Below are 72089 nucleotides of genomic sequence, written 5' to 3' on the forward strand. Positions count from 1 at the left end.
TAAGTGTATGAACTACCTGAAAAAGTATTAAAACTGAAAAAGAAATCTATATACCCTATTTAAAAAGTTTACTAAAACAGCTTTGGCAACTCCTTACGTCCGTTCTACTGGACCGATTTGCTTCATATTTGTTGTATTCTCTACGGAATTACCTGCCACTGAATGAACAGAAATTGATAGGTCTTTAAGTTCAGCCGACTTTGAGTAATCATGAAATCAAATCATTAAATGATCACTCCAGTAATTACAGGCAAAGGCTTATCCTAACCCGCAATACGTTCTGTACTTAGCGGTTGCTAAGCGACTAACAGTTTCATTAATATTCTGATATACGTGATTTTCATCCTTAGTAACGTCATTGCATGCAGCCATGTTTGATTACTACCTGTCAAGACAGAGAGTATACACATTCTCTGTTCACGGAAGAATATTATTTGCTGCTAGGTACTTTTTCGATTCTCTAACTTTTCCCAGCTTCCAAATATATTCAAAAGATGGCTGAGCGTCCCTAATAACATGCGTGCTGCTAAGAGAAGACCACGTCATGGAATACGCCTTAGATGTTATCTGGCAACACCTATCGGAGGATAACCTAGCTACACTACAAAAAGTGAAGGCCATGTATATCAAAAAAGTTCTCTGCCTGGTAAACAAAACGGTCCTTCGTGACAAGAGTGGTATAAAAGAATATATTAAAGAACTGCGATTAAAAATACGATTATCTTTTACGACACAATACCAAGCTTTATATCAAGAATTGCAGGATAAGGAGCCGAATATGTGGATAGATTTTTACCAAAGAGACGGCATGATGACGTCAGAATAGATAAATTCTGACTACGAACTACGGAATACTATAGCGCGCTTCTTATTAAATGTTCATAAAGGGCAGAAAAACAAAATGACTAGGACAGGCATATCTGACCTAGTTATAACGTATGCTGCGGGTCCTCTAGTAGACGACAAAATAATTCAGACCGTCACTCCTCTACACAGCAGAGTGCCTATCTCTAACTAAGATGACCCCACTGAAAGCCCTCCAAGTAGAAGAAAGGAAGTTCTTGAGGAAGACCAAGGATCCTATCGAATGGACGGCGATGGTACAAACCAAACCGTGAATCCTTCCAACACCAAGAAACCCTCTCAGATGCCGTCAGAAGAAAAAGGCTTGCTTTCTACGGACCCCTGTATCGAATGGACTCCCACAGGCTGTTCTAATAAGATCTTCAAAGTAGCCAGCAAGGGAAAAGCCACTGGATCGCTGTGGATCCAACAAGATCTGGAAGAACTTAATATTAATCATATCTTAACAATTAACAGAATAAATTACCGCTCAGGTACAAAAACCAGACACTTACTAACAACTCCTACAGAAACTAATCACAATAAGACCAGGAAATGGTCCGTGGAACGCAGAATAGAGTTCAGCCAGAAAATGAAGGATTACAGGGCCAACAGAAAAGCTCAAGGTACCAAGAAGAAAGCAGGAGCCAAACCCATTGTCAAGAACACCAGAGCGGTAAACACCGAAAACGGCAACAATAACACCGCACCGTGGAGTTCGGGGAACGAACTCAAAAAAGAATGATATAGTAGTAGGGCAAGGCCGGTTCTGGACCACCTCGTCAGTATTTTTCTGCTGAGTCAGCACCCGAGGTCATTGACCCCTAGTAGAGTAGTATGACTGTCGATTCGCGGATTTTTGCATAAGAGAACAAGCCTAACCTCAGCATAAGAGAGCATGTCTAACGTCACAGCCGCCATCTTGGAGGGGCCTAACGACAGTTTTACGGTGAGGTGCCCTTCCCGACGCCATCTTGCCAGATTCCCTTTTCGACTCGGATTTTGCATAAGAGAGGCAGTCTAACCTCACAGTAACCATCGTGGATGGGTCTAACATCAGTTTTACGGGCAGATGCTCTTCTCGACGTGGACAGTCGCAATCATGGAGGAGTCTAACCTTACAAGACCTAGTTTTACCTCTGTATGCCTTTCCTGACGTGGACAGTCGCCATCTTGGAGAAGTCTAACCTTACAAGGCCTAGTTTTACGGTTAGATGCCCTTCCCGACCTGGACAGTCGCTATCTTGGAGGGCCCTAACCTCCCTCCTCCTTCTTAGCAGGCTGCCCTCCCCGATGTTAATTGCATAAGATAGCGGCTATACACGGGCTGGCACAGAGGCTACTACGCAAGATGGCGGCTAGTCATAGGCTCTTATGGAGAAAGCTGGCTTAGGGGAGATACAGGACTTACAGATCCATCATAGGGGCGATTGCGCAACATGGCGGCTATACACAGGCTTTATGGAGAAAGCTGACCCAGAGGCTACTAGGCAAGATGGCGGCTGTACACAGACTCTTATGGAGAAAGGTGGCTCAGGGAAGACATAGGATTTAAGGAGATGGCCTAAAGGTGATTGCGCAAAATGCCGGCTATAGCTGGCCCAGAGGCTACTGCGGAAGATGGCGGCTATGCATAGGCTTTTATAGAGAAAGTTAGTCTAGGGGAGACATAGGATTTAAGGAGACGGCCTAGGGGCGATTGCGCAAGATGAATGTTCGCTAAGGGATCACCTAACCTTAGAGATTTAAGACAAGCTGCCCTTCTCGACATGACCCCATCCCAGACACGATTTTGGAGAGAGGATTGTAGTTTTAAGGCAAGCTGCCCTTCTCGACATGGCCCTTTCCGGCACCAGTTTGGAGAGAGGATTATAGTTTTAAAGCAAGCTGCCCTTCTCGACATGATCCCTTCCCGACACCATTTTGGAGAGAAGATTATAGTTTTAATGCCAGCTGCCCTTCTCGACATCACACTATCATTATTTTGTTATTAAAGAGCTGTTCTCGATCTCGCAGTCTAGTTTGCAAAGAATAACGGATAAGAGGATTAGACAAAAATTCGTTAATATTACCTTTTACCAGATATACTTATGTTATTAAACTGGAAAGCACGGTGTAGCGTTGTTCTCTTGTTCTTTTCACCTCCTAATTATTTATTTTTTATTTTTTATCTTTATTTATTTATTTATTATTTATTTTTACAAAATTAGATTATCATCACACACATCTATGCCTCTTCCTTCGTCCATCTATTTATGATTTTTAGAATAAAGACCTGTAATTCAAAAGGGGAAAATAGTATTACTTTCTACTTACAGCTTCTTCCTCCTCCTACCACTCACTCCTCAATCGAAAAGGGTAAAAAAGGGGTAAGTAAAAACTTGGCGTCACATCATATCACGTCATATCACGTAGGCTGAGTTGACTTCGTACCATTCTTCAGATCGAGGTAAAAGTCCCTGACGTGGCCAGGAATGGAACCCGGGGCCTCCAGGTAAGAGGCAGACAGCCAACCTCTGCACCACGGGGCCGGCGAAAATTAGTTTCAGCGGACTAAGGAACCTAACAGTTATAATCAAAATTTAAAACATTTAATAAAGTACACGGTGCGGGGACGATATCCACCATGTTTGAAAGCTTTGTGTGTCTGTATAACTTGTTGCTGCACCCATTGCACATGTATCAAGCGTTTAACATGTGCATTTTTGTCGAAATCTCAAGTTGCTCCTGATATTCTGACAGCGGCTTGTCGTGAACAAGGCTACTCGCTTCCTGTCTCCCAGTGGCTCCTCACTGTTCCATCTTTCTTGCCTTAATGCTTTTTCAGATTTGATGTCTTCAGTTTGGAATAGAAACCAGGTATCAAGTTCCGAAAACGTTCCATGGGTACTCTCCATACAGTTGGTTGTTGGATCTTGAACGACGAAGGTCGGGGTCGGCAAAGAACAAGCGTGGTGGGATAGGATACATGAATGCTATGAGCCTGACATAAGTAAGTGGAAACTTTCAGACAAACGCCACTGGTTATCACTGTAGCGGAAAAATGATGGAACGAGAAGTCAGTAATACTCTAATTCCCCGTTACCATAAGCAATTTTTCTGTAAAATCTAGCGCAAGAAAGAAACATTGAGATTTTTGTTTAAGGCCATCCGTGGAGCAGCCATTCTGCTGAAAGTTTTGAAGGAATTCAAGCTTAGATCCCAGTCGCCCTTTTCTTTCTAAACTGAAATAATTTCATAAAAATCCGCCAATCCAGTTTCCAGTGACCCTGTGAGTGGGAGTGGTAGAATACATCAACGGTATCCCTGCCTGTAATAAGATGCAACTGAAAGTGGACGAAGGTGCTTTCATCTTGGGAGTGATGGTTCGTTCGTTCCTGAGTCTTGCATTGATTCCACTTACTTGTGGCAGGTTCCTAGCCTGCTTTTTTCTCTCCGACCTCATCTCTTGCTTCATCACGATCAGGAAGCTATTAGGTTTGCGAGGCCTAGTGTGTCTTTCATTTTCACGTCTTTCCCTGACTTTTATTCTCTGAACTGACGGACCTCTTCCAGTTACCTGCTGATTACTATTGCGACAGGACTGTGCTTAGTTGTATTTCCTCTTTAAATAATAATAACCACCACCATCACCTCCCAGTCCCCGAGACAGATGCCTACCGTGATTCGAACCCATTACCCTTTCAACCCACACCGACGGTCGAGCGAAGGATATAGGAAGAATGGTGTTGTTAAGTATCTTCCTGACAACAAATGTTTCTTATGTACATATCCAGCTATCAAATTTCTATATCGCGCAAAGATTTTGGCCACATCTGTACCAAATCCTAGATAACGAAAAAAGTTCTGTCCGTTTTGGGCTATGAAGACGAGCCCGCAGATGCTGGCGGAAGTGAGCCACGAGACAGGGAGAAGGGGTTTTGTCCTTGCCCTGAGAATGCGGAATGAGCAGTTATAGCTTGAGCAGTGGCACAGAGAGGAGAAGGTGTCAACGCAGCTTGTTTGGGGCTCTTTGGTTAAGGTACGCCTGTGTGCCGCATATGCCAATGCTTTGGCGAGACTGCTATGCATGAAAATACTGTCAGGCCCTGGTTCGCCGAACTTCAAGTCGAGCGATTATAACCTCTCTGTTGACCGCTGCAGTGAGCACCCTCAGGCTGTGAACGACGAGGTTTTCCCGGAGGCCATAGAAGAGAATAGTAACCGAACGTGTGGTCAGCTTGCCCCAGTTCCAAGTGTCTGAGGAAACAGTCAGACTTTACATCCACCGTATAGGGACGGCGTCAACGTTGAACAAGTGGGCTCTACGCGCAAGGAGCAGCGAGTGACGGCCTGTTTATCGCTGCCTTCACAACATGGCAACGCACCCATGTTCGATCAAGTGCTCACTCGTGATTAAAAGTGGATCATGTATGACACACCCAAGCGTGCCAGACATCAGTTGTCAGCATAGAACTCGGTACCGCACAGCGCCCGACCACTTTGTACACCAACACAAGATCAGTCTCTGCTTCTCATGGACTTGTCGATAAGTTATACACTAGGAACACCTACGACCGGGCCAAACCATCACTGCGGACTTTTACTCCCAACGGTTGGAACGTACGCAACGGGTACTGAAGCAGAAACAGTCAGCAGTGGTTAATCCCAAGGGTATCCTGCTCCTGCACGACAATGCTTGGCCTCACCTGACGCGTGTCACCAGAGAGACCATTGGTTCGGACACTCTGTGCCATCCGCGCTATTCGCCAGACCTAGACGTTTTCCATTCTCTGGAGCACCACATTCGTGAGAAATTATTCCCCAATAAGGCAATCGCGGACTTCTCTTCATCCAAGAACCTCGACTTTTATCGCCAGGGTATTGGACAGCTGGAGACACGTTGCTAAAAGTTACTGGATGCTGAAGGGTGACTGACGGTACGTAACATTCGCTGTGTACCGTACTTTGCCTTACACTTGAAAACGGCGGAACTTTTTTTTTGTAAATATAATTCGCCTTTTTGCCTAAAATGATTTGTATTTTTCGTTCTTTCTGTACTCCATTGTTTTGAATATGGATGATCGAATGGTGATGTTTTTTCTTCAAGCAGCTTAATACATTTAAATTTCAAGTATTATCATAATAACGTCATTCTAAATGAAATACTAATTGAAGAAGGATTAGGTGTTCCACACTTTACAACGGGAGAATAGTAAGGTAATTTATTTGGAAAATCAGACCTATTTATTTCAGTTTGATGATGGATTGTGAGCTACAGAGAGTAAAATCATTTGAAGACTTGTCGCTGAGGCTATGGTAAGGTAAGTTGTCAACTAACAACTTTACATCAGATAATATAAACCTTACTTCATCACAGCGGAGAACCCATTGGAAACTGAACGTATGTTACGTTAACCTGGTAATGATGGTAGAATTGATGATTCTAATGAAAATCCACAGCCTGTTTCCAGTCATTTGAACGAGTCAGGAATGGAATGAATGAAGCCCCCTTCTAGCATCGAGGATGGGAATTGTGCCGGCTGCCGAGGCCTGTCGCACTGATAAAAAATGCAATCTCCCGATCTCACAACCTGTGAAAATTGGTTGTGGGGGCATTTCAAGGAGAAAGTTTACGCTCAAAAACATTTACTGAGGAACAAATTCGTGTTATGTATCAGAAAGCAATGAGCGATCTTCCAGAGGGCTGTCTATATGCTGTGATGTTAACGACGAGCATTTTGGGTCAAGTATATGACTCGGTATTGTTAATTATTTGTGTTGCGTCGCTGTGTGTTGATAGTGTCAGACCATGACTTTCTACCGGGGTCAATCTTTAATCTGTAAGACTTATAACTTAAACATAAGCAATCGATATAGCCGTATTTCTGATTCAACCTGTATATGTAGAGCCCCAGAATGTGCCTACTGTGAAAATGGGCCCCAGAGGAGTGCGACAGGCCTCGGCAGCCGGCACAATTCCCATCCTCGCCGCTAGAAGGGGGCTTCATTCATTCCATTCCTGACCCGGCCAAATGACTGGAAACAGGCTGTGAAGTTTCATTAGAATCATCAATTCTACCATCATTACCAGGTTAACGTAACATACGTTCAGTTTCAAATGGGTTCTCCACTCTGATGAAGTAAGGTTTATATTCAGGACTGAGTCGAACGTGTATCACCCATGTTCACTTGGCCCTCTACGAGTAGGGATGAGTTCACTACTGCGTGTTGTTGACGTGGTTGGTAAGAGTGTGGTGAGACAAATAAAACACAGATGCGTATTACAACGAGCACAAACACACAACAACATTGCCTTCCTCTACCTCAATAAATACCTGAGGGTATTGAACCAAAGAACACATTACAGCAATAATAATGTGAATAAGCTAATTTGGCTAGGATTAGTACACGCATAAAGAAACGAGGGATTTTAGTCTGTTTTTCTGGAACTGCATTTAGGCCGGAAGCAATTTTCAAAATTTGTTTTTTAGTTTGATAGAGGTAACAAAGATTTAAAGTTTGGACAATTTTCGGGCCCTTTAGCCCTTCAACGTTCGGCACAATTTAGGAAATTGTTTAATTTTAGGTTTTTCGTAGTATGGTGACCTCCACTTTGTCTGGTAAGAAATATTTTCAACTTGAAAATGTAAAGGCGAGGGCTGTATCAGTTCTGAATTGTTTGATCTAATACAGGGCGATTTTTTCCGTAATAAAGCACATTTAGTCTCACTCGTTGAATATCACTCATTTTCATCGCAACTATCCATCCCATTCCTGAAGTGACATCTTCCATCATGCTCTCGAATTATCGACCCATTAACATGTGAGCGGTTCATCTACTCAAGCATAACGTACTTGACACTTTGCAATTTAGACTGGGCTTCGAACATGAACACAGTACTTGTACAGCCGTATTAGAGTGGGGAGTGCTACGGAGGACAGAGTGAGATGGTCGTGCGGTTAGGGGTGCTCAGCTGCGAGCTTGCATTAGGGAGATAGTAGGTTCGAACATCACTGTCGGCATTCCTAGCCCTTTCCTATCTAATGATCGCCGTAAGACCTATCTGTATCGGTGTGACGTAAAGCAAATAGTAATCAAACAATAAAGGATAGGAGGGTAACTCTAATAGCTATCTGTCGAGCATTCGAAAGCGTTATGAAGTTCAGAAACCTCACAATGGCCAATGGCACGGTGTAGTGGTTCGGTTATTATCTCAAAAATAAGTACTTAGATTAAGGTTGGTCGACAATTCATCTTCCCGGAGTGAAGGTTCCTTTGAAGCTCCTCAAGTTTCAATACTGGGCCAAGCATTATTTTCGATTTTAATCGTTAATTTTCTGCGTAACTATCAACATTTACTCACCATAATGATGCCGATGACTGCAGGTTTTTTTTTTGCTAGGGGCTTTACGTCGCACCGACACAGATAGGTCTTATGGCGACGATGGGAGAGGAAAGGCCTAGGAGTTGGAAGGAAGCGGCCGTGGCCTTAATTAAGGTACAGCCCCAGCATTTGCCTGGTGTGAAAATGGGAAACCACGGAAAACCATCTTCAGGGCTGCCGATAGTGGGATTCGAACCTATTATCTCCCGGATGCAAGCTCACAGCCGCGCGCCTCTACGCGCACGGCCAACTCGCCCGGTGACTGCAGGTTTACAACCCCTCTGGCCCAAACAACTACTCGGATACCATACTAGAGGTAAATTCTGACCTGTCATCGCTTTGTAGTCGGGCGATGTATAATCAACCCCGAAAAGATTATCATTTTAGAACAGCCAGTAGATTTAATTTATAATTAAAGTCGAAAATTATCTTGCGCTGTGCTACATGACTTCGCCCCCTCTATTCGTATTTACAAAACACGATACTTGAGGGTAGTTGACATAGCCATAGAGGTATACAAATATTGGTCACTCTGTATCGATGAATAACATCAATTCGCGGCGTAATTCAAAAACTAAAGGATAGATGTCACCAGTTGTCACATTGCAGAATGTATCGTACATGTTCCTACATAGTAAATGAGTCAAAAATATCCGAATTTTTTTTTTTTTTTTAATTTATTTTTTTTTTTTTTTTTTTGCTAGGGGCTTTACGTCGCACCGACACAGATAGGTCTTATGGCGACGATGGGATGGGAAAGGCCTAGGAGTTGGAAGGAAGCGGCCGTGGCCTTAATTAAGGTACAGCCCCAGCATTTGCCTGGTGTGAAAATGGGAAACCACGGAAAACCATTTTCAGGGCTGCCGATAGTGGGATTCGAACCTACTATCTCCCGGATGCAATATCCGAAATATAGCAGCATGGCCGTATGACACATTCCGTACGGGTGTAGGAATTGAAACGTTAACTTTGATCATTCACTCATTTCTAAGATCTACCCAACAACCACGTGATATACCCACAAAAGATCTGCAGCCATGGGTTGGACACACTTCTGCACGTTTTGAGAAATTACGACGAAGAAACACAATACTGGTTTTTTAAACAAATTTCGTAATAGTTTCGATGTGTTGCTGAATCGAGGATGGGTTCATATTCTGCACTGTTTGCTGGCGTGATTTTTTGACATGGCATGGTGAGAAGGTGATGTTTCCACAATCTGCCGATTATTGTTTTTCAAACGTTGGCAACGCACTTCAAACTGTGGTGCGGAGCTCTAAAAAACAGGTCAAATGACAATTAGGAGGGTTCTGTTCTCCTATTAATGATATCGCTTATTGCGGAGCGCGCGGCATGCGCAGCAATCCGAACAAAAGACTGGTAATTGATGGCCAGGTTTTGTTAAATAATGCTCGCGGCATTTATCATAGAGGCTGATTTATTGGAGAGGATTGGCGCGCCGATAATACTCTTGCCTAGACGTGAGCTTATGTGCGTAATTTGATTAATTTGTTGTGTGCGAAACTTACTTCGCGGAGCACAGGCTGCTGACACACAAACAGCAGCAGGGATTCTCCTTGGCGTCACATATGAAATTCATAAGCTCCTCTCATTCGTAACTGAAACACCCTCACCACTGTGACCTCGTCTCTTCTACCTCTCTAGTCCTATAGGAGCTTCTTCCCCTCGTCTATCTCCGTCTTTCCGACCCCAAAATTTGCCTTCCATTGCCAATTTTTACAGGTTCCCACTCTCTCTTTGAAACATGTAGCTGAAAAACTGGTGTACTTTCTCGTTGACTCTGATTGAAAGTCGTTCGGTGAAACCCACGAATATAGACGAATTAATTTTTTTCTGCCCAGCCCAGACACGAAGTTCCGCGTCAAAATTACGTTGCGAAATTTGGTTGTAACCTTAACGGTCCAGTTTGACAAGCATAGGAGAAGACGGAAAATACAAGTTTAATCTTTTAGCCAGGCGGATCTATGTACCACTAGTCGTGCTGTGAATGTCATATTTACCTCAGCAGTCGGAAATTGGACTGGAAACTACTGTACTAAGAGACAGATGAGAAAGTAATACATCCATCAAGAAATATATATGTGGCGTATATCCAAGAGTGTCCGAGGACATGTTTGGCTTGGCAGGTGCAGGTCTTTTGATTTGATGCCCGCAGGCGAGCTGCGCGTCGTGATGATGAGTACGAGACATACACCCAGCCAGCGAAATTAACCAATGGTGGTTATAATTCCAGAACCGTGACCCCTGTGACCAAAGGCCAGCACGAAACCATTTAGCCATGGAGCCGGACATCAAGAAATAATAACCATAAACCATTTGTTTACTTCAGAAACATGAGCTTATTTCTAGATTTCAAGTTTCGTTAGCTTATTTGTGCATTTAAGCACTATTAGTGCAAAAGCAGCAACTATTATATTTTAGAATAAAATAATAATAGTAACACAAAATTATTTGGAAGAGGCACAACAAAATAATTATGTTATAAAACGCAAAATTACGATATTATAACACAGTAGTTAAAACAGAAGCACTTTATGCTTCTGGAACTATTATCATTGGTGGCAAATCTTGTATAAAGAAGATCAAGAAACAAGAAAGGAAAATCATCCGAAAAATCTTAGGACCAAAGTGCGAAAATGGAATTTGGATGAAAAAGAAATTACATGAAATCTAGTAAGTTAGAGAGAAAATATCACAGACACAATCAGGAAACGGCGATTACAATTTTGAGGTCACTTACTGCAGAATGGATAACAACAGGCTTACTAAGAAAACTTTAAACTTAGCCTTATCAAATAAAATGTCGCAATAATTGGCTAAAAGGAATCAGTGAAGACTTAAACGACATTGGCACTAATAAAGAAACCATTCAAGATGGAATACAATTTAGAACTTAAATTCACAAACACAAATTTTCTATAAAGCCCACCCGACTAAATAGAGAATGGACTGAACAACATCCAAAGGCACACAGTGAGAGGAGGAAGAGATATTGGAAAGAAAAAAACTGAAAATTTTGATAATAAGTTGGGCGTAACGAATCAAAAATGTAGTAATAATAAAACACGTTGTAAATATTATTTATGTAATACTAACAAAACAACAACGTCACAGTTTAATTCCTTGCCAGACCGAGCCAGTGGCTGTGCGGTTTAGATCACATAGCTAACAGCTTGCTTTGGGGAGATAGTGGGTTCGAACCCCACTGTCGGCAGCCCTGAATATGGTTTCGCGTAGTTTCCTATTTTCACATCAGGCAAAGTCTGGGGCTGTACATTAATTAAGGCTACGCCTACTAGCCCTTTCTAACCTTCGATGTGTTACTGCAACGTTAAACCACTAGTTAAAAAAAGATTATGGCCTACTACAGGGTTAGTCAGTAAGATGTTACAAAATAATAACTCCTAATCCATGTGAAATAATAATAATAATGATGATGTTATTTTTGATCATATTGTTGGCTTTAGATCTCACTAACTTTACAACTTCGATCCTGGCTCAGTCCGGTAGTACTTGAAGTTGCCCAAATACGTCAGCCTCGTGTCGGTAGATTTACTGGCACGTACAAGAACACATATGGGACAAAATTCCGCCACCTCGGCTTCTCCGAATACCTTAAAAGTAGTTAGTGGGACGTAAATTAAATAACATTATTACAGTTTTTAAAACTGAAGTCATATTCTGGGTAGAAAAGAGTAAAATATCCATGGAAAGTTTACAGGACTAAGAAGTGGTGGTGATTATTACGTTAAGGGGAAGTACACCTCGGCAACGATCCTCTTAATCAGAGAGAAAAATATAACGAGTCCGAGAATTCAAGAAATGTAGGTATCGGCCAAAGAAAGACGGGGGACACGAACGGCGTTTTTGATTAGCCTGATTATTAACTGAATGTAGAGTTTGTGGAAATGAAATGGCGTATGGCTTTTAGTGCCGAGAGTGTCCGAGGACATGTTCGGCTCGCCAGGGGCAGGTCTTTCGATTTGACTCCCGTAGGCGACCTGCGCGTCGTGATGAGGATGAAATGATGATGAAGACGACACATACACCCAATCCCCGTGCCAGAGAATTTAACCAATGATGGTTAAAATTCCCGACCCTGCCGGGAATCGAACCCGGGACCACTGTGACCAAAGGTCAGCACGCTAACCATTAAGCCATGGAGCCGGACAACGTTTGTGGATAATATTGAGAATACATCATATCAGTTTTAAGATCATCAACCAGGCTACGAAAGTGAGAACCAGAAAAGTACAGTATTGTCATCAACAACCAGACACCTCCTGAAAGGAAAATAGACTGAGCTCATATATCACAGAAACATGTCATGAGCCTGAACAAGATTGTGAACACTCGCTAGAAATGTTTACCAGTTACAGCAATAGAAAGTGAAATAGACGAGACTCCCTAGACCTCGGTACCTGCTGTAATCATCATCATCATCATCTGCTTACCCTCCAGGTTCGGTTTTTCCCTCGGACTTAGCGAGGGATCCCACCTCTACCGCCTCAAGGGCAATGTCCTGGAGCTTCAGACTCTTGGTCGGGGGATACAACTGAGGAGTATGACCAGTACCTCCCCCAGGCGGCCTCACCTGCTATGCTGAACAGGGGCCTTATGGAGGGATGGGAAGATTGGAAGGGATAGGCAAGGAAGAGGGAAGGAAGCGGCCGTGGCCTTAACCCACTTGGAGCCAAGAGCCGATCTGGTCGGCCGCTCCCCATCAGCTGGAAGAGGCCAGAGCTCTGCCTCCACTCTACTACTGTAAAGTGCCAGGCCGTTTTTCAGTGGAAATACATGTATTGTAAAATTCGCGTATATCTACCGGTGTATAGAAAATACCGGCATGAAATTTTCTACGTATCGACTACGTAGAATAAGAAACTGGTTTGGAATGATATAAAGAGTCAAAGACGTTTTATTGTTGATTTATAGTTGTCGATAACGTTTATTTTTTGGAAGGGAGAAATATTTTCGCACTTTCTCTCTCAATATCTACTTTGAAAAAATAATTTACGATACAAAAGAATATACTTAATTATGTGTAATGTATTTCTAAATACAATTCTATAGAATAACTAATTTGAACGAGAAAAATAAAAACGTAAAAAATAAAAATTCAAACATATGTCACTAATAAAAACAAGACAATTTTACTCACCGATAAAATTCGCGTGTATGTATCGATGTTTGGCAAATACTGACAACAAATTTTCTACGCGCGGACAACACAGTATTAAAATAATTCTGAATTATTAAATAAGTAAAAAACACTAGTTGATATTATAGTTTTTATTTTCAGAAAAAATAGTTTCTCGTTTTCGGTTGTAGTATATATTAGAAAAAATAATTTTACAATACAACATAATTTACGAAATTACGAAATGTATGGCACTAAAGCCGTGATTTGCTTTGACCTACTAAGCGACCGCTGCTCAGTTCGGTACCTGCAGTTTACGAGGTGAATCATGGTCAGTGAGACGAATCCTCTCAGTAATTATTCTTGGTTTTCCAGACCGGGGTCGCCCTCTCACCCTCAGATATCTCCTCAATTGCAATCACTTAGGGTCACTTAGATTTAGTGAACCTCGAACCAACCCTCAGGACCAGGCAAAAATTCTTGACCTGGGCGGGAATCGAACCCATGACCTCCGGGTGAGAGGCAGGCACGCTACACTTGGCCCGCGAAGACCGGCATTTAGGTAATGATAGAGGACTATATGTGACTATAAGATTTAGCAGAGAGTAAGTGAAAAGTAAATTGAAGTATGATATGGGCGGAGAATCAGACGGTAAGGCATGTTTAGGTCCAAGAACTTTCTTGAAGGAGACAGGAGGGTTCATTGGGACAAATTTCCACAAAATGGTCTCCAGAAACATCATCATCATATTCGTTATCACTAGTTTCATCTATCACCATATTCAGAGTAGCTTTAGTGCTATTAGACACAATTAAACGTCTCTTCTTTAGCTGCGGTGATTCCGCGGACGTGTCCGGTATAATTTCGTCGCTACTCTCTGAACTAAATTCCCTATCGCTATCTGATAAATCATCAGCGTTAACTTCGCACTGTTCTAAATAGTGCACTAATTTATCGTCATCAATACCTGCTGAAAAATTATCACGTGAAAATGTCATTTTCCTGTCACAAATCCACTCACTGCAAGGAGCAATCCCTTACTGACCAGGTAGCGGTATTTGTAAACAGAGGAAACGACTCTTGTGAAAGGTATAACACCCTCTTAGAACTGCTAAAGCAAGGCCAGGCACACAATAACGTGTAGCCCCTTTACTACAGGTTGTAACAAAAGCATGCACGTCACTATAGGTTGCCTCAAAATTATGTATATCACAGAATTTTAAGCCGGCCGATGTAATCGGCTCTGGCAACTTCCGACTGGATTATTAACGGCCGACCAGATCGGCTCTGGCAATTTAAAGGGCGGATGTTCGCACTACCGCCTGGCACCAAGAGAGTTAAGTTAGGTACCATCCCGGCATTCGCCTGGAGGAGAAGTGGGAAACCACGGAAAACCACTTCGAGGATGGCTGAGGTGGGAATCGAACCCACCTCTACTCAGTTGACCTCCCGAGGCTGAGTGGACCCCGTTCCAGCCCTCGTACCACTTTTCAAATTTCGTGGCAGAGCCGGGAATCGAACCCGGGCCTCCGGGGATGGCAGCTAATCACGCTAACCACTATACCACAGAGGCGGACACCTACTGTAATACCGTCCGAAAATAACAAGCTTTGGCCAAGGAGGTCGGATAAGGAGGATGGAAGTTGGAAGCCTGGCACAAGTAATTGGAAGCAATGTCAGGGCTCAGCTAAATGCCTTGTGGTCGCCAAGCCACGCATACAAGTCCAGAGCCCTTGGGGCCCTTTTAGTCTCCTCTTATGTTAGGGAGTGTTAATGAAGTGGACCCATCCACAGGGGATGGCATTAAGGAAGAAACCAGTGTAAATTAGCTCCTTGGTCCAGCTACAGGGCGTCCCTTAGCTATCTATATTTCAATCATAAATATAACAGGAACTTTAATCAGAATACCTGGTATACTTAGCAGTGTAATTATTCATGTACTCTGTGTATTGACCCCAGCCGCGAGGGCAATTGGTCGATTATGACCGAAACTTAGTTCCCGTTGCTCTCTCTGTTATTGTTTCAGTAATCCTTGTGAGAGACCCGCTGCTTGCTTCTCTTGATCTTTACATAATCAATAGCAGGAGAGCCTCCGCAAGGGACTGATACCGGACGTACTCCGTTACTTCTTGGGGATGGAGTGAAAGCTAACGTGTGTAACTTTGTGAATGTTATCAGAAATAATAATAATAATAATAATAATAATAATAATAATAATAATAATAATAATAATAATAATAATGATAATAATAATAATAATAATGATAATAATAATAATGCATTTGCTGGCAAGATGTAGTGTTTACTATGTCTTCTAGTGGGGGCTAGAATAAATGTGTTACTTTCATCGACCTGTCTCAGTCGAATCCTTGGTTTTGACAATATCGTCGCTCAACCGGTAAAAGGTTGTATTCCACAAAGCTCTTCCTATCAATTACTCTCCTTAAGACTGGTCACGCCTCCCAGCCACGTATGGTTATGCCGTCCATCATAACAAATTTTGTTGTGTTCATTTTCCTATGCCCATTTGTAAAGGAAAATGAACCATATAGTACCGTACTGTAGGAATGTACGTTTGCATTACGTATTTACGCACTCCTAGTGTACAATGCATATGAGGTTCATTTTCGTTTAATCGTCGACATAGGAAAACGAACACAACGGACATTGTTCTGATGGACTGCGTATCCATATGTGGCTGGGAGGCGTGACCAGTCTTAAGGAGAATAATGGATAGGAAGGGTATCGTGGGATACAACGTTTTACCAGTGAAGCGACGATATGAAAGTGACTGAGGTATGAGCGATGCTAGTAATATTATTCATTATGCAGCCAGTCCCTGTTATAAATAACGCTCGTAGGGTCGGTTGGTGCATGCATTTCAGTGGGATTGGCAGATTGTTATGCGATAGCAACTTCTGGCCCGACGAGGAAAGCAACGGGAAACTACCTCATTCCTAATTTACCTAGTATGCTTCTTCAGTGAAACCTTGACTAGTTATGACAGCTGTTGGCGGAACTGTGGAGGATGAAACCAGCCTTCGGGCTGAATACCCGACACACATACAATAATAATAATTGTTCTTCTTCTTGGGCTGTTTGCATACAGAGAGATGCCCTGTGTCAGTGCTTTCATTTTCACAGGTATACCAGGCTGCCCGTACGTTGTACACACCTTCTCTCGAGCATCTTAGTCTTTATTGTTGACTTGTTGCCCATAGATGATAACAGGATCTTCTTGGATATCCGCTATATTGCATCCCATGTACTGGGTGCTGTGAACATTAAGCCACCTCTTTATAATTGTTGTTTTCATTCTAGAAGAGCCTGTTAAGCGATAACCTACTCTATGTGCAGAGAGCTACATCATGTTCATGGATAAAAGACCACTTTGCTTTAGTACATACATCTAGAACCAGAAAGGACATAAACTGGCTCGAGAGATTGAACTCGGGCGTTATTGTTTTATTATTATTTACAGTGAGTTCATAATTACTCCTATTTTATTCTAAAATAGAATTATTTCTCAATTTTCCCTAAGAGTGTTTAAAATGCACAAATACGTTAACGAAACTTGTAATATCGAGCGAGTTGACTACGCGGTTAGGGTCGCGCAGCTGTGGGTTTGCATTCGGGAGATGGTGGGTTCCAATTCCACCACCGGCAGCGCTGAAGGTATGTTTCCACGGACGCTTCCTTCCAAATCCTAATTCTTGCGTCGCCGGAAACGTTGGATGTGTTATTGCGACGTCGAACCCCCCGCAAAGAAAAATATATAATATAGAAGTAGACTTTTTTTTTTATTTTTTTTTTTTATGTGAAGTTGTAACTGATTCTTGACGGATGTGATATTCCTTCATCTGTCTCTTGGTACAGGCTAAGAGAAAATAACGGAGCAAGTGACTGCGTGGTTTGAGTAACGTAGTTATCAGCTCGGATATAGCGGGTTCGAGCCCCACTGTCAACAGCTCAGAAAATAGTTTTCTGTGGCTTCCCATTTTCACATCAGGTTGTACCTTAGTAAAGGCCGCAGCCGCTTCCTTCCCATTCCTGGCCATTCCTACCCCATCGTCGCCGTAAAACCTTTCTGTGTCAGTGCGACGTAGAGCATATTGCAAGAAAACATCAAGAGTTCTAGCCCTACATTGTTTCACTTAAGCTGCACTGCGAGTGCTAAGGTTACTCAAGTGCGCGTAGAGGCGCGCGGCTGTGAGCTTGCATCCGGGAGATAGTAGGTTCGAATCCCACTATCGGCAGCCCTGAAAATGGTTTTCCGTGGTTTCCCATTTTCACACCAGGCAAATGCTGGGGCTGTACCTTAATTAAGGCCACGGCCGCTTCCTTCCAACTCCTAGGCCTTTCCCATCCCATCGTCGCCATAAGACCTATCTGTGTCGGCGCGACGTAAAGCCCCTAGCAAAAAAAAAAAAAAAAGGTTACTCAATGCATTGTTTCACTTAAGTACCACTACGAGCGATAATGGTGAGCTAATGCATTGTTTCACTTAAACACCTCTACGAGCGATAATGTGAGTCAATACATTGTTTCACTTAAGCAGCACTACGAGTGCTAAGGTCACTCAATACATTGTATCACTTAAGCAGCACTACGAGTGTTAAGGTCACTCAATGCATTGTTTCACTTAAGTATCACTACGAGCGCTAATGGTGAGTTAATGCATTGTTTCACTTAAGCACCTCTACGAGCGATAATGTGAGTCAATACATTGTTTCACTTAAGCAGCACTACGAGTGCTAAGGTCACTCAATACATTGTTTCACTTAAGTACCACTACGAGCGCTAATGGTGAGCTAATGCATTGTTTCCCTTAAACACCTCTACGGGCGATAATGTGAGTCAATACATTGTTTCACTTAAGCACCACTACGAGCAATAATGTGAGTCAATGCAGAGTTTCGCTTAAGCCGTTGGGTGTGGACATTTTTCAAGAAATCAAAAAAGAAACACCTTACAGAAATAATTATGTATATAAGTTAATTTGGCTAGGTTTTGAATAAAAAAGAAAATGAATAAAGAAATAAGCGATTTTAGGCTGTTTTTCGTGAACTGCATTTATGCCGGAAGCCATTTTCGATATTTTTTATTTTGATAGTGCTATCCCAGACTCACAGTTTGAAATCTCTCCCGGCCCTTTAACCTTTCAACGTTCGGCATAATTGAGTAAATTGTTTATTTTTACTTTTCCGTTGTGTGAGACCCCTACTTTGTCTGCCATGAAATGTTTTGAACATTAAAGGATGTAGCTTCTGCTGAAGTCCCGTTCTCATTTCTAGCTGTGCCAGTAGCTGAGATAAGGAGGACATTCAGAGCACGATTAGGAGAAGTTCTTCTCACGGGGTCAGTCGTGTTTTAATAGCACAAAAGCTCAACCCATCCAGTACTTCTAATTTAGTCAGCGCCACTAGATTTTGCCTTTTCTCTCTAACGGCGTAAACCCACGTGGAGCTATTTGAGGATCCAAGTAACCCTCGAGCTGATGATCTAACAGACATGATAACTATGAGGACGGAAAAGTACACGAGAGCACTATGCGGTTATTGATAACACCGCCCTTGTATCGCTTCTGAACAAGTAGGTCCTATTCTACTTTCACAACAAACAATAAGTACCCTTCTTTCTTAAAATATGGATTATATTTGAATGTCTTTTGCAGCTGTAAATTAAAATATAAGCTAAAAGGGAGCTCAGAACGTCGCCAGAGGAAAGTGAACCAGCTTTAGCCGCTGGGGGCCTTGATCTTGTGTTAATCAATAGAGCAGCCTGGAGATGCCACTGCCGTCGGCACCGGGGTCTGGGGGACGGAATGGGATGGATATTGAATCTTACTCCCCATCCTATTAATTGGTCCCTAGGGCCGCAAACAATTAGGTCAGTCGAGTCCCAAGACGTGTGCCTGGAATGTGCGATAGAGTTCAATTTATCTCGGCGAAGGTGAAATAACAGTGTAATTGTCTAGTAACTTATATCATATGATCTGTTCTGTTCCTAACTTTCTTGGACGAGTCTCAAAACCAATATTTCTTAATAGAATGAACTCACAACTCTGGTGCAGGAGTTCGCGAGTCGTATTTCAACAAACTGAACTTTAGTATTCTTTTGGCACAGGGTCAAATGATTTAAACATAATATACCAAATATTTAAATGCTTTTACAGTTGAAACAGATTATTGTGTCATCGCTTGGACGTATTGGATATAATGACGAAATGTAACGGTCCGATCTACATCTTATATAAACACCATCGCTTTTTACGATATACGATATGAAAAGGCGTATTTTTATCACATTTTCGGAGAAATGTATCGATTATAATGCAAAATGCTGATCATTATTATTTTGTTACGCTTTGGGAATTGCTGACAACAATGGAAAGCTTATTTTCAAACTCTTGTTTTCAGTAGATTGTATATTTCAAATAAGTCTGTTAAACATTCAAGGCAAATATCGCTTAGAAGATGTCGCAAAAGAAACGGAAGGTGTTTAATTTCGAGGAAAAGTCATTCATTATACGGCGATAAAAAATGGAGAAACAAACGTTAGTGTTACGAAGGACCATTTGGAAGGACAGGGAGGAGAAGACCATGTGTGATATTATTGATCAATTTATATTGTTGCTACTTTCTTGTGAAGGCACATTATTGCTGTACGTACTGTGCAAACATTAGAAGAAAACTTCCTCTCATTCCCTCTCTACAAATACTGTATTACAAATACAGAAGTTACTTATGTTTTCTTGAAGTTTTAACTTGATTCTGTTAGTTAACCGTGTAAGTCTGCAGGGTAAAACTTTCAGATATGATATTTTGAGCAGCAACGAAAAATGAGACGTCAGTTTGCGCGACTATCCCCTATAACAATTGTTACTTGGAGGTTCCTTCGTTGTCGTTATAACCGGTTTGTGCGATTATTGCCTATAACTATTGGTAATTGGTGATCCCTTCGTTGTCATTATAACCAGTTTGTGTGACTACCGCTTATTGTGACTGTTAATTGGCAGGCCTTTCGTTGTCATCATAACCGGTTAGTGCGACTATCTCCTACAACGATCGTTAATTTGCGGTCCCTTCGTTGTCGTCATAACCGATTAGTGCCATTATCGCCTACACCGATCGTTAATTGGTTGTCCCTCCCTTGTCGTCATAACCAGTTAGTGCGACTATCGCCTATAACGATCGTTAATTGGTTATCCCTCCCTTGTCCTTATAACCGGTTAGTGAGACTATCGCCTATAACGACAGTGAATAGGCGATCTCTTCCTTGTCGTTATAACCGGTTTCGAGTGTATAATGTAAAATTATGCTATTGAGTTATTTCGCTGACTGTACATACAGGTATTCAGAAGAATATGCAGTTCCACAACGTAACAAACTGTTAAACATCAAATCACTTCTGTACTGAGTATTTAAGACGCATCATTAAATATTTATGAACCTTATTCCTAAATATACAGATTAAGGTTATTAAGATTAATCTACGTATATAATTAAAGTTGTAGGGGATCCACTGGCTGTAATTTTGTTTGCATTCGATTTAGGTCAACTCAAGACGGTTTCAATGGTTTTTAGCTTTCGTGTCTGTTTGTCCGTCTGTTCCACAATCACAGCGATACGGCTGGGTAGATCACGACCAAACTTCATAGAGCGTATAGAGTACACTCATCCAGGGAAAGATTTAGATATGCATATGATATAAAAATCACTCAGCAGACTGGGAGTTTATACGGAAACCACAACAGTTTACTTCGATTTTCTCTCATACTATCGATTTTCTGTAAAATCCGTGGACTACATGTGAAACGACCCTTCGTTTTAATAACTTTTGTTATGAGTGTTACGGACAACATCGTGGATCACAGAGGTGTAAGAAGGTGCCGGGTTGTAATAAGTAGAAGTTCTGAATAAAGAGTAACAAAATAACAATGATTTCGTCAGTTCCAACATCTCAAAGTCCAAAAAGCAGGTACAGGATTCGAGAAAATAATCAACACGATAACATACAGGGAAAGAGCATTATAGCTCTGAACAGGTACACTATCATATAAGAGCATACGGACAGGTCCCTGAGAACACCTGGTGCTAGGAACCACATGCTGGTTCATACACATAGAAATATGAACTGTACTTAATTATACATAATATACTAGGTTTATTACACTATATACACATCGTGATACATTTGTTTAAACCGTCGCTCACGCGATGGTTTAGATATTTATAGAACTTGTCCGCATAGCACATTTTAACATAGTCCGGCAGCCGTGCTGCTTTCTCTAGTCACCCTCGCTCACTCGATTGCACGCGAAGGTGCCCGAACACTTCCGACATAAAATCAGCCCCAGGAAGTGGCGCAGCGCCAATGCAGTGGCACTCTGGTCAATCACAAACAAGCATGTTTGCTCCACTAATAAACATAGCTTAGGAGTCTGAGCTCCAGAAGTTAAGGTAGTCCATCCTCTCAGAGGCATAAGTTTCTTACAGCGCACAAGGATATACTTGACAATCTTCAAAATAGGTTTTTTTTACAGTCACTTTTTTTTCTATTTGCTTTACGTCGCACCGACACAGGTAGGTCTTATGGCGACGATGGGATAGGAAAGACCCAGGAATTGGAAGGAAGCGCCCGCGGCCTTAATTAAGGCACAGCCCCAGCATTTGCCTGGTGTGAAAATGGGAAACCATCTTCAGGGCTGCCGACAGTTGGGCTCGAACCCACTATCTCCCGATTACTAGATACTAGCCGCACTTAAGCGACTGCAGCTATCGAGCTCGGTACAGCCACTTAGCCCTGCTTTGGACTTATCTCCTGCTGAACAGTTTTCCCCTTTCTTTTACAGGAATATAAACAGGGGCAATACGTACCCATACAAAGTGTAAATATATATATATATAAAAAGAAAAAGGCTGAACATGATTTGGCCATGAACAAAAGTTTCTAAAACCCTAAGTGGGCTTATTGCCGTATGACACAGAGGCTAAGCCTATTCTACGTCGGGGTTACTAAATGGAAAATATTAAAATCCAAGAGAGTGTTAAGAATTTTAGATGATTAGAAACTTTAGTTCCCCCATATCAAGTTGAATGGGAATTAACAAAGGTAAATCACCCCTTGTTCCCGTACATTATATGTTTTCCAGCAGGGATTTGAGCAGAGTCCTCAGACTTGCCGAAAATCTACATTTAAAGCGTGAAATTAGAATTGTATGTGAATAAAAAATGTTTGAAACCTTCCCCTCAAGCTATCTGCCGAATGTATCACATATGAAGAAAATTCTGTCATTACCCTGAGTTGCTGGGTCCTCCGAACGCCGACATGCGACCCATGCCTCCTTAGTACACGCCGCACACAATCAACTGGAGCGATGAAGACGACGACACAGCCCTGAAGTGCCAAGCTTTTATAGCATATCGAGGGGAAGTTCCGAGAACTCTTTACAGATGGGCTGGATGCCTATACATACCTGCAGTTTTAATTGGCTAGAGAATATATTCCAAAAATTTTTGATCGGTTGCTAGATACAGGACTTGGAGTGTTGAGAACCTTGGCACAAGAACAAAACAATCTTCAAAACCTAAGTTTAGGTAACAGTGAAAATCAACTTTCCCTTAAGAATTAATTGTCCCTAAATCCGCCAGAAGAGGCATTTAGGCCGAAGGTAGAGACATATAACAGTTGCAACCCTAAGTACTTTGCATAACATTAGTTCAAGTTCAATTACATAGACGGCCTTATAGAAGGCGCGCAGTTTAACTGGACGGAGAAGGTATACCCCCGGTACAATGAGCATAATGATCGCATTCACACTGTTGATCTTTGCACGGGTCCTGGACGTTGCGGGCCTGCCTTCGCGATGGTTGACCGTGATATCCGTGAGTCCGGCTTCGAATTGCTGACACCACTTTACGATACCTTGCCGGCAAATGGCCCGCTCCCCATACACAGCACTAATTTCACGATGAATGCCCGTGCAATTCTTCCTTTTGGCCCATAGGAATCGGATTTTCGCACGCACCTCATATTTGGAGTGAACGTCCAGTTGACGCGCCATATCATTTAGCCGCTATTCACCCAATACTAGACGAGACACCACAGCGACATGCCTAACTGACGTGTGGGCAGTGTCTGTCCCTTACTCCGCTGTGCCCACGTTTGCGACACACAGCGCGCTGCTGCGGCGCGTTAGTGCAACTAACCTTTTGATCCACCTACGTAAATCAAGATTCGTAAAACATTCCTTGTTATTTGTATATCTTATCTCTTAACAGAAACTGAAAGCTGCCAAGCTGTGATTGTAAAGGGCAGTCCCTCCTTGAGCCACTAGCTCACTGGGACATTCTATAAATAAATAAATAAATTAATTAATTAATTAATTAATTAATTTACCTCACTCTTCCAATGACGGAGAAAATTACTACTTTCTGCGGGTGACCGACAGACCGACAACGAACCTACCGGTTAACATGGCAACGTCTCTGGCTGCATGGCAGCAGGGAAGTAACGTAATATTGTTTTCGTCAACATTCCTGTAAACTCGTGGTTGTTCCTTGCGTAGAATGGGAGAGGGACGTCATGCTGCCATTCTGCTGGATATTTGCGGAATACCGCTGGAGGTAACAATCGTCTTCAAGTAGTACCAAAGGGGCTGTTATTATTAGAATAGTAGCGCGGAATGTAACCATGATTTCACACATAAGGTGTTTTCCACCACTTGCTAAATTTTTACTGTACTACTCTTTTATTTCTGTTTCTCGCTTTAATTTCTTACCTCTGTCTTGCCACTTTCGGCTTAAGTAATAAACCATGTCATCTTCTTTTCTGTTTATCTAAAAATCCCTGCGCCAAAATTTCCCCTCTGTTACCGCTTTTTTATATCCGTAACTCATATCATCACAATTTTGTGAGGGACATTTCATTTTACAATACATCCACTTGGTGCTTTCTTATTTGTCCTATCTGGTTGTGCCGTTATTGTACCGTAGGGACTCCTGAACCCGATTGTAATAATGCTATGGGAAATGTGGCATTCCAATATCATCAGCATTTCTCCAACGTGCACCTTACATTGAAAACAACGTACGTATGTGGTCCTCCCCGTTTTGTTTCTCGATAGCGCTAAGGGACATGCAATTTGATATTATCTTACTCACTTCGTGTACAGTAACTTACATAGAACTCCTTATACAAGGTAGAATACCATAGTGAAGCACGGGTACATTTCTTAGTCTTGAATATACTGTGTGGTAGTAATTATTTTAGGGCTGATGGCCGTTTATTGGACGTTTTCATTTGAACAATGTAATGGCTTAAACTTGCCTCTTGTAGCCTGTAACCTGGTACATGCATGCACGGAAATGGTGTCCCTATATAAACAGTCAACACTGCCCCATTCGAGTACCGAAAGGGAGAGGGAGGGAGTGAACTGGTAGTGCTGAAGGGCCCTCCAGTACTGAAAGGGAGGGGGAGGGAGTGAACGGATAGTGTTGAAGGCTACTCCACTACTGAAAGGGTGGGGAAGGGAATGAAGGGGTGGTGTTGAAGGCCACTCCAGTACTGAAAGGGAGGGGGAGGGAGTGAAGGGTTAGTGTTGAAGGCGACTCCAATACTGAAAAGGAGGGGAAGGAAGCGAAGGGGTAGTGTTGGAGGCCACTCCAGTACTGATAAGAAGGGGAAGAGAATGAAGAGGTAGTGTTGAAGGCCACTCCACTACTGAAAGGGCGGGGGCAGGAAGTGAAGGTGTAGTGCTGAAAGCACAGTGTGTGTATTGCTATACATCCACCACTGCGTCTTGTAGCAGGCTGCCTACCTGTAGCAATGCATTAAGCGAGGAGGTGGGGGGGAGACAATATTTCTGTGCATGCGTGTACATCGACTTGGTTGAGTGATCTGGTGTTATAATTGTGAAATTCACTCTAAGTTTCATTTTGTCGATTCCTTCATATTCTTTAAGAAATGCAAGATCATTTCGGTGTTTACGGTATGGAAAATGGGACGAAAAGCATAACATTTCTTTAAAAGTCGTATAAAGTCAAGATCTTTTGCATTTACCATCGAAAGCCTCGATGTAACATTTCTTTTTAAACCCAAAATACTACTGTTTTGAGCGTTATTTTCTCTACTCTAAAGTGATGCTTAAATGTCACATGAAGCTCATAACTCTGTCGAAAGCCGATGTGAGAAGTTTACGTCCTAGACGACTTTTATGGTAGGTCTTGTTGGTAGTTTGGTTATCAAAACTGACCGTCTTCATCTGCAAATGAACGATCGAGTGTAATTCTCAGAATGAAATGTGATCGGAAATGTAGTAGGATTTTTGAAGGAGGGAAGGAAGTCCATTCGTGCTCCATTATGTTCCTTTGGCGTATAAAGGATCTCTCGTGACACATTTGGTGTTTACCAGGGAAAATTAATTAAAACTTAGCAGCCGATTGCTCTATGGAGTTGCTGTTCCTCTGCCACGAAGAAGAGTAAAGTGGAACGTGAAAATTTACACACAGGCTACCTGAATGTGTTAAACAAAAGTTCTAGCATATAACTAGCGGATAACTTAGTCGACTGTCAAGAAAAAGTCCCCCGTTCTGAGGGTCTGCCTAGCCGGGGCAGTAAAGATGTGTGCGGTTCACCCGGAAGGACGTGGATTTCATTTCTAGTCAAGTAGTCACAAAATTTAAAATCTTAATTTCCGGGCGAGTTGGCCGTGCGGTTAGGAGCACGCAGCTGTGAGCTCGCATCCGAGAGATAGTGGGTTCGAACCCCACTGTCGGCAGCACTGAAGATGGTTTTCCGTGGTTTCTCATTTTCATACCAGGCAAATGCTGGGGCTTTACCTTAATTAAGGCCACGGCCGCTTCATTCCCATTCCTAGGCCTTTCCTGTCCCATCATCGCCATAAGACCTATCTGTGTCGGTGCGACGTAAAGCAACAAGAAAATAATCCGAATTCTTCACTAGTGGAGGGGCGCTTGGCCCTAAGATTCACTCAGCCTACACACACACACACACGCGCGCGCGAGGATCAAACGGTGCCGTGCACGGAAGTAACCACTATATCTCACTTGGACTTTGTCTTTCACTCTTCAAAGGACTTCATACCATGTAAGGTGGTGGGTTTGCTTTGGTTTTGTTTTGCGTATGGCAGCCAAAATAGTACGAGTACTACTCAACGTGCTGGAAATTCAGATATTTCTACCACATCTGGTTAATCCGTATGACTCGGGGACTAGATGTTTGTGATTGTCCGAGCACTCTCCTCTTCGTACACAGACAATACACCACACTGCCCAGCACATAAGAAACGCGTAATATCAGGGAGGGCATCCAGCCATTGAACAGAGCCAAGTCCATATTTGAGTCCTATGTGGGACGTGCGGAAGATGAAGGAGAGGAGCGAAAATTTTAAAAATTCATTTTGTATGAATTAATGCGACAATCAGGCCTTAAAATCGTTGGCATTAAATCCCTTAAATCAATTATCATTTTAACTTCAACAAAAAGCTTCTGACACAGATTCAGACGATAAGAGAATTAAAGTAAAATATGGAGAAAAAATGTATTAGTTTATATCAGTTTGTATCAGTTTAGATATTGATCATACTTTGTTTGTTTGTTTGTTTGTTTGTTTGCTTGCTTGTTTGTTTGTTCGTTTGTTTGCTTCTTTCTTTCTTTGATAAGTGCACCACTCTTGTTACAAATCGGAGTTACCCAAGCACACATGGGTAGTTCGTGCTTTACCTCGGTAGATAGTGGAATAAAATTGAAATGGAGTTAGTTCCGTGCTTTATCTAGATATGCCCAGATTAATTTCTAGTGAAACAAATAGTTTACAATGATCTTCTGGCATGGATTAGATGTAATTTGTTACTTTGATCTCTCTCAGAGCGGAGGTATGAGCTATGCTAGTAACGTCCTTCATTTGCAGACAATTCCTGTTACGAATGGTGTGAAAACAGTACCAGCGATTAGGAATTAGAAGAGCGGGGGCCAAAAAAGGCTTGAAAACAAAACGTTCTGGGGGATATAGTGTGGGGAGAAAATAGGTACAGTGTTGTAAGTTTTTGATGCTGTCTGAGCTAATTTCGACAGAGAAGTAAAGGTTGACGATTTACAAACTGGCTTAATAATTTGTTTGGAAACTGATTCATTACTTGTCCTGGAATAGTGAAATTCGTCATTGCTTATCAGTGATCAAACCCGAAGTTCTTTATGTTTCAAAGATTCTCAATTTACACCATAAAAACTTAAAGGAACAATTTGAGATTAAAGAAAGGAAAATCAGGAGAAAAACTTTTGGACCAGAAGTTAAAAATGAAATACATTACCGCAAACTCAACTCGGAAATATATTTTTAAATATCTGAACTTACTGTACAATGACACTGCGACGAATTCAATTTATAAGCGGTGTGGAAAGAATGAATAATAACAGACATAGTTGTCAAAGACCACATTTTTGAAAATCAAACGTACGAGAACAAATTGTTGTAAAGACCTCACTGGATTAGGATCACCAAATCTGAAGGAGAGAAATTTAATCAGCAAAATTGTTCATACAAAGCGATTTGAGGAAGACAAGAAGAAACCAACATCACGTACTTAGTCGGAACAGCAAAAGTTAAAATAATCGATGAAAATGGAGAACTATTGTCAAGGATCGAAGCTCAACAAATGTTGATACCGCGTGGTCGTAAGTAACCCATTCGCGCAGAAAAGGAACAATCACACATGTAATATACACTGACTGACAGAGCATATGCAACACCAAGAAGGAGTGGTCAGAACTTTATGCCAATTGCAGGGTAGACTGACGTCACTGAGGTATGCTCATGATGTGAAATGCGCCGCTGTGCTGCGCACGTAGCGAACGATAAATGGGACACGGCGTTGGCGAATGGCCCACTTCGTACCGTGATTTATCAGCCGACAGTCATTGTAGAACGTGTTGTCGTGTGCCACAGGACACGTGTATAGCTAAGAATGCCAGGCCGCCGTCAACGGAGGCATTTCCAGCAGACAGACGACTTTACGAGGGGTATGGTGATCGGGCTGAGAAGGGCAGGTTGGTCGCTTCGTCAAATCGCAGCCGATACCCATAGGGATGTGTCCACGGTGCAGCGCCTGTGGCGAAGATGGTTGGCGCAGGGACATGTGGCACGTGCGAGGGGTCCAGGCGCAGCCCGAGTGACGTCAGCACGCGAGGATCGGCGCATCCGCCGCCAAGCGGTGGCAGCCCCGCACGCCACGTCAACCGCCATTCTTCAGCATGTGCAAGACACCCTGGCTGTTCCAATATCGACCAGAACAATTTCCCGTCGATTGGTTGAAGGAGGCCTGCACTCCCGGCGTCCGCTCAGAAGACTACCATTGACTCCACAGCATAGACGTGCACGCCTGGCATGATGCCGGGCTAGAGCGACTTGGATGAGGGAATGGCGGAATGTCGTGTTCTCCGATGAGTCACGCTTCTGTTCTGTCAGTGATAGTCACCGCAGACGCGTGTGGCGTCGGCGTGGAGAAAGGTCAAATCCGGCCGTAACTGTGGAGCGCCCTACCGCTAGACAACGCGGCATCATGGTTTGGGGCGCTATTGCGTATGATTCCACGTCACCTCTAGTGCGTATTCAAGGCACGTTAAATGCCCACCGCTACGTGCAGCATGTGCTGCGGCCGGTGGCACTCCCGTACCTTCAGGGGCTGCCCAATGCTCTGTTTCAGCAGGATAATGCCCGCCCACACACTGCTCGCATCTCCCAACAGGCTCTACGAGGTGTACAGATGCTTCCGTGGCCAGCGTACTCTCCGGATCTCTCACCAATCGAACACGTGTGGGATCTCATTGGACGCCGTTTGCAAACTCTGCCCCAGCCTCGTACGGACGACCAACTGTGGCAAATGGTTGACTGAGAATGGAGAACCATCCCTCAGGACACCATCCGCACTCTTATTGACTCTGTACCTCGACGAGTTTCTGCGTGCATCGCCGCTCGCGGTGGTCCTACATCCTACTGAGTCGATGCCGTGCGCATTGTGTAACCTGCATATCGGTTTGAAATAAACATCAATTATTCGTCCGTGCCGTCTCTGATTTTTCCCCAACTTTCATCCCTTTCGAACCACTCCTCCTTGGTGTTGCATTTGCTCTGTCAGTCAGTGTATTTAAACAGAAGGACGGCGTGACTATACGGAAAAAGCCTTTTAGTATTTGCCTACACAGGAAGAAAGTAAGAGACACCAGACTGAGTGACAACGCCAGACTGACGAATGTGCGTAGCAATCGGGTGAATCATACCTCGTTGTCCGTGACCTTGGTAAATACATATCTCTGATTTCCTTCCTCACAACACAGGCTAAAAGAGCGATTACTATTTCATGGTACAAGCCTGTGGGAAGCTCCGAGGTTCGAAGGGAATGTAGGGTTTAACTACTGCTGAGTTACTGGAAGCAAAATGAAACCTTGTCATCCTAACGTAGTCTCCAGGAGCCGGTAGCAACTAGCCCAGTGAAATTATTTAATTTAATTTCCGGGTTGAACCGTGTTGTAGTTGTCTGTACATCACGTTTCCCCCGCAGCAATTTACACTAGAGTAAATTTGGAGACTGATTACCTCTGATCGAGTACAGGTATTTCAGTCGCCTTGACTAAGAATACTGCAATGTATTCGAAACGTCGGCAAACTGTACGTAATGTGCGTACAAGTACAACACGGTTCAACCCGGAAATTAAATTAAATAATTCTTCACACCGTGGAAGCTTCACTTCTAAGATAGCCAAGTGAAAGATCCTCCCTTCTGCCATGCTACAGAACATGCATTTCTCCACATACAAAATTCATTTAATTTGCCATCAGATAGTACTGAATCAGGTTTCATTGGGGGATGGCGCCAGCGAACAGAACGCAGCATATGAATTTGACACATACGTCAGTTTGTTCGTCTGACATTAACCTACGAGTCCGCCAAACACTAGCGTCTGTGTCCTATCGTTCAGTGATAATGCCGACGTTTGTGCCTGAAAACAAAAAAACATTTGCGACACGCATTGCTTTTCTTATTTAATTAAAAGTAAAAGGCTGTGGGAAGTCATCGTTTGCTGGTAGAAACATACGGTGAAGACGTACCATCGATTAGAACATGTAAGACAATTTAAGCGTGGTGATTTCAATGTGAAAGTTAGTGCGCGCTCTGGTAGAGCACAATAGTACAAGACACTTGAAGAAGCCCGGCGTAACAGTTAATGTCAACGCTATCGCAAACAAATTATTAATTTAAATCACTCATTGATCTACAGACGACCGAAATGGGCCAGGATACATGGCGAAGTGAGTTTGTTACACGGCAATGCGCCATCTCACACAGCAAAACCAGTGAAAGACACTTGAAACCACTTGGATGGGTCATCCTTCCGCACCCGTCGCATTACTCCGACCTGGCGCCATATATCATCTCTTCGCATCAATGAGGCACGCACACGCAGAGCAGCACTTGAGCAATTTGGAGGAAGCTGGAGAATGGTTCGACGAATGGTTTGCCGCAAAAGACAAGCAGTTTTTCTGGCATGGTATTCATAACTTACCTGAAAGTTGGGCGAAGTGTGTAGAAGCCGATGGCCAATATTTTGGATAAACAAAAATGAATTTCCATTGAATATTACGTGTTTTATTTACCACAAAACCGGCAAACAATTATTCATACTCCTGGTAATCGCACTTCCGCACGCAGGTGCGCGAGTCCCCACTACATGCTGTGGCGCTGTACGAATCGGTTGGCTGCGCGGAATGACGTTTTGTGCGTATTTCCGCTGAGTAATTTTTGCAATAATTAAAAATGAGCGGAAAGAATTAGGTGAAAATTCGTTGCTTGTTAATAATTCCCTGTTTTATGTGGCTAAAATGGAATATTTCTCACCCACCCCTCCACCCGCCAACACTAATCGCCGCCACTCACTGAAAATTTACATCATAGGCTCAGTTTGCAAGAATATACCTCTAATTTCCTCCCTCCCAAGACATGCTAGAAGTGCGATTACTATATGATGGCACAAACCTGCGTCAAGTCCCGAGATAGGAGGTGAAAGTAGGTGAAGGATATGATATCGTACCCTATCTCTATATGATAAGCTAATATGAAATATAACGTTTCGAAATAGCAAAGAAATCAACGGGAAGCTAATTCACTCATTTCTCTAGTAGTCTCTTTAGTGTTCATAAGTATTCTTTTACAGCGAATGGTGGAGCTATTGGGAATGCAAGCAGATTTTTGTCTCAGGATCCTAGACGTACACCTACAAATCTGATATGCAATTATGTGCTGAGGTGTTTGTGGAGTTTTGAATGCAATATTATTTCCTCTCGTGACTTCCTACTACTGTCACAGTTCTATCAGAGCACCATTAAGTGTACCTTCTCACGATTCTTGAAGGAGGATAACGTTTGATGTCTCTTTTCCTCTGAAGAATAATCCACATGTAAACAAGTTGCACACAACACATTCCTCGACTTGGACGAGTGTTTCCTACTTCGAATAAATCGTAGCATTGACGACGACAAAATTGAAATTTCATGCTGATTTCTGTGTGTGTAGTTATTAGATGCACCCTTATTGGTTTAAGAAAATGCGCTTTTAAATTTATTTTCTTTTTGTTAATGAATGTAGTTACCTTTTTAATGTAATGAAAAATCAATTGTCTCCACTATTTCAGAAGATGTTTGTAAATGTCGCTTGAAATTTGAAAAGTGTACTGTTCAGATAAATAGAAATTTGTGAAATGTAATACGGTATTGTAATATTTGTACAGAGCGTTCACAAACTGCCGTACAAGAAGAGGGCAGTAAGGGAATTCGTAGTTAATTTATCTTGGTTAAAAATATGCCAAGTATTTGAATGCGTCAGAAGTAGCTGTTATGTTTGAACGTCATGTTACAACGGAAGCGCACTTTACTTGTGACGTACAATAAATCTACTATCGGAATGACACATGGGCTCACGAGAGTTACAATTAATACTAGGAAAGACGACGATAAAAATGGTGCCCATAGGAAAATCAAATTTTCACATAAATGTAGGGTATAGACCGATAAATATATCTATTGGCGCACTTAAGGCCATTCGGCCTTTTCTTGCCCTAAACCAGTAAGTATACAATAGAGTCATGATTAATACTGCCGCAATTTGTACTAGATAAAACTCAATCAAAATATACATTTAAAAATGCTACCCTAGCGAGACATATATACAACAGCAATAATAATAATAATAATAATAATAATAATAATAATAATAATAATAATAATAATAATAATAATAATAATAATAATAATAATAATAGGTAGTAATGATATTCTAATAGCACGGTCAATGAAAGATCAGAAATGCACAGTTCACTCTCTTATGTGTCACACGGTTATGACAATCCATTCATACCTTACATCACAGCCTGCACGGTTGCTAGGTAACACTTACGTTACACATTTTGTTACATACGCTATTTCGATGCACAACATTTCGGATGAGCCCAGCTTTAAAACATATCTGTATAAGAAGAAAGTACCTAGGGACGTCGGTAAGAAATCATAGAAAGATGCAATACGCCGAATTTTAAGGTTATAAAATGGTGAGGTATGGTTTGTTTTGTATCAGTGATCTACAAGTCAACGTCAGAAAACAAAAAAACCCTAAATATTTGGGAGAAATGGGGAAAATATCTTCCTTTAGCCAAATTTTTTGGTCTATAAATCAGTTGAAAATTATCTACTATTCCAGTGGTGGAAAATGGTTTGGGACACATGGATGTCGCTACTGCTCGCTCTGGTGATGATGAAAAGGCTCCTGTGCACCCATCAAATCTCTCACAGAGTGTTACAAATATCGACTTAATTTTAGCCCTGAATATTGACGTCTTTTTTTTTTCTGTGGTTCACTACTTCATATATCAAAGACCGATTACTTATCGAATTTGTCATTTTTACATTTGTAATTTTTTAGAATTAAGAATTAAATTTTCAGCAAAAAGGTATCAAATGAATACAGACCAGATACATCTATGACGGGTACGTATTCCACGTCAAAACGTACGGCCGTCAGGTTGACACAGCCTCGTTCGAATGTTTTTGATGGAGATGGTACCGCACCATTTATCATAACCTCCATCTCTCGGATTATGCCGTAAATTTTTCTAGTCTCAAGGAACGAAAGCCTTCATTATTCAACCGGCAATCGAATTGGGGCCAAATGAAGGAACAGTGTGTTATCTTAGTTCCCTACCACAGTTTTAGAAATGTTTCCGCAATCCCCTCTGTTTAGCTTCAGGTATTTCAGGACCTTGAGTCATTACTCCTTTGACAAGATCTAGTGCGGTTTAATCCCGTTGTGTAACGGGAAAGGACCACTTCACCGACGGTAATCCCTGCCTACCAACTACCACAAGCGCGCCAGCAAGTCACGTAACATGCTGAGCAGTCTCAGTCTGGTCACGAACAAACTGCGCTCTACTCTCTTCTGATGTTATTCTTTCCTACCACGAATTGCTGAGCTGTGTAAAATGCTCTCCAAGATTATCCAATCTAAGCGGTGCAACCTTCGACTTTAGAACGTATGTCGAACTTTATCTATCTTTCTTTCTTCTTTCTTAATTCGTTTATCCCCCATGTTTGGTTTTTCCATCGGACTCAGCGGAGGATCCAACCTCTACCGCCTCAAGGTTAGTGTCCTGGAGCGTGAGACTTTAGGTCGGGGGATACTTCTGTGGGGAGGACCAATATATCGCCCAGGTGGCCTCACCTGATATGCTGAACAGGGGCCTTGTGGGGGGGGGGGGGAAGATCGGAAGGGATAGACAAGGAAGAGGGAAGGAAGTGGCCATGGCCTTAAGTTAGGTACTATTCCGGCATTTGCCTGGAGGAGAAGTGCGAGACCATGGAAAACCACTTCGAGGATAGCTGAGGTGCGAATCGAACGCCCCTCCACTCAGTTGACTTCACGTTCCTGTTCTTGTACCGCATTTCAAATTTCGTGGCAGAGCCGTGAATCGAACCCGGCCCTTCTGGTGTGACAGCTAATCACACTGACCACTACACCACAGAGGCGGACATGTTCAACTTTATAGCGTAGAATTACGGGCTTTAGACGTCACGGGGAAGTCATCTATGAGTGTGGAATGACGTCCTGCTCCGGAATTAGCCGAAATACCTCGCATATTATTCATAGAACGTCAATATCTAATAATTGGTTTTATGTTCCACTGGATAACTTGGTGGTCTATGGAAACGTCGAGGTGCCGGAGGTTTGTCCGACTGTCATTATCTTACGTCCAGTTAGCAGTTTTTCCACTCGGGTCTTCTAGTGTATTGCCTTCAATTCCGTCTGTCATTCTCGTCGGAGGACGTCAGACGTGCTGCCCTCATGTCACTTGCATTGACCTTCCGCAAGATCTCTACCGTTTACTCCTATATTTGAAGCTGCTTCTGCCACATGGGCCGGTCACAGCGATCTCTTATCTCCAGTATCTTTTCTTCAATAACCATCATCTCTCGTCGGGTGATTTCCCACCAACTGTCTCACGGCGATCTTCACCCAGCCACATACGGCGGTAGCCTACTCGTAGCACAGTAGACTTGGACTTGTATTTCTCTTACCACAGAGTACTCTTGAGCGGAGAGGCGGCGCATATTAACGCTCTACGACCCTGGAGTCCTGCATCAAACCAATCTTTGGACTGATGACCGAAACAACACCTTAACGGGCATTTCAGAAAATTGTGTCACGATAACATGAGGAAAAATAATCTTTCTTTGGAAAAATGTCGTGAAATAAAATGGTTCCAAGATTCTTGAAAATATATTCGAGAGAATATAGCGGCTTTTTCTATTTCCAGAAATTCCAAAATGACCAACGTCGTGCGTTGGCATGGTCTCAGAGTTCAGGCGGCCGACATCGTGAGGTGAGGTCTGTGCTGCTGGATGGCGGGGATAAGGCCATCTAAGAAGATTAATTGATCCTGCGTTGAAAATGGTCTGGAAGTCACGGTCTAGAAGAGTCGATATTGACCAGATATTAGTTTCGGTAAATCTACCTCAATGGAAGCCTTTAACATCAAGCTTGAGTCTATGAACACTATACAGTCCAAGTGGATTTTTCTTTCACTTGTACGATTCGCACTTTGTAACTCCTATTTTCCTATTTTCTTATAAAAAGTGAGATTACCACACAACTGCAAGGTAATGTGTACAAGATTTCCCATAGCCAAGCGAGCTAGAGTTTTCAATACCGTTGTGCTCTCCGATCTGGAATGTGCTGCGTTCCTCGTGAGAGTTCACCCGATGATAAAGTATGAAAATATCGACCAAGGATTTTCATGAAGGAAAGAAGTTTCTTGACCAATTACGATCTTAATCACTTAAAATTCCAATCTCCTATAATTAGTGAGACAACTCGTTAGCGGCTAATTTATGAGTTGCGAAGGAAATTAGCAAGTTTCATGCAAAAGTAAACAATGATGGATGAATGAGTTAATGAGGGAACGAATTGAACGAATGAATTAATGATTTAATGAATGAATGGAATACTCTTCTCTACGGATCTCGGATGAGTAGCTATCGAGAAGAGATAATTCACATACATTATTTATTTATTCTGTCACTTCCACCACATCGGTGGGGTCGCGGGCATATATGTGTTGCTCATCTGCATCTGGCCCTGTTTTAGGGCCGGTTGATCTTCATAACGGGAACACTTTTGTGGAGGGATGTAATCACTATTGTGTCTTTTTCTGGTGATGGGTAGTGTGGTAGCCCTATAATGTGTCGTCTGAATTTGAAGACGAACACAAATACCCGGTCCCCAAGCCAGAATAATAAATTAAACGGGATTAAAATCTCCGAATCGGTTTGGTCTTAGCACTGAGCATTCAGCCAAGGAGTAGGATTAATTGACTTCAACCGGGCGAGTTGGCCGTGCGGTTAGGGGCGGGCAGCTGTGAGCTTGCATTCGGGAGATAGTGGGTTCGAATTCCACTGTCGGCAGCCCTGAAGATAGGTTTCCGTGGTTTCCCATTTTCACACCAGGCAAATGCTAGGGCTGTACCTTAATTAAGGCCACGGCCGCTTCCTTCCAACTCCTAGCCCTTTTCTATCCCATCATCGCCATAAGACCTAACTGTGTCGGTGCGACGTAAAGCCATTAGCAAAAAAATTAAAATAATTTTCTTCAGCTTATCCCAGTAATTTCTGGTGTCGCTGGAGCCAAACAATTTCAGTTTGGTTTCCTGACACCACGTGATTTTGGAGATGAAAATCTCTATTAATGTTCCACCGGGATTCAAACCTCAACCTTCCGGGTGGGAAACCAGCAACTAAGCTACTGAGCTAATCAGAACCTCGATTTATTTATCGGATCCAAAGTGGTTTGGATAAAAGCACATAATAATGATAGATTTACTTTTCCATACTGTAGTTAATAATGTATATTCTAGTTTATCTTTCATGACGTAATCCCTGTCCGCCTATGTGGTGTAGTGGTCAGCGTTATTAGCTGCCACACCAGGAGACCCGGGGTCAATTCCCGGCTCTGCCACGAAGTTTCAAAAGTGGTACGCGGGCTGGAACGTCGTCCACTCAGCCTCCGGCGGTCAACTGAATAGGGGAGTGGGTGGGGAGGTCGATTCCCACTTCAGCCATCCTCGAAGTGGCTTTCCGTGGTTTCCCACTTCTCCTCCAAGTAAATATCGGGATGGTACCTAACTTAAAACCACGGCTACTTCCTTCCCTCTTCCCTTTCGATCTTCGCATCCCCCTACCAGGCCCCTGTTCAGCTCAGCAGGTGAGGCCGCATGGACGATGTACTGGCCCTCCTTTCCAGTTGTATACCCCTGACCCAATTCCTCACGCTCCAGGACACTTCCCTTAAGGCGATAGAGGTGGGATTCCTCACCGAGTCCAAGGGGAAACCAACCCTGGAGGGTAAACGGGTCAAGAAAGAAGGAAAGAAAGACGTAATCTATACTAATGGATTCGAAGAAGGGCTACTGAATGAATTATAATGGTTATAATATTTCCTTGAACTCGCTCTTCCAATTTCAAATCATTTACTCACTCAACTGAACGAAAACATTAGAAATTGTTCCTCTCGTGGCGAAAAGCAGACCAGTTATTTTAAGTGTATTAAATATTAATTACAATTCTGAAGGAAGATAATATTTTTTATTGGGCATAAAATCATGCCCCCTGGACCGACAGCATGTCTTATTTTATGTTGTCGCAGTGACATGGTTATTTCTCTTTAGGAGCACTAAAGCGACTTCGTGATACCGTCCAGCAAACAGCGGTCTTCTGAATACAAGTTTGGGTACCGTACGTTCTGTCCTCTTCTAACGTAAAAACATATTAATGATTCGATGTTTCTCTGTGTAGCCTGAGGAAATAGTAACATTCTGTCACTTTCTGTTGGTCGCCAATCTGATGTTTCAGAACAAACAGTAGAATGGACGAGTTCTCCCCGTCCTCTGTCGATTGATGGTAATGATGTCAATTAGCTTGATGCTTCAATTTCCACTACAACTCACACACGTTCTTCAGTACAACTTCAGGCAGTATCTTACACGGAGGATCTGCCCCAGCAGGCATGCACACAGACAATAAGAGCCACATGCAATTCTTATTATGATTAGATAACAACACGCAATGTATACAAACCAGACGCAAATATTACTTTTTCCTTCAGCATGAAGCTACAATTATTCCATGTACAGAGGTAGTTATGTGAAATATTAAAGCACTGTTATTTAAAAATGATGTATTCATTGTTAGTACTTCGTATACAGCCCTAAGGCGATTATTTGTTCAAGCAGTAGACAGTTGCACAAAGTTGATTGAGAAAGAAAGAAAATAACATATAAATAACACATATTCCTGGAAACTCCAAATAAGTTTCAGTAAAGCTATGTCCTCGACAAGGGTTTTTCATACAAGGTTATTCAAGTACATTTTATAGTTTCGAAAAAGTCACTGCACAAAATATAACTGAGATAGGAATAGAACAGAATAATCCCTTCCTGAAACTTTGGATCATCAGGAACTGACCAAGGAGTATTAATTGATTATAACCCAAATTGTTTCTTCCATGCATTTGATAATATGAAATGAATATCCACACCCCGTTTCCAGTCATTCGACCGGGTCAGGAATTAAATGAATGAAGCCCCCATCTAGCGGCGAATAAGAAATATGCCGGCTGCCGAAGCCTGTTACACTCCTCTGGGGCAATGATAAATGACTGGCAGATGAAATGAAATTTTAATGGAGAGTGTCGCTGGAATGAAAGATGACAGGGAAAACCGAAGTACCCGGAAGAAAGCTGCCCTGCCTCCGCTTTGTCCAGTACAAATCTCACATGGAGTGACCGGGATTTGAACCACGGTATCCAGCGGTGAGAGTTGGGCGCGCTGCCGCCTGAGCCACGGAGGCCCGGCATTTAATAATAATAATAATAATAATAATAATAATAATAATAATAATAATAATAAAATGCGCGAACAAAACCTACGCCCTAGTTAACGCACATGCTCCTACAAACGATAAGAACAAGTCTGATCCAGACGAAGTTGATAATTTCTGGGACCTACTGGATGAAAAATTAAACAAAATCCCCAAACACCATGTCAAGCTTCTTTTGGGTGACTTCAATGCCCAATTAGGTCGTGAACAGAAGTACAAGAGAGTTATAGGAAATTACCCTGCTCACAAAAGAACCAATCCCAACGGCAAAAGACTGGTGTCCATTTGCGAAAATCACAACCTGCAGGTCATGTCGACCCACTTTCGCCATCTACCCAGAAAGCAAATGACTTGGCGTTCTCCCGTCCAAGCTCTCGGAGAGTTCCAAATTGATCATGTTGCATTCTCCAGGAGAAACAGCCCTGAGATTATGAATGTCAAGGTAAAGAAAGGCATCAATTTGGCCTCAGATCATTATATGTCTCTTATCAAATTCAAACCAATTCCCGCAAACACAAGGAAGACAACCAAACAGATCACACGCTTCGACAATGATAAACTTCGGCAAAGGGTCGAGGAGTTCCAGAAGAAGGCTAGACCAAATGATACTGACTTTAACAACGCCAAAAGTCTCCTTGTTGAGGCCGCCAAAGACGTTGCAGAAATCAAGAGAGGCAAAAAGCATGCCTGGTGGAATGGTACCTGCGAATCAGTCCTCCAAGAAAGACTCAATGCGTGGAAACAGTACTACTCTACGAAATCAGAAAATGATTGGGGAAACCTACAAAACCCAACGTGCCCAAGCAGCTAGGGTGTTCAGAACTGAGAAACGTAAATACGAAAAATCTCTCATTGAAAAGATAGAACAAAACTTTAGGAAGAATGAAAGCAGAGAGTACTACAGAGCCTTCAAACGCAAACTCACTGGCTATAAACCACCATCTCTATGCTTTGAGCGAAAGGACGGCACACTGGCGACATCAAATGAAGAAAATTGCAGCATTCTGGCAGACTACTTCAAGAATTTACTTAATTGCTCTAAACCTCAAAGCGTCATTGAGACCAAGGAACCCTTACTCAGGTACCCAGATTCCAGACCACCCGACAGAGATGAAATCAAGCGCCACATTGCCCGTCTCAAAAATAACAAAGCCCCGGGGGAAGACTCAGTAGTAGCAGAACTATGGAAATATGCCCCAGAGGAATCACTTGATATCTTGCAAAAGCAAATAGAAGAAATTTGGAACAAGGAGACCCTACCCGAAGATTGGAAAATAGCTTTGATCCATCCATTACAAAAAAAAAAGGCAGCATGAAGAACATCAACAACTACAGAGGAATATCTTTGCTACCCGTGACTTACAAAATTCTATCACTTGCCATCCTGGAGCGTTTGGAAGCACAAGTCGAACATCAAATAGGTGAATACCAAGCAGGGTTCAGAAAAGGTCGCTCAACAGCTGAACAGATCCAAAATCTCAAAACGATCATCAGATATTGTACACTAAGGTCCATGCAGTATGTGTCTGTCTTTGTGGACTTTAAGAAAGCGTACGACTCCATTGACCGGGAAGTCCTGCTAAACATTTTAAATGAATTTGGAGTTGATTTGAAACTGCTGGCATTAATTAGAGCTACCCTGACCGATACAAAATCCAAGGTGAAGTTCCACGGATGTCTCTCGCATTCCTTTGACATCAAAGCAGGAGTCCGACAAGGTGATGGGCTATCCCCGATACTCTTCAACTGTGTTCTTGAAAAGATCATCAGAACCTGGCGGGTGAGATTACAGGAAACCAACTACAGTCCATTGAGAATAGGAACGAAATCCAAGGGGATCGCAACAGACTGCTTAGCATTTGCCGATGATATTGCTGTTCTCTCAAACGACATAGAAACCGCTAGAGCTCAAGTTGAAATTTTAAAGGAAATTGCCGAACAAACTGGTTTGCAGATATCGTTTGAGAAAACAGAAGTAATGACTAACATCAAAGAGGCTCCACCAAAACTCCATACAAAATACGGGGACATCACCCGAGTAGACAAATTCAAATACCTGGGTGAGATCATCATGAAAAATGGACTGGACAAAGAAGCACTTCAGGAGCGAGTACGCAAACTGGAAATAGCCTACCAAACATCCCGCACAATCCACAACAAAAAATGCCTTTCCCAAAACACCAAGATACGTCACTATGAAACAGTTCTGAAGCCAGTAGTTCTATATGCAGCCGAAACCCTGTCTCTAAATGCCAACAAAGGACTCCTTGAAGAACTGGAGAAAAGAGAACGCAAAATTGTGAGAGGAATCTTGGGATCGAAGTACAGAAATGGAATCCATCAAAAGAGATCCAACAAGGAAGTCTACAGCAAAATAGAGAAAATTACCGACACGATCAGAAAAAGACGGGCACGATTTTACGGTCATGTGAAAAGAATGGACGGAAGAAAGTTAACTAAAGAAATCTTTCACTTTTTTGATTCAAACCCCAAAACCACAATTCCCTGGTTTAGAAATACCAAAGAAGACCTGCAAATGCTACATATCTCAGCTGAAGACACCCTTAACAGAGATCTCTTCCGCAAGAAAATATTGACGAACGGGCTAAACCGAGACGAGCAGCCGAAGAGAAGACATGGTGCCCCTTGGACAGTGGAGCGTAAGCAGGCCCACTCGCAAAGAATGAGGGAAATTTGGGCTCTAAAGAAGGCCAAGTTCAGTGTCAAATGCAACAAGACTTAACGTGGTCCTTGATGGCCCCAGCGAATTATATATAATAATAATAATAATAATAATAATAATAATAATAATAATAATAATAATAATAATAATAATAATAATAATAATAAATTGAAAGATTACAAAACAGTTATTCTGCCGGCACTCTATATGTATCAAAAACCTTAACTTTAGGAGGTCATTGTAAAATTGCAAATAATGAAAAAAAAACCTACTGTACGGGGGAGGTGTTTGAAATTTTTTGGACACATTTTTAGCATGGTTCATAACAGACTCACAAAAATGTTATTCAATGTAATAAATTCCCAAAAGAGAAGAATAAATTGGCTGTAGGAAACAAGAGGAGACTTGAATGACAACATGAGAAATCGCTAAATTTTCAGGACCTCAGTAAATAAACACATATTTATGGCGAAAAGTTGCATCAGGATTGGTACAAAGTGGTCAGCAGAAAGTAAGAGGCAACACAATGAGTTCATGAAGAGATTTTGGAGGAATAGGAAGGCGAAAGTCATAATGCCAATGAACTAGTTCCAACGCGTTCTATGAATGGGCATAACCAAACAAGAAGAATATAGCATTGTTTGTGCCCATTAACACATTATAATTAAGTACCAGAAACTGTGCTCTCTATTCCAGGAAAAACATCTGTTCTGTACTTGTTTACTTACATACATACATTATCATTATAGACCGTTATAACTTTCAGCCTTCAGTCTGCAAGCCTCTGTGAATTTACTAAACGTCGCCACAATCCTCGATTTGCAACTAGTGTTGTGGCCTCATTTAGTTCTATACCTCTAATCTTTAAATCGTTTAATGTCGGCTTGGTCTCCCTCTACTTCTCTTACCCTCCATAGCAGAGTCCATTATTCTCCTAGGTAACCTATCCTCCTCCATTCGCCTCACATGACCCCACCATTGAAGTCGGCTTATGCGTACAGCTTCATCCATCGAGTTCATTCCTAAATTAGCCTTTATCTCCTCATTCTGAGTACCCTCCTGCCATTGTTCCCACCTGTTTGTACCAGCAATCATTCTTTCTACTTTCATGTCTGTTACTTCTAACTTATGAATAAGATATCCTGAGTCCACCCAGCTTTCGCTCCCATAAAGCAAAGTTGGCCTGAAAACAGACCGATGTAAAGATAGTTTCGTATGGGAGCTGACTTCCTTCTTACAGAATACTGTTGATCGCAACTGCGAGCTCACTGCATTAGCTTTACTACTCATTGATTCATTCTCACTTACTATATTACCATCCTGGGAGAACACACAACCTAAATACTTGAAATTATCGACCAGTTCTAGCTTGGTATCACCAATCTGACATTCAATTCTGTTGAATTTCTTACCTACTGACATCAATTTAGTTTTCGAGAGGCTAATTTTCATACCATACTCATTACACCTATTTTCAAGTTCCAAGATATTACACTGCAGGCTTTCGGCACAATCTGCCATTAAGAGCAAGTCGTCAACATAGGCCAAACTGCTTACTATATTTCCACCTAACTGAATCCCTCCCTGCCATTTTTTACCTTTCAGCAGATGATCCATGTAAACTACAAACAGCAAAGGTGAAACCCCTGTAAGTACCCTGAACCAAGAACTCATTCTACCATCAATTCTCACTGAAGCCCAATTCTCAACATAAATGCCTTTGATTGATTTTAATAATCTACCTTTAATTCCATGATCCCCCAGTATAGTGAACGTCTTTTCCCTCGGTACCCTGTCGTATGCTTTCTCTAGATCTACGAAACATAAACACAACTGCCTATTCTTCTCGTAGCAGTTTTCAATTAGCTGGCGCATACTGATAATCCTGACAGCCTCTCTGTGGTCTGAAACCATACTGGTTTTCATCCAACTTCCTCTCAACGACTGATCGCACCCTCCCTTCCAAGATGCCAGTGAATACTTTGCCTGGTATACTAATCAATGAGATACCTCGATAGTTGTTGCAATCCTTCCTTTTCCCTTTCTTATAGATAGGTGCAATTACTGAAGGTACCTTACCAACACTCCATGCTAATTTTACTACTCTATGAAGCCATTTCATCCCTGCCTTCCCACTATACTTCACAATTTCAGGTCTAATTTCATCTATTCCTGCTGCCTTATGACAATGGAGTTTATTTACCATCCTTTCCACTTCCTCAAGCATAATTTCACTAACATCATTTTCCTCCTCCACATGAGCTTGGCTGTTTGCAACACCACGAGAATGATTTTCTTTTACATTGAGAAGATGTTCAAAATATTCCCTCCACCTCTCCAGTGATTCCCTGGGATCTATTATGAGTTCGCCTGAATTACTCAAGACACTGTCCATTTCCTTTTTCCCTCCCCTAAGATTCTTTATTACTGTCCAGAAAGGTTTCCCTGCTGCTTGACCTAGCCTTTCCAGGTTATTACCAAAATCATCCCATGACTTCTTTTTGGATTCAACAACTATTTGTTTCGCTCTGCTTCTTTCGTCTACGTACAAATCCCTGTCTGCCTCGGCCCTTGTTTGGAGCCATTTCTGATAAGCCTTCTTTTTACGTTTACAAGCTGTTCTCACTTCATCATTCCACCAAGATGTTCGCCTTTTCCCATCTTTACACACAGTTGTTCCTAGGCATGCCCTTGCTGTTCCTACTACAGCATCCCTGTATGCCACCCATTCACTTTCTATATCCTGAACCTGATTACTGTCTACGGTTCGAAACTTCTCACTAATCATATCCATGTACTTCTGTCTAATTTCCTCGTCCTGGAGATTTTCTACCCTTATTCGTTTGCAGACAGATTTCACTTTCTCCACCCTAGGCCTAGAGATACTCAGTTCACTACAGATCAGATAGTGGTCTGTATCAACCTACAACAGAATATATTCTTGCTCTTTTATTATCCGTTGCCACCCGACCCCACGTTCGACGGGTAGCGTGCCTGCCTCTTACCCGGAGTGTCTAGGTTCGATTCCCGCCCAGGTCAAGAATATTTACCTGGCTATGAGTGCTGGTTCGAGGTCCACTGCGTCTACGGATTTAAACTTTAGAAGCTATCTGAAAGTGAGATAGTAGACCTGGTCCAGAAACGAAGAAAAACGGCCGAAAAGTTTCGTCGTGCTGACCTCACGACACCTCGTAATCTGCAGGCATTCCGGCGGGCAGCCGTCACTTCGGAGCTGTTGCGCCACATGTTTTGGTTGCTACCCATTGCCAATTATTTTTCATTATATAAAGTCTATGTCGTGAACTCATTGTTTACTACAGTAGTTCGACAGCTGATGTGAAAGCGTTCCTCTCATTCTATTTTATTCATAGATTTATCTTCAAGATATTTGTCTCTTAAGTGCCTCTGTTTTTCTGCAGACTCAGATGTGCCTCTTCATTGTTTCTTCATAAAACAAAAATCGATTTTCGTGTTTGACCTTTATTCTTTTACAACCTGAACCGGATATATGAGCGTTAGAGCGTTGGTCACTCTGACAGGTAATTTGAAACAAATTACGTCGATATCTCACACCGTTGTCATTTAATCAGCTACTGAACTTAGCCAATCAGATCACTTCGCGGGCGAGGCGGTGTTGCCCAATCTGCACGTGGCTTGGTTGGGTTTGAGAGTCATGCCGAGATATGAGCATCAAACACTAACACAGAGTGTGTTTCAGCCAATGACAGGGTAGCGTGCTTCCTATGCGTCGAGCCTATCAGCAGGGAGATCCTTGTGCAAGTCCCTTTCTTCTATTGGTGCTGCCAAGCTGGTCGTAAGCCACGTGCAGATTTAGCAACACCGCCTCGTAGTGTCCATCTGAAGTCGCCAGCAAAGCGATCTGATTGGCTAATTTCAGTAGCTGATTAAATGACAACGGCACGAGGTTTCTAATTATTTATCAGTATGACCAACCGTATAACGCTCATAGAGCCGGTTCACGTTGTTTCTGACTACCCTGCATACAATCATTAGCCTCCACTCCTCCATTTATAAGTCATTCTTTATTGTTATCGTTTTGTTAATTTTCCAGAATTGTTATAACGTTCCTTTAGTCTTAAATTCTGAGGTTATCATTTCTTTCGCAACATATTTTGCTCTAGTAGTTAAATTCTTATTGAGGATCCTTTCTTCGTTTTGAACCTCTTCATCGCTGTAACAACTGTGACTAGCATCCCTTTCATCTTGTTTTGCAGTAACATTCGCGTACCGGGCAAGTTGGTCGTTTGATTTAAGGCGCGCGGCTGTAAGTTTGTATCTGGGAGATAGTGGGTTCGAATCCCACTGTCGGCAGCCCTGAAGATGGTTTTCCGTGGTTTCCCATTTTCACACCAGACAAATGCTGGAACTGTACCTTTATTAAGGCCACGGTGGCTTCCTTCCCACTCCTAGCCCTTTCCTATCCCATAATCGCCATATGATCTATCTGTGTCTGTGCGATGTAAAGCCACTAGCAAAAAAACATTCGCGTAGGCGTTTCATCTTTTGCTGGAACACTAATGTCAGTATTTCCCCTCTTTAATAGTCTTGGTTTATCGTAGAACAAAACATTACAAATGCTCAATTTGTGCGCACAGTGTTACTCGGCAGACATCTGCACATCAGTCGATTTAACGCCAACTACGCCTCAGCGTGTTATCGATGATGCTTTGAATCTTATCTCTAATATCCACCTACTTAACCAGAGTGGTTACAGTTTGCGGATGGATTAAAACCCGATCCTTTACGTAACCCTGTAAAATTGCATGAGCAACAAGTCCGGTCAAGAATACTGTAGATTATATCGACGTAGTGACTGATTGAGAGCTACACACCCTTACCTCACTATGGAAATCAGGTGGAGTACGATTGTTTTAGAGTATGAAATGTCCTAGCTAGTTTACTAATTAGCGCCTTTCAGGCTTCAGTTTAAGGGGATTCGGAGCTGTGCTACTACTTCTGAATAAGTTGGCAGCTATACGTTGCTTTTATGAGACTGGAGAGGTGGTGCGAAGGCTAATATGTATGCATTACTCATATCGGCCTAGTTCCAGAACCTGAGGGACTCGGAGCTGAGCTACGACTTTTGAACAAGGTGGCGAATATCAATGTTGTTATGGGTCTATGGAGGTGGCGTAAGGACTGATAGGTATGGATTGCTTATATAGGACTGTTCACTTACTTATGTTCATTATTAAATAAATAGTTCATTCGTCCCGCAGAGCAACCATTCATCAGAGTGGTTTCGTGATCTCGTCACTTGAATATTCCTAAATGTTTGAATACTTCGGTCTGAAAGAATGTTACAGTGCTTGAATGACGAAGTTTGGTATGAAAATTGACCGCAGAAAGACAAACATTCTGATGATAAGTAAACACCTGCAGATACTGCATATTACCATAAATGGAGGAGTAGTACAAGTAAAATATATTACACAGTTTCTGGCAGAATATCTTAGTTAGGAAACTGAAATTATAAGTCGAATAGCAATGACGAATGGGGTTTTCGTGACAAATAGTCTCTGTTATGCCGACGCATTATCTTCGTGTGACCAGTAGCAATATATTGTAGTGGAACCTGGGAATTGAACAGGAGTGACATGGAAAAGAGTAAAATCCTTTGAGATGTAGTGTTGGCGACGTTTGGAAAATATACGTTTGGTGGAAAAGACGACCAACGTAACGAGAAGAGTCAGCTAACCACCAAATCAACGGAAGAACATTGTTGGGGCGCAGATAGCGACATGGCAGTTTAATCATTGAAATGCTCGAGGGCAAAACACCTGAGAAACTACTTCGTGGGAGGTCTTGGAATACATTTAGAAAGACGTTCTTCAATTGTACTGGTCTAAAAAATGTAAAACCTAACAGGACACTCATCAGGGAAGACCCGTCCTAGGGACAAATATATTGTAAAACTGATTGTATGAACGCTGATGACGACGACAATCGTCTATATTTATTAGAAGCTACTGTAACCGTGTTCATGGATCGAGAAGGAAACATGAGGAATCGACCAAGCCTAAGAGGTCTGCAGCAGAACGTACCAAATAGTACGGGTAGAGCAAGAAAGTGGAGGCTTCCACGCAGAGAAACGTAGATACAGCCCAGCACTTCTACCGCGCCTGTGGAGCCAATGGACTGAGAGTTGGCTGTAGATGACAAATTATTGACTCGTTTTCAAAATTATATTCAATAAATATTTTTGTCACATCTAACCCCATATAGAGAGCTGTGAAAATCAATAGACCCAAAGAAAATTTTACAAAATAAAAGAGCTTTACGTTTGGTTTTTGCCCTCAGTTGTTGTGCCAGTTCACACTCCAGAACTTACTTCCTCTCAGTCAAATATTAGTTCGAGTCAATAAGATTTGTTAACTACAATATTATTTGTAAATTTTATATATTACGTTGAGATGATATGTTTCCAAGAGTTCCTATAGTGCAATAAATAGCACAAAGCACAGTGAAGTATATCAATGCTCAAGTAAAATAAAATATCAGAGAACCAGTTCATGTGATTCCATTTGATGTTAATCATTTATAAAGAAAATGTCCTGATTGAGGACAAATAATGGCAAAATACTAAAATTTACCTATGATAATAAATACATTTATAACAATATACAAAAGTTGAAAGCTAGGAAGGCATCTGGGTTTGGAAAATTTCTGGGGTTATATTAAAGGCTGTGGGTTGGGAAATAGTGCCATATCTGAAATACTTATTTGATTACCCCGGTACTGTTTGCATGAAGGAACCATACGCAATAAATGGAGAGTTGCAATGGTGTACCCCAGTGTACAAGGGAAAGGGTGATAAACATAGAGCTGATAATTACAGGCCAGTGAGCTTGACATGTGTAGTTTGTGAGCTCTGCGAATGCACTCAGCCTCGGGAGGTCAACTGAGTAGAGGGGGGTTCGATTCCCACCTTAGCCATCCTGGAAGTGGTTTCCCACTTCTCCTCCGGCAAATGCCGGAATGGTACCTAACTAGGCCACGGTCGATTCCTTCCCTCGTCCTTGTCTATCCTTCCCAATCTTCCCATCCCCACCAAGGCCCCTGTTCAGCATAGCAGGTGAGGCCGCCTGGGCGAGGTATTGGTCATTCTCCCCAGTTGTACCCCGACCCAATGTCTCACGCTCCAGGACACTGCCCTTGAGGCGGTAGGTGTGGGATCCCTCGCTGAATCCGAGGAAAAACCCAACCCTGGGGGTTAAGCCGATTAAGAAAGAAAAAATAAAATGATTTTCGAAATTTTTCTTTTAGTTTGATCGAGCTATCCAAGACTCACAATTTGAAACCCCTCAACTTTCGGCACATTGAGGAAATTGTTTTTTTTTTTTTTTTTCGCAGTATGGTGACCCCTACCTTGTCTGCTAAGAAATGTGTTCAACATTAACGTTAGCATTAGACCAGTTCCTAACTAGGCAGATAAAATGTACGTCAAGTACATGCATTTCCAATGTTAATTGTGCGTTAATGGCCGTCATGGAAGCAAACATAATGTCGTAACAATAGCCACCATTAACACGAGAAGCAACAATGTTCCATTAACAACAGTTGGTAGTAACCAGAGGCTATAAATAGCATGTCGACAATTCTGTGGTTGTCATAGAATTGACTAAAACTGTGGTGAGATAATTTGAGAAATGTATTTTGGAGAATATTTGGTCTTGGCTGCTGTACTGTGCACCTGCTCCGGCTTCCCGGTGCGAAGGCTGATTCTGCCGGAATATGTGATTGAAGGTATTAAACATTGTAGTGAAATACTCTCAGTTGAATAACATAGTACTTTAGGTTCGTGTAATCTAACTCCCTGCTCTGCGAACCATGTGACCTTGCGGCGGTGGGGAGGCTTGCGTGTCCCAATGATGCAGATAGCCGAGCCGCAGGTGCAACCATATCGGATGGGTATCTGTTGAGAGACCAGACTAACGAATGGTTCATCGAAAGGGGGTAGCAGCCTTTCGATAGTTGCAAGGGCGGCAGTCTAGATGATTGACTGATACGGCCTTGTAATAATACTCAACATGGCTTAGCTGTGTTGATACTGCTACACGGCTGAAAGCAACGGGAAACTACAGCCGTAACTACCTCCCGAGGACATGCAGCTCTTTCTGTATGAATGATGTACTGATGATGGCTTCCTCCCGGGTAAAATATTCCGGAGGTAAACTAGTCCCCCATTCGGATCTCCGGGTGGGGACTACACGAGAGGGGGCAATCATCAGGAAGATGGATACTGACATTCTGCGAGTCGGAGCGTGGAATGTTAGAAGTTTGAATCGTTGTGGTAGGTTAGAGAATCTGAAAAGGGAGATGGATAGGCTAAAGTTAGATGTAGTTGGTATAAGTGAAGTGCGTTGGCAGGAAGCACAAGATTTTTGGTCAGGCGACTACCGAATTATCAACAAAAAATCAAACAGGGAAAATTCAGGAGATGGTTTAATAATGAATAAGAAAATAGGGCAGCCGGTAAGCTACTACAGTCAGCAAAGAATTATTGTTATCAAGATAGACACCAAACCAATGCCCACCACAATAGTGCAGGTCTATATGCCTACTAGTTCAGCGGATGATGAAGAAATCGAAAGAATATACGAGGAGATAGAAGATTTAATACAATATGTAAAAGGTGACGAGAATCTAATTGTGATGGGAGACTGGAATGCAGTGGTAGGCCAAGGAAGAGAAGGTAGTACGGTAGGAGAATTTGGATTGGGACAAAGGAACGAAAGAGGAAGTCGGCTGGTTAAATTCTGTACTGATCATAATTTAGTCCTTGCCAATACTTGGTTCAAACACCACAAACGACGGCTGTATATATGGACGAGATCTGGAGACACTGGAAGATATCAAATAGACTTCATTATGATTAGGCAGAGATTCAGAAACCCGATGTTGTATTGCAAGACTTTCCCAGGAGAAGACGTGGACTCTGGCCACAACTTGTTGGTCCTGAAATGTCAACTGAAGTTGAAGAAATTGAAGAAAGGAAAGAATGCAATAAGATGGGATCTAGACAAGTTGAAAGAAAAGAGTGTGATGGATTGTTTCAAGGAACATGTTGCACAAGGACTAAATAAAAAGGTTTGGAAACACTATAGAGGAAGAGTGGAGTGTCATGAAGAATGAAGTGAGTAGGGCTGCTGAAGAAATGTTAGGAAGGAAGAAAAGATCAACTAAGAATCAGTGGATAACTCAGAAGATACTAGGCCTGATTGATGAACGACGAAAATACAGGAATGCTAGAAATGAAGAGGGCAGAAAAGAGTACAGGCGATTAAAGAATCAAGTGGATAGAAAGTGCAAGGTAGCTAAGGAAGAATGGCTGAAGGAGAAGTGCAAGGACATCGAAGGCTGTATGGTCCTGGGTAACGTAGATGCTGCATACAGGAAAACCAAGGAAACCTTTGGAGAAAGGAAATCTAGGTGTATGAATATTAAGAGCTCAGATGGAAAGCCACTTCTAGGGAAAGAAGACAAAGCAGAAAGATGGCAGGAGCATATCCAACAGTTGTATGAAGGTAAAGATGTAGATAATTTGGTTCTGGAACATGAAGAGGCTGTTGATGCTGATGAAATGGGAGACCCAATTTTGAGGTCAGAGTTTGACAGAGCTGTGAGTGACCTCAATAAGAACAAGGCACCTGGAATTGATGACATTCCCTCTGAATTACTGACTGCCTTAGGAGAAACCAGCATGGCAAGATTATTTCATTTAGTGTGCAAGATGTATGAGACAGGAGAAGTCCCATCCGATTTTCGGAAGAATGTTGTTATACCTATTCCCAAGAAAGCCGGTGCTGACAGGTGTGAAAACTACCGCACCATTAGTTTAGTATCTCATGCCTGCAAAATTTTAACACGTATTATTTACAGAAGAATGGCAAAACAAGTAGAAGCTGAGTTGGGAGAAGATCAATTTGGCTTCAGAAGAAATGTAGGCACACGTGAAGCAATACTGACTTTACGTCTGATCTTAGAGGATCGAATCAAGAAGGACAAGCCCACATACATGGCATTCGTAGATCTAGAAAAGGCATTCGATAATGTTGATTGGACCAAGCGATTTATGATTCTGAAGATGATAGGGATCAGATACCGAGAACGAAGAATTATCTACAATCTGTATAAAAATCAGTCTGCAGTGATAAGAATCGAGGGCTTTGAAAAAGAAGCAGCAATCCAGAAAGGAGTGAGGCAACGCTGCAATTGTCCCCTCTCCTTTTCAATGTTTACATAGAACAGGCAGTAAAGGAAATAAAAGAGAAATTTGGAAATTGAATCACAGTCCAAGGAGAGGAAATCAAAACCTTGAGATTTGCCGATGATATTGTTATCTGAGACTGCAGAAGATCTCAAGAAGTTGCTGAATGGTATAGATGAAGTCTTGGGTTTATTTATTTATTTAGCGTATGGCTAACACATCACATTATAGATACAATAATAATAAATAATATTTACAATTTGAAGTATTTACAGGTTCAAATTATTTACATATTCAACACACAAGGGTGAGAGCAGAAAAAAGTATCTTGGGTTTCCCTGGTAGGCAGTGAGAGGACACTGCTCCACAATGTGCTGAACTGTTTGCTTCACAGCACCACAACTGCACGCTGCCGAATTAAGTATTCCCCATTTATGGAGGGAGTCGCCACATCTGCCATGGCCAGTGCGAATCCTGTTGATAGTTGACCAGGTCTTCCGTGGAAGATCAAAACCCTCTGGTTTGTTTTTCAGCCATGGTAGATTGTGATATTCTGATGGAGCACTGGATATCCATACTTGCTTCCAGGTCTGAAGCAGATTACAGTTAGCGTCTGCTAGGTTTCTGGCTGTTCTAACAGGTGGGCGTCTTGATTTTAGCCTGTTAATAAGAACATCATTCATGTCGCCATGAATTGGCAACTGACTGTTGTTAGTTATTTTCTTATAATCTCGTAGGAGAGCATTTTCTCGGCGGAGGTGAGGTGGTGGAATATGGGATAGAACAGGTAGCCAGAAAGTGGGAGTAGATCTAATTGTCCCTGATATCATACGCATAGTGTGATTCAGCTGAGTGTCAATTAATTTCGTGTGACTGCTGTTCAGCCATATTGATGAGCAGTATTCTGCAGCAGAGTATACAAGACCAAGAGCTGAAGACCGTAGGGTAGATGCTAATGATCCCCAGGTGGTTCCACACAGCTTCTGTAAGATGTTGTTTCTTGATCGTAACTTAGCAGCCGTATTCTGAATATGTTTCTTGAAGGACAGAGTTCTGTCAAGAGTAATCCCTAGATATTGTGGATATCTGTTGTGGGCAAGACAAGTGTTCTCAAACTGAACCTTCAGTTCACTATTGGCCATTTTGTTGCTAAGGTGAAAACATGTAACTTCACTTTTATTTGGATTCAGTTGTAATCTCCATTTGCGAAAGTACTGTCCCAAGGTGGTAAGATCAGCCGTCAGTGTTTCTTCAGTGTTTTCCATGAATTTATCTTGTACTGCCAGAGCCCAATCATCAGCAGATCCGAATTTCCTAGAGCTAGTTTCAGGTATATCAGCTATGTACAGGTTGAAAAGCAGAGGAGCTAATACAGAACCTTGGGGAAGGCCATTGTTTAGAGTTTTCTCACTGCTAGTGCCATTTCCCAGTATTACACGAAACTTCCTCTTGGTGAGCATGCTATTAATAAGTCGTGTAATCTTCTTACATGGCAAAACACGTAATAGTTTGTAGATAAGTCCTTGTTTCCACACAGTGTCATAAGCTGCAGTCAAATCAATAAATGCCACAGAGGTTTTCAGTTGTTTTTGAAAGCCTGCCTCAATAAATGTTGTTAGTGACAAAACCTGATCTGTACAGCTGCGGTTTGGTTGGAACCCTGCTTGTTCAACAGGCAAATTTTGAAAAATGACGGAACTAATTCTGTTATAGATTAGCCTTTCCAGAAGTTTGTATATTATGCTCAGAAGAGCAATTGGACGGTAATTTTTGGGTTGATCGTTAGATTTTCCTGGTTTTAGGATAGCAATGATCTTCGTCCGTTTCATAAGCCGAGGGATAGACCCTCTCTGCAGGATGTCAGAGTAGAATTTAGCAAGCCATATTCTAGCATATTTTCCACAGTGTAACAGAAATTCAGGGTGAATGCCATCAAACCCAGGGGCTTTGCCTGACTTCATACCTTGTAAGGCATTTGATATATCTTGTGGAGTGAATGGTTTGGAATAAGTACTCTCTTCTAGAATGGTTTCCCTCAATGTTTTCAGTTCACGTTTTATCCGTGTAGTATGATCCCGATCTTCTGGAGCTTGTGAATTGTTCACAATCTGTGCTGCAACCATATCCGGAGTTACTGGAGAACTAATTCGATCTATCCGACACCCCTCTCCTAGCTTTCTTAGAATGGACCATGCTTTTCGACTTGAGCGTTTGAAGTCAAGGTTTACAACTGTTTCTGTCCATTTCTGCCTGCGGGCAGCATCTAGACTGTGGATTAATTCATCTGCTATGCACGGGTCACCAGTTGTAAGGAACTCTTGGTAGAGAATATCACTGTTTTCATTCCAACCAGGGATATATTCCTTTCGGTAGCCTCTAGGTATAAACTTCTTTGCTGTGCTTTTTATAGCACCAATAAATCTCTCATAGTTGTCTTTTACAGGTGGAATCCATCCTAGGCACTTATCAAGGTGTTCAGCATAGCCAATCCAATTTGCTTTCTGAAAGTTCCAGCGTGGATGAGGAATTGAGGATACTATTGGAACTTTAATTCCAATTTCCACTACAACTGGTCGATGTTGGCTATGGGGAAAATCAGGGAGAACTCTTCGCATGGTTGGTAGAGGAACAGTATTGCAGTCGGTAGACACATAGCATAAATCAGGATTATACTCTCTCCTCCAAGCAGCTGATCTGAAAGTACGCCGATCTTTAGAGTCATAAAGAAGATGGAAATTGTGCTCCTCAGCCCACGAAGTCAAAGCGTCTCCATTGGAATCAGTCACAGAATATCCCCATTGCTCATGGTGACTGTTAAAGTCACCTAGATAGACAGTTGGGTGAGGGTATGGTTGAATGACATGTGCTGGCCAGATGGTAGCAGGAGGTTTATAGATATTGATGACTGTAACATCTCCTATCTTGATTACAATGGAATGGACATCATCTCTTGTGCTTGTAGAGATCAGGGAAGCATTCTCTACTGTATTTCGTATATATGTTGCACTTCCATAAGCATGATGGAATGTTGCACCTAGAAGTTCATAACCTGGTATTTTACCTCTGGTACGCAATTGGTCTTCGTTTGCTACGTGAGTTTCCTGCAAAGCAATCACATCAATATTGTTTTCCAGAGATAATCTTGATAAAAACTGACACTTTGATCTGCTTAGCCCTTCTATGTTGATCTGCATTATTTGAATACTTCGACCTAGTCTCCTATATTGTTGTTGTTGTTGTTGGTCCTTATAAGGACCGTTTCCATGAAGTCTTGCCATTGTGATATGTTTTAAGCCAGGAGATCCCAAGGATTGTCTGGCTGCCAATGTTGTTGCTTTCTTAGCACCACCCAGGGGTCACGTGTAGGGCACTTTGAGGTTAAACCTACGGACGTGAAGCAACAGCGTAAGGAGTACAAGATGAAAATAAATAAGTCCAAAACAAAAGTAATGGCGTGCAGTTGAACGAAGGCAGGTGATTTAGGAAATATTAGATTAAGAAATGAAGTCTTAAAGGAAGTAGATGAATATTGTTACTTGGGTAGTAAAATAACTAACGATGGCAGAAGTAAGGAGGACATAAAATGCAGACTAGCACAAGCAAGGAAGAGCTTTCTTAAGAAAATAAATTTGCTCACTTCAAACATTGATATCGGAATTAGAAAGATGTTTTTGAAGACTTTCGTGTGGAGCGTGGCTTTGTATGGAAGTGAAACATGGACGATAACTAGCTCAGACAGAAAGAGAATAGAAGATTTTGAAATGTGGTGTTACAGAAGAATGCTGAAGGTGAGATGGATAGATCGAATCACGAATGAAGAGATACTGAATCGAATTGGAGAGAGGAGATCGATTTGGCGAAATTTGACGAAAAGAAGAGATAGAATGATAGGACACATCTTAAGACACCCAGGACTTGTTCAGTTGGTTTTGGAAGGAAGTGTAGGTGGTAAGAACGGTAGGGGTAGACCAAGGTATGAATATGACAAGCAGATTAGAGCAGATTTAGGATGCAATAGTTACGTAGAAATGAAAAGGTTAGCGCAGGATAGAGTGGCATGGAGAGCTGCATCAAACCAGTCTATGGACTGATGACTCAAACAACAACAACAATCTAACTTCACGAGGGAGAAAATGCAGTGTCACTTGACGTCACCAAGGTACTGCAAGTATAAAAATAAATATCGGAGAGCAAAATCCGCCATGAATCCCTGTTGCCAACTTATTTTGATAGTTTTACTTAGAGTGTAAACAAAATATTGCTGTAGGTCCCTGCTCTACTAAAATTATTTTTAAGTGGATGTAATTGGTAATAATAGTAATAATAATTATAAATATTATTATTATTATTACTATTCTTTGTTAGTATCGGCCTACTATGGACCTCTTCTCTGGGCTCACATCTTTGCCCAGCACTCCTTCACTCGTTACTGGTGTTGCTCTTTTCTTTCCTCCGTCCACGTCTTTCCTGTCTTATACTTTGGCCTTTCTTGAAAACTCTGCTGGTCTTTTAGATTCCTCCTGGGCTGGTTGCGTTTTTGTATATCTTCATAAGTGGTACCCATCTTCTATAGATCCATTTTACATCTCCTTGAACCAAGCTGCCTGGGTCTTCCTACCTTTAAGATAGGTAAAGGTCTTCTTCAATTATCGTGTGGGTTGCATTCTTAGCATGTGGCCATAACATGCAATTCTCCTCCCCCGCATGACATCAGAGATCATATGGACGTGAGTATAGAGCTCATCGTTATGCCGACGTCTGTATCCATCTTTGTCTTTAAGTGGGCCAAGAATTTTCCTTAAGCTATTTCTTTCTTTAATTTCCAACTTTTCTGTCAGGCTATTTTTGTTCATTGCAAGACATTCCGCTGCATACAAAGCCTCTGGTCGTACGACAGCGCAATAATATCTGGGTTTTGCGTTCAAAGATCTGAATATTTTGTTATAAATGTCTTTGGTCAGTTTCATTTATGCGCGACGCGGAAGTTTCTGTTTCAGAGATGTTTCGTTCTGGCCACTCACCAAGATATTTACGCTTACCTGTCTGTCTGATTGCTCCCTAGTTTACTTGTAGCTCTCTTGATATTAGTTATGAAATGCATTTTCTGCAAAGAGATATGGAGGCCTGCTTTTCTGCCTGTGTCTTGAGGTGATTATCTTGCTTCGTAGAAATGTCCAATGATTCAGAGGAAATTGCTAGACACTGTCGGCAGCCCTGAAAATGGTTTTCCGTGGTTTCCCATTTTCACACCAGGCAAATGCTGGGGCTGTACCTTAATTAAGGCCACGGCCGCTTCCTTCCCACTCCTAGCCCTTCCCTGTCCCATCGTCGCCATAAGACCTATCTGTGTCGGTGCGACGTAAAGCAACTAGCAAAAAAAAAAAAAAAAAAAATTGCTAGATCATCTGCAAAAGCTACGAAGTCAATTGAAATGTTCATGTTCCTGTAACCCAATTTCACACCATTTTGGAGCCCATCCTTGTAAATTTATTTGCGCCACTCGCAGATGACTTTTTCATGGACGAAATTGAAGAGAAGCGGCGAGAGACTACCACCTTGCCTAACTCCTGTTCTTTTCTTGAGAGTGTCTGAAATTTCTCCTCTGAACTTAACTCTGCATGTTGTGTTTGCTAGAGTCCGTTCGATGATTGCCTTGTTTTGGTTAATATTATTACTATTATTATTATTATCATCATCATCATCATCATTGTAAAGTGTAAGTGAAAAATGGACATAAATGTATATGAAAACAAAAGCCTTCTTAACAAAGAAGAAGTGCAAGTCAATCCTGTCATCTTCTTTTTGTCCTGCTTCACTACTTTGTTGTTCTCGTGTTTATCAGATTATTTTATTCCCTTGATATTAATTCCTTCCCCATTCCCCAATTGAAACATCAAAAGACGATAATTACATCTATTTTACAGGAGTTATATTTTAAAATACTGAAAAGCAAGGAGGAAAATAAGCTGTGTGATCTACTTATCACACTGAGTAATCACACGGCTAACTGAATACGTGCCGGTTGGCGATTAGACGATAAATACTTCGGGCTTGTAAATACGAGAGGGTTCTCCTGGCGCACACTATCTTAACCACACAAACGAAATATGGATTAGGATATGTACAGTAAAGCGTACTTTTTTTGCAAGTTGCTGTACGTCGCACCGACACAGATAGGTCTTATTGCGACGATGGGACAGGAAAGGGCTAGGAGTGGGAAGGAAGCGGCCGTGGCCTTAATTAAGGCACAGTCACAGCATTTGCCTGGTGTGAAAATGGGAAACCACGGAAAATCATCTTCAGGGCTGCCGACAGTGGAGTTCGAACTCACAATCTCCCGAATACTGGATAGTGGCCACACTTAAGCGACTGCAGCTATCCAGCTCTCTAAAGCGTACTTATTCTTTATTTCACAATTAATTATTCATCTCATCATTTGTGCAAAAATACCCTAGCTTTTGTAATTTTTCCCTATGTTGTTTGAGCCATCAGTCCATAGACCGGTTGATGCAGCTTTCCGTGCCACCCTTCCCCTGTTTTCTTTTCATTACTACGTAACTACAACATCCTACATCTACTCAAATCTGCTTCTCATATTCGTACCTTGTCAATGCCTACCGTTTTTTACCTCCTTCACTTCCATAAAAAACCAACAGAAAGATTCCTGGTTGTCATAAATGTGTCCTATCATTCTATAACTTGTTCTTGTTAAATTGAGCAAAATCGATCTCCTCTCACCAGTTCGATTCAGTATCTCCTTATTTGTGATTCTATATACTCATCTCACCTTAGCATTCTTCTGTAACACCACATTTCGAAAGCTCCATTCCCTCCATGTTTCACTTCCATATTCAAAAACTTCTTCAAGAACATATTTCCTAATATTCGAAGTGAGCAAATTCCTTTTCTTAAGACAGGCTTTCCTTAGTTGTGCAAGTCTGTATTTTGTGTCCTCTTTACTTCTGTGCCGGGCTGGGTGGCTCAGACGGTTAAGGCGCGGGCTTTCTAACCCCAACTTGGCAGGTTCGATCCTGGCTCAGTCCGGTGGTATTTGAAGGTGCTCAAATACGACAGCCCCGTGTCGGTAGATTTACTGGCACGTAAAACAACTCCTGCGGGACTAAATTCCGGCACCTCGGCGTCTCCGAAGGCCTTAAAAAGTAGTTAGTGGGACGTAAAGCAAATAACATTATTATTATTATTACTTTACTTCTGTTACGGTGTCCTTAGTTATTTTACTTCCTAAGTAACAATATTCATCTGTTTCCTTTAAGACTTCAGTTCCTAACCTAATATTTCGTACATCACCTGATTGGATTCAACTACACTGCATTATTTTTGTTTTAGACTTATTTAAATTCGTCTTGTACTCCTTCCCCAAGACTTTGTCCATACCTTTCAGCAATTTCTCCAGATGGTCTGAGTGTTCGACTGGGAAAAACTCTACAATTTCTACTCGTAAATCGACGATATGCTTGTGCTGATCCTAAATAAATAAATAAATAAATAAATAAATAAATAAATAAAACCTCAACGATTTTGTTTAATTCAACTTCCCTTCAAAATAAATAAAACTTCACATTACAACACTCGTTTCAAATCTTTTCCGTCGTGTATTTTAACCTGGATTGGTGTAAGTAGTTATAAAACAATGCGCTATCAGAATCTACACATGGCTTATCTAACCAATTGTAACGAACGTCGGAGGTGATTCTAACAAGCAAAAAGAAATCGCTACAATGTTTTGTAATTGATGAACATTCGTTGCACATGACCACGAACGCAATGACGTATTTGTCGTCAGTTTTGCGATGACATCATAAACTTGTAAAACTCACACGTGGTACGGTTGTCACTGATCATCAACAGCGGTTTGGACGCAAATGTGTGGCCAATAGATGCTACACCGATGACTGAATGGACCCGTACGTGACGTTCTTTGACACACGCTGCCACTACTACTGGCAAATGTGACCCTAGCAGTTCTCCGCACCACGTGGTTGATACATGTCGGGGCTGCAGCAGACTTCAGTTTTCATATGGTTAATACATTCCCACGACGGTAGAGAACCTTTAAGAACTCATGAAATGTTTGGTGTAAGGTACTTCGGTTAACGACATCAACAACCTGGAACAGGTTATCTGCTGTTTTATCGTCAGCCGCTCATGGCGCACACATTGAGCTTTTCCTGTGACGTGGCCAATGTACGCTCTCTAACTCAGTAACACAGTGCATGTGTTATCAGGGACATTGTTCATGGTCTGGTCGAAGGAATCACGCCCCGACAAGTGTTAAGTTACACCCTATATTTTTCTATATTCATCATTATAGCTTCACTTATTTTTTTGTATTATACTTCCAATTTCCTTTTCTTTGCAATTCTCAAATCTCTATTCCGCAGTTCATTGCATACCTTGTACTTTAACTTTCTTGTAATAATTTAAGTACACAATCTACATTTGTAACATTTAGAAATGTATGTTATGGTTCTATTATTTATTTCGAGAAATTCTTCTTTGTGAGTTTTGAACATTGTAATTCAGCGAATAGCGTGTTACTCACACCTAATGATCATGGTGGTAGAATACAAACACGGTATGCCCTGCCAGTCATAAGAGGTGACTAATGGCTCTCAACTTCGGAGTGTGGCTTGGCAATCCCGGTCCACTTAACTCAGTCTGGCATTAGGTTCCTCACTTCCGTCCCTTCTGCCTGACCTCACTTGGTCTACCGTTGTTCTCTTCCGGCCCCGACGGAACTATTTTTATGAGACCTCGGGAGTTTTCAATTCTCGCTCCTCACTTTGTATTACCGACACCTTCACATTTAGAAGGCTTGAAACTCTTCTTGCCGTGCTGATTGGCTCACACTGTTGAGGCGCTGGCCTCGATCCTGGCTCAATCCGATGGTCAAATACGTCAGTCTCGTGTCGGTAGATTTATGGCAGTTAAAATAACCCCTGCGGGACTAAATTCCGGCACGTCGGCGTCTCCGAAAACTATAAAAGTTGTCAGTGGATCCTAAAACAATAACATTATTATTATGAAACTCTTTTTCTTCAGTCCACGAATAGTGTTTAGAGAAGATGGTTGCCTGCCCGTACTTCACGTTAAATCAGTAATCACCACCACCTCTTCCTCACTCTATACAAGTAAAAAAATAAATGCATTAATTATACTCATAAGTTGGGACCGGAGTCTAATCGTGTTTTAGCAATCATTTGAAGATCTCGCTTTGAAAATTTAAGAGCTCCAACTCTTCGAAGAATTAATAGGGGCTAAGAAGGGGAAGCGCCGTCATGGGCGTGAAAATACCTCCAGATCCTATGATAAAAACACATGGCAACCATCGTGTCTTAACACTAATCAGCAAAAGACAGGTAAGCTGAACGTCTAAAGAAAACCAGTGTATTCCAAGAGAGGTCAGGAGTGCAAGTTAATGCTGCAGTGAGCTGGGGGACCCATGTTCTTAAGTTGAGAAGATTTTGAGCGGCAGTGCATCTTCTTCTTCTTCTTCTTCTTCTTCTTCTTCTTCTTCTTCTTCTTCTTCTTCTTCTTCTTCTTCTTCTTCTTCTTCTGTGAATCTGTCTTGAGCCAGGTATCAGCTGGACATCCTCCATGATTCACTGTCCTGAGCATCTTGTTTCATTGTTCATAGCTTGTACCTTATTTTTTAACATTCCAAGCCTTTTTCTTCCTCTCCCTTTTCTTTTTCTTCCATCTATTTTTCCCTCCATCAGCCTCTGATGAAGACAGTTTCTACGCAGTATGTTACCCAACGAGGACATTTTCCCCACATCAGGTGTCTCTTCTCCCGTACTCTTCTTATTACGTCATCATTTCTCTCTTTATCTGTCCACGTCACTTTTTCCATTCTTCTCTTCAACCATGTTTCAAAACTTTGCAAATACTTTGTATCTTTCTTACTTTCCATGTTTCAGCTCCGTGTGACACCACACTCCACACAAAACACTTCGCGAACCTCTTCCTATTTTAATAGGGATTGCCTTAGATATTAAAGGACCTGTCACATTACCGAAAGCTTGTTTTCCCATAGATAGTCTGCTTCTTACTTCTTCTGTACAGCTTCCATTCCATGTCAACAATGCAGTAAATCTGTCACTGACGTATTTGAACACTCGTCTGAGCTACTCTCCTGCTGAATGCTCGTACCACAGCCAGAAGCCGGTATGATTCATGTTTAAGAGGAAGTCCTGTGGATCTCAAAACGTCCAGCTCCATAGCGTAACGATTAACACTATTAGCAGCCGTCCTCAGAGGCCCGAGTTCGATTCCTGGTGCTGCCAGAAGTGTACGATTGGCAAGAGGACTGGTGTGTGGTTAGAAGGGTACATCAGCTGCCTGAGATGAGATGTACCATCTTGGAATGAGATCAGGAATTTAAATTTTAACCGTTAAAGTATAAAGAGGTCATTCATGCGTACAAAACTTGAGTTCTTGTAATAATTTTGAATATTATGTCAGTTGTTCCAGAGTCGGAATATATCCAGTTGACCAGCCAGGAAACAGCAGAACCGGTGAGCATTATTGCGATCCGAGTTCTGCTGTTTTCGGTAGGCGTATTGTTATGCTGGATACTACATGTAATGGGAGAAGAATATGGTGACGAAGATACGCGAGGAAGAGGAGGAGGAGGAGGAAGAGGAAGAGGAAGAGGAGGAAGAGGCGGGGGAAAAATGGAAGATGTTTAAATATTTTTGATCGAATAAAAGAATTAAAGAATATGAAGTAGTGTTATCATTGTGTCGAGTTTTGAACTATTCGAATGCAGAGAGTTATTTGGAATTTACACTTCCTGAGACGGAAGAGAACATCCGCTGGTATTGTGAGGTTATGCTGTATTAGGGTAGTAAATGAGTGAGCGTCTGCAGTGGGACTTCAACAATGTGCTGAATAGAGAGCAGACAATGTAAGTGGGACTAAAAGTCAAGTTAAAAGTTTCATCAAGGTGTATCTGGTAAGGCCAGGATACTTGATAGGAGAACTGGAAGAAAATCAAAGGATAGCAGCTCAATTTGTTCTGGATGATTTCCGACAAAGTAGTAGGGTTACTAAAATGTTCTAAACTTTGGAGTGTGAAGACTTGGGAGTAAGGAGACGAGATGCTAGACTCCGTAGTATGTTTCGAGCTGTCAGTGGTGAGTTGGCTTGGAATAACATAATAGAAGAATAAGCTTGAGTGCAGTTTTTAAAAGTAGGAAGGATCATAATATGAAGATTAAGTTGGAATTCAAGAGGACAAACTGGGGAAAATATTCATTTATATGACGGGGAGTAAGGCATTATCAAGGGAAATGTTCGATCAGTTTGCAAGTTCGTTGACAATATTTAAGAAACAGCCAGGTAAACTATGATAAATATGAGGTAAAGAATATTGATAGAGAATCTGCCACCTGAACGACCGCTCTAAATGCACCTCTGTACTTCAACACTGTCAGAAAGATTCATTCCACGCTATAAACGTAGCGCCCTTGAGTCCACTGCAGGCCATTCTTTTCTTTTTATGGACACGAGAACTTGTTATTGTATACGCGTATGTGAGATTATTATTGGTATTTTTATTATAATAAGTAGTCGTAGCAGTACTTGTTGAACAACCTGTGCAAATATGCACCAAGAGTCATTAAAATGGGTGGAATCGTTCTTTGTAGAACTGCTTGTTACGATAGGTAATTGGTATGTATGACCATAATCCATGAGATAAAATTCTCTAACTTAATTGCCTTGCCTTGCACATTCTGTCAAATAATGAAACGACATAGGAGAAATCCTGACTTTTACAGCGTGCTCCATATCTAATCTTTATGGACGAGGTGAAACGTAGAATGATCCGCGCTTGTTTTTACAACGCTGTGGAAATATTTTGAGTCATTAACCAGGCCGTGTTTGTTCATTACCGAACATGACTTGCCCACAATTACATTTCCAATAGCTAAGCTTTGAAATTTGCTGCAGCCACTACTATCGATTCTCCATTTCCAGAGCTTGCGACACCTTTAATGATGTTTTGTTGCGAAGCTGTTACCAGATGAGTGCCTAGACTTTTATTATCTTTGTGAGCCCAGTTTTTTTGTTACCAAACACCGGTATTATTGACAGGTGCTGTCTCTTGTGCATTCTACGATAGATATCAGATGTTGAACACATCTATCATTGTTCTTTGGTAATGATAATAATAATAATAATAATAATAATAATAATAATAATAATAAATAATCTCTATATATAAAGTTTAATGGGTCCGCTGTCTGTAATTTAGTTTAATTTGCCCGTTTTCAGAATTCTGTCTCCGTTTTAGGTCAACTCATGACAGTATCACTGGTCAGAGAGCTTTAGTGCCTGTCTGCTTTTCTGTCCCTCTGTTCCACCATCACGGCGAAACGGCTGGATAGATCCCGACCAAACTTCATATTTAGAGTATACTCGTCCATAAGCATATTTAAATATGCATATCATTTAAAAATCACTCAACGGACTGGGGGTTTAGTCGACAACCATAATATGTTTTTCAATTATCTTTTATAGTATTGATTTTCTATAAAATCCCAAGACCGTGCTTGAAACTTCTCTTCGTTTTAAACAACTTTTGTTATGTACATAATTCCGCTTACTCTTCAAATGACAGGCAAAAATTACTCTTTTCTGGGGTTTCATGCTCTGCATTGAGTGACCGACAACGAACCTACCGGTTACCACGGCAACGTGTCTGGTGCTTGCCAGCAGGGAAGTAACGCAATGCCATTCCGTCATTATTCCTGTAAACTCTACTTTTTTGTTGGGTAGAAGGCGAGAGAGACGTCAACCTGCCATTCTGCTGGATATTTGCGGAATACCGTTGAGGGTTACAGCACTACGGGACGTATCCCGTAAGGTGTTTTATGGTATTTGACATGCATTTTACTGTACTTCTACTTCCTTTATCCCCTTTTCTTTATTGTCCCTTCATTGGCTCTTTCGGCTTAAGTATTAACACCATAAGTCATCTTCTTATCTAAGAATCCATGAACCTAAATTTTTCCTGTGTTACCGTTTTCTTACAACCGTAACTCATATCATTACAATTTAGTGAGCGACATTTCACTTTTCCAATACATTCACTTGGTATTTATATATTTGTGCTATCCGGCTGTCCTCTGTTATTATCATATCTTTAATTAATGTCAACTTTCATAACTGTAATACTTTCTTCTTTCCGGGATCTTCGTTTCGGGTTATTGGCGACTGTATGATAAGCCCTATCACAAAACAGATAACACAATCGCCGTTCAACTGGCAAAGATCTACAACTTTGGTCCTATAACTTTTTGCCGTATATCGATCCCATGATCGTTAAATAGAGCTGCATTTCTCGATTGCAATCAAATCGCTCCAACTCGATTTTGCATGGCATTAGGAATAGGGGCCTCTCTTTATAATGATTGCGAATGGCAGTAGTTAAGAGAGCCTGCCGTTATAGTAGAAACTCCCGAATTCGATTGTAAATAGCGGGAGGAAACGTGGTCAGCTATTATCATCGAAACTTCCCAACGCGGACCGTACATCTGAAGCGACGTATGCGTTCCTCCCTGTGGTGTTTCTCGGATAACGCTAAGAGACATGTAATTTAATATAATAATTCTCATTGCGTGTACAGTAGTTTACGTAGAAATTCGTATACAGTGTAGAATACTGTAGCTAAGCGCGGGTACATTTGCTAGCAATAATCATAAAAATAGAACTAATTTTGAACGAAAAAAATTGATCGAAGACATTGAGAAAATGGAGGGAAAATCTAATAAATCATCCAGGCCTGCAATTATTAGGCTAAAATACACAGGCTAAGAAACAAACAGAAAATAAAAGAACACAGGCATTCCAAAATTAGAAACGTTAGAAAATGCACATTAAAACTGAATGTACACAGCAAACGAATACTGGATACTGGCCGCACTTAAACGACTGCAGTTATCGAGCTCGGTGCAATTGAAATAAAAAATACCTTAAATTCGCAGGAATCACACAAAAAAAATCCAAACAGGGAGATCCTCCGGTGGCTGCGGTAGGCCAGAGAAAGGTCTGTCATGTCAGATCGACCAACGTCGGGCTCCAGAGTGCTTCAATCATAGGCCAAAGAACAGCCAATCACCGACAGCCCCTCCTGCATAGAGGACGGATGGGCCGCGATGTAATCCAGGCGCTGTTCGCGAGGCCTCCCGGTAGGTAGCGCTCAGTAGAAGAGGACGAGCTATCCTCCTCAGAACGTTTCTTTCAAATACATCCAGCTATTATTGTACATCGTTTTCTGTTCAAGGCCATGTTTCTGACACATGTCAAAATGTTGCTTATGAGAGCATTTTTGATACTCAAATTACTTCCTCGGGAACAAATGTGGTATTAGTACATTTCATTCCTATTGTTTGACATCAGGTATGTTTACTTTCTACTGTGAAGACTGTGTCCATATTGCGAAGTAACTACTGAAACTCGCCCGTCAGTTGGGGTAAACCAATATGAATGGGGAATCTTTGGGTTTTAAATTCCTCCTTTCAACTTTCATTGCTGTCCTTTATTTGCTTTACTTTCTAAAATTAACCTGAGTTTGAAATGATGAAATTTACGAAAACTTTCTTTTGTTTCAGGTACGTAGTAAACCTTCATGCTGCCGACTTCAGTTCACAATATCGGTGAGTTCTCTGGTATCCTGCCCAAGGGAAATAGTTGAACAATACGAGGAAATGTTGGGACCTTCAGGATGTACAATAAGTTCTTAACTGCAGCACTTTGTATGGGAAGCCTGAAATTAGAAGATTTGAACTACTCTGTTTTAGCAAACGCAAATCGTATGCGTTTCTTTCATAGAAAACACTATTTTCGCAACTCTCATGGGTTATACCGTATAATGATAAGTATTTATTGCGCATTCTGAAGTCGCCCGCTAAGCGATCTGATTGGCTAAATTCAGCAGCTGATAAAATGACAACTACAAGAGATATATAATTACTTTTTCCAATTGTTTATCAGTATGACCAACACTCTAACACTCACGTTGTCTCCGACCACCTTGTGTAAATACTTCTTTCAGTGGCTATCTCAGTGATGGATGTCGTCATTGCGTTGCACCGTAAGATATAATATGTTGTACATTATCTATAACACAAGTTGCATACACAAGTGTTGTTGGACTTGTGAAAGGCACTTGTGGATCATATGTTGGGCTGGAATCTGCGCATTGCCAACCGTTTTATCACGCGCCTAAAAGTATGATTTAACTGAGTCCAGTTGCGGTCAATGAAATCACTCGTGCCATACAAGTCATTCTTCTCTTAACTTTTGTATGAATCAATAAATTTAAATTGAATTTTTATAATTGCTATGGAGTTCAAAGGACCCAAACGGTTGTGGTATATATAGGTAAGGATTCTGAACATGTCATTTGAGTGGGTAATACAGGGTGTATCCGTGATGATGTTACAAACTTTCAGAACGGCAACTGGATCAATGTGAGATAATGAACCATATTTCGGAAACGATAGAGTTAAAAGTTATTAAACAAAATTCTACTCATTTAAGCTCCTTTACCTGCCCAAGTATCAAAGCTACTGCATTTACAACAAATGTTCGAAATGGCGCCCCCCTGCGTCAATGCAGGCATGCACTGTCAGTTCTGTGGTACTCGTTCGAATATCCTCGGTGTCGTTTGAACAGCGTCGCAGGCAGCAATAATTCTTGCCAAGATATCCTATTCAGTCTCGACAGGTGTCTCATACACAAGGCATTCCACATGGCCCCACAAGAAGAAATAAAGTGGGGTGAGATCAGGTGAACCAGCGAACCACGAAACCGGACCACCTCTTCTTATCCACTTTGCAGGGAATGTCTGCTCCAGGTGTTCACGAATCCTCAGTCCAAAGTGAGCTGGGGCTCCATCATGTTGGAACCACATCCGTTAACGAAGGGCAAGTGGGATGTGTTCGAGGGACGTGGGTAGTACATCTTTCAGCACCACTGTGTACTATGCTGCATTTAGCTGGGGAGGAAAAAGAAATGCGCCTACTACGTAGTCATAGACTATGCCTGCCCATGACCCATTCGTTGAACACGACTCGAGGAGCGAAGTCAGCAGGACTCAAAGCCTGCACTTTATGTGGATAGTGGGGGTGTAGCTGCATTTCTAGTAATACCTGCCACACAGTAATAAGCGAAATATGCATTCATGTGCGACTACTCGAGTACTGATTGCAGGCGCCTCATCCACGCGAACAAGCACTGCATCTTCTAAGTCGAGAATCCGTGTAATTCGCCGTCCCCTTCAGCCATTATTCTGTGGTACCAATTTCCCTTTTACACTTAATCGTTGGACCAATCGTGGAAACATGGTGTGAGCCGGATGTCTCCTACGCGAATATTTGGTCCTGTACGACCGTTCATCTTCGCTGCTGTTTCCACTTGCTTGCCCGTACAGGAACACCATATCTGCAGGTTTCGTAACCGGGTACAAGGCTGATAAGGCTGATCAATTTACCACCTCAACTCGTAAACACAGACTGAAACCTACAGTAAAGACATCGCACACCGATCACGTCAGTAAACAGTACGCCATCTGTATTGGAGTTGTTGAGTTATTATCCAAGCCTCTTCTGCTCGCCGGAATTGTCTCTCCAATTGTACTCTTAGCACATGTAGTATACAGTACAGTCGGAGGTATCAGACCAATTTTTGCTTTACCTTTTGACTGCCGGCCAAAGTGGTGTAGTGGATACCGCGTTGGTCTAGTAATCCTAAGAACGGGTTCAAACCCGACTGAGGTCGGTGACTATTAAGGGTGTTTAAAGGTGGCAACCCGATATCGTTGTCTTTCGGCGCGTTAAAGAACTACTGCGGGACGAAATTTTGACACCCCGGCATCTGTTAAGAACGGACGGATGTTAAATAACTCGGATTATTAATAACTTTCGACTCGAAAGTTTCCGGACTACGGTTCCTTCCTTTGCCGTCCTCCATCATCCCTGTAAGACTGTAACATCCTGAATATTAAAATCTGTAGGAATATAACAGTGGTGTGTACAAATTAGAATACTACTGGAGATCATAGAAGTGGCAAAATTGCGTCACGAATCAGATCTTGTAGGTTGTTAGGCACTTAAATGGTAATATTGTCTTTCTTTTCACTATTACCTTTTTTATTATCTTCTTCCGCTCTCTTTTTATTGTACCGAAACCAGAGGTAATATCCCTCTAGGACGATGCCTCCATTCCTGATTCTCTTATGGGCCGTCAGGATACGGCTCATTTATATTCATCCGTATTAAGTAAAGTCTGCTAACTCACTGATACATTGTGGCGGGTTGCGCCTTTTTACCTTAAGCCTTGGGAGGAGCAATTTAGCCTTAGCCTGGCCGCGCGCGACGTCACTGAGTTAGGATTTCACCACTCGCCTCACAGCGAACCAATCGAGAAAGAGCCGGGCACGCATTTGCCCGCCTTACTGCCTCTACTATTGTCATCGCCCTGTTACCTGATTTGAGGCATCCGACATGGCCAGACAATGTTAACTCCAACCACGCAGGCTGTAATATAAGGTATTGATGGATGGCCAGACAATGTTACCTAACAACCGTGCATGCTATGATGTAAAGTATGGATGGATGGCCACAAATTGTTGTCTAGCAACCGTACAGGTTGTAATGTAAGGTATTGATGGATGGCCAGACAACGTTACATAACAACCGTGGGTGGTGGTCTTCTGAACTTAGCAGCTATTGACGGATGGCGGTGACCGAGAGACATATTTATGATCATTTGATTTTCGCAAATGGAAATGTGGTTCCTTTTGACAATATATCTTCCCTTGTTACTTTACAGCTAATGGGACGGCGACCGTTCAACTTATTCTCGAACACTGGGATGGATTGCAGGCATCGTACACATTTATCATGAGTGTTCTCGAACTAGTTCAACGTATGGGCGTGCATGGAGTTGGGCTGGGATTTTTTTGGGGGGGGGGGTATTAACCTCAAATTAAGGCACATTAAAACACCGGAAATTGATTCAGCCTATTTAACAATAAATTGTTAGCAACATTCAACGCTTCTGCCTGAATTTTCGGTCGTGTGAATTATTCGAAGTCAGTGTCACGTTCAAAATTTATGCTTTCCATTTTGGAATGCTAGAATTGCTGTTTTCTTGGTTTGAGGACCTCTCCTTGTACGATATTAATCGATATCGAATGTTTAGTTGGAATAACAAGTGTACTTTAGCCTCCGGCAGAGCGCCGGCCTCTCAACGCTGGGTTCCGTGGTTCAAATCCCGGTCACTCAATGTGAAGTTTGTGCTGGACAAAGCGTAGGCGGTCCGGTTATTTCTCTGGGTACTCCTCTTTTCCCTGTCATAATTAATTCCAGTAACACTCTCCAATATCATTTCATATCATCTGCCATGCATTTATCATTGCCCTGGAGCACTGCGACAGGCTTCGACAGCCGGCACAGTTCCTACCCTCGCCGCTAGATGGAGCTTCATTTTATTCCATTCCTGACCCGGTCGAATGACTGGAAACAGGCTGTGGACTTTCAACAAGTGTACTTTAATTATTGGCAGTATTTTAATGGAACTTATTAAGTTAGAATGATGCCACATTCAGTTAGTGTATTATAGTATCGCTGAACAAAAATAATGAATACAACTGTCATTACCAAAGACTCAAAATTCTGTCTCGCATTTCGAAGGTTTATTGTTCCTGCATGTTTCGACTGTATTCACGACTGCACAGAGTTAATGGAAACTGCTGAGTATAAAGATGGGGCCGAGTTGATCTTCCTTCTACTGTTTTGTCGTCTCTGACAGGGAGCTTAAAGTGTCACAAACTACCGTAATTTCAACTTTCTTATATACTTGACACTTTGTTTTAACTGTTACAAGGCGCTGGCAGATAATTTCAGCCTTACTTCCCTGACATGTAATTTAACACTCGGAGAAGTTTTACAATGCCACAAAACTTGAAAGTTACTCTTTAATTCTTTTACTCAAGAAATTAAGTAGTTTTCCGAGCGACTCCATACACTTACCCTACTTTCTTATCTGAAAGTCTTGGAAACTGTTATTATCACAGCTCTTCGATTAAAGCAATGTCGTGTTAGAGGAATGGGTGCTTCTTGTATAAGTAGTTTCCACTCACATCGTAACACTGTATTGTCTCAAACTTTGAGTTGTATTATCATCCTCCTCCTGTTTTAGCAACATGAAGATAGAAAGAGAGATTTAGATTCGCTGAAGAAATAATGAAATGAAATGTCGTATGGCTTTTAGTGCCGGGATATCCCAGGACTGGTTCGGCTCGCCAAGTGCAGGTCTTTCTATTTGACTCCCGTAGGCGACCAGCGCGTCATGATGGGGATGAAATGATGATGAAGACAACACATATACCCAGCCCCCGTGCCATTGAAATTAACCAATTAAGGTTAAAATCCCCGACCCGATCGGGAATCGAACCCGGGACCCTTTGAACCGAAGGCCAGTACGCTGACCGTTCAGCCAACTAGTCGGACACTGAAGAAATAATCTTCTCATGTAACGGAGGGCAGCAGAATGTATTGATAATAATAATAATAATAATAATAATAATAATAATAATAATAATAATAATAATAATAATAATAATAATAATTGTACCGGCCGGTACACCTCCACGCCGCTAATTTAAAATGTGCGCCAGTTGAAACTCCTCTGCTGGAGGAAGTCTGAACTTTATTGACGGTATTAATTTTCAAGTTTCTCAGAAGATGTCACTACCTGGAAATTTTGGAGTTTTTGAACTGTGTCATTTTCGACGTAATTTTGTTTCGCTTGTAGTAAGAAGTGTGAACTTTCTCTTCTAGAGGACACTACTGAAGATCAACAATAGTGCACCCTAGTGCGGAGTGAAAGAACTGTTTTTTTGGAGAAAATTTAATTTCAAAAGTTTGTTCTTTGCTAAATTTCTTTCTGTTATTGTTTAAGTTGGCTGTATACCCCTCTCTTTCCCCTTGCTTTGTATTTAGCCAATCCCGAATTTCTTTAATTAATTTCTGACCAATCCGATGTATCTTCCCCCAACTTGTATATGCTGCTTATCCCTAACCAATAAAGTGATTGTGGGCGGGTGTTTTCTTCCCTGAAACGCCTCGAACTTTGCGCGAGAGTATATAAACTGCTGATTTTAGGGTCTCCGGGCCACTTCTGTTCCATCTTTCATTGCGTAAAGTACATAGCAGGGGGCGGGAAGCGCCTCTTTCTTCGGCAGCGGTCAACAACAAGGTAATGGCCAATTAAT

This window comes from Anabrus simplex, chromosome 6 (assembly GCF_040414725.1).
Source record: "Anabrus simplex isolate iqAnaSimp1 chromosome 6, ASM4041472v1, whole genome shotgun sequence".
In the NCBI taxonomy this organism is placed as follows: Eukaryota; Metazoa; Arthropoda; class Insecta; order Orthoptera; family Tettigoniidae; genus Anabrus; species Anabrus simplex.